Source organism: Musca vetustissima, unplaced genomic scaffold (assembly GCF_032173495.1).
Source record: "Musca vetustissima isolate MV318-11 ecotype Yass unplaced genomic scaffold, APGP_CSIRO_Mvet_v1 utg23235, whole genome shotgun sequence".
NCBI classification, from domain to species: domain Eukaryota; kingdom Metazoa; phylum Arthropoda; class Insecta; order Diptera; family Muscidae; genus Musca; species Musca vetustissima.
Genome location: NW_026872666.1, coordinates 8,600 through 80,688, shown reverse-complemented (window position 1 = coordinate 80,688; position 72,089 = coordinate 8,600). Strand labels below are relative to the sequence as shown.

At 36.5% G+C, this 72,089-nt stretch overlaps 2 protein-coding genes across 2 annotated transcripts; both read left to right on the top strand.

The window, feature by feature from the left end:
• The first annotated feature begins 17,065 nt into the window (after positions 1 to 17,065).
• Positions 17,066 to 23,191, top strand: LOC133337567 (very long-chain-fatty-acid--CoA ligase bubblegum). Its single transcript, XM_061545786.1, has 7 exons — positions 17,066 to 17,301; positions 17,372 to 17,717; positions 17,799 to 17,900; positions 17,984 to 18,381; positions 20,426 to 20,723; positions 22,499 to 22,789; positions 22,857 to 23,191. The coding sequence occupies exons 1-7, from the start codon at positions 17,066 to 17,068 to the stop codon at positions 23,178 to 23,180; spliced, it is 1,995 nt and encodes a 664-aa protein (XP_061401770.1). The 3' UTR covers positions 23,181 to 23,191.
• A 29,621-nt stretch (positions 23,192 to 52,812) lies between these two features.
• On the top strand, positions 52,813 to 53,551 carry LOC133337555 (uncharacterized). The gene is made up of 3 exons (XM_061545776.1): positions 52,813 to 52,977; positions 53,172 to 53,339; positions 53,405 to 53,551. The coding sequence occupies exons 1-3, from the start codon at positions 52,813 to 52,815 to the stop codon at positions 53,549 to 53,551; spliced, it is 480 nt and encodes a 159-aa protein (XP_061401760.1).
• The last annotated feature ends 18,538 nt before the right edge of the window (positions 53,552 to 72,089 follow it).

Sequence of the window (72,089 nt, the reverse complement as noted above, 5' to 3'; positions counted from 1 at the left end):
ATGAGCTTTATAGAAGTCCATGTAGGTGGAGAGAAGCTCTATAGATGCATGTATAGGTGGCGAGTAGCTCTATAGAGGTGTGTATTGGTGGTGAGGAGATTCATAGAGGTCTGTATAGGTGATTAGGAGTTCTATAAAAAATTCTATAGATGGAAAGGAGCCATGTAGAGGTCCGAATAGAAGAGCTCTACAAAGGCCAGCATATGTGGATAGGAGGTCTATATAGGTGGTTCGGGAAATCTACTATATAGCCATGTAGAGGTCATTATAGGTAGTGAGGAGCCAATTGGAGGTCTTTAGATAATTGGGTGTCCTGTAAAAGAGCTGAGTAGCTCACAGAGGACAATATGGGCGCTGATATAATTCTAAAGAGGTTAATGTGTGTTATGAGGATATCTACAAGTTCTATGTAGGTGGTAAGATGGTCTTTGAAAATTCGTATAAATGGTAAGGAGCATTATAAAGGTTCGTGTAGATGGTGAGAAGTTTTGTTTACTTATAGTCGTGTGGAGGACCTTTGGAGATCGTATAGCCTGAAATAATATATTTGAATATTTTTCTAGATGGCGAGAAGGTATATGCAAGTTCAGGAGCTCTATAGAATGCCATATAAGTGTTAACCAGGTTCGCATGAGTTGTGCGAAGTGTCAAATGGGGTTTTTGTGTGATAAATGTTTGATGGATTAGTAAATCGAATTATTTTTGTTTTTGTGCTGCTGAAATTCTTCCATCGTTGGAATGCGTATAGAAATTATTTAAAAAATGCACTCATAATCTTTTTATATTCCATCTCAAAGGTCTACGCCCTCTCGAAGTGAATGGAAATCATGTGATAATCTAAACCTGTAGTTTCTAGAAAATATATGAGGTTCTCTTCTAACAATAATCTTATCGCAATGCTACCGATAATCTTTTGCTGGGTTTGCGTTAATTCCAACAAGGCCACACTGTTGTGAGGATATTCGAATTGATATTTTTTGGCGAATAAAATGGATTGAAATGTTTTGGAATAGAATCAGAAAAGAAAATTTTCACCTTCACTGTAATTTGATATTTTTGGGGTCTCATTGAGGGGGGATAGTCCCCATATTACATTAACCCCAATATTCGGCATTTTGCTCAGGCTTTTTAACTGAATTGATTTGTATTTGATATTTTGGTTTCTTATTGGGTGTCATTTTCCTAATAATAGTTATCAAAAGTGGCCATGCTTCGGTATAGAGCCCCCGCTTACAATAGTATCTCCAAATTTCGGTATTTTGATCAGTTTGGGGACATTTTTTTTAATCGAATTGGCTGTAATTTGATATTATGAGTTTTCATTAGGTTCCCAAAGTCTACCAAAGGCTCTGTAACGGTCTGCACAGGTTCTGTAGAACCTGTACAGGTGGTGAGGAACTCAAATGGAGGATCATATTGCTGCTGAGATCAGAAGAAGGTCCTATATAGGTAGTGCGGAACCGAAAGGTCTATAGAAGTCCCTAGAAGCTGTTTGGGGGCATTTTTCAATAGTAATTTGGCATTTTGGTTTTTAGTTAGGCGTCAAATTTTCCTAACCCGTATGAAGGTCTGGCTTCAATTTTCCATATGTTCAAGGTCCTATACTAATCATGTTTATATTGTTGACAAATTTACATCCTTTAGGTCCAAGTATGGCAAAAATAAAAACATTCAAATAAAATAATAAAAATAAAAGGAAATCCCCTTTTAAGTAAATACATCTAATTATTTTTATTTCAATATCACGTGTCTGGCTAAAGTTTCAATTTGCGTTTTTGTCCAAGCCGCGTCGTAAGGCGTTTTAAAAATACGTTGTTAATTTTTTTTTGTTTAATTTCCAGTCTTAATCATTCGTGTAATTCTACAAGTTGTACTCGTAGTATACAATTTTAATTGTTTCATGAAATTGGATTTTTTTATTGACTGTTGCGACTAGTTGTTTTTCTTTATATAAATATTTATTTATTTTTATTACACACGTGTATGTTTGTATGTATGTAAGAACAAAAAAAGATTTCAAAAGCACGACAATTGCCTGCACATTACGACAAACGTCAATCACTGTGTTGATAATGAAAATAAATAAAAAATATTGCAATAATTAAACAAACAAAGTACACAGTTTTCTAGCAGATTGGCGGGATGGAAATCGTATGATCCGGAAAACTGCACCGTACAAAGGCCAAATCGTCACACATTGCGTGGTTAGTTTGGGTACAGTTAATAACTTGGTAGGAGGGGGCAATTAGAAATGTGGAGATCCAATGGATTTGAGATCAGTACGATCAAAGGAAAACCTCGATGAAGCAGAATTGTTGGGAGTTGCATGTTGGGTTCATAGAAGGTCTTTCAATGTACAAAGTACCTACTGTGCATATGGAGGTGCAGATACCCTGTACTATAATAAAATATGCACCAACATTTACACAATTATTCATGAATATCTCACAGCCATTAAGGAAAATATTTTGAACAATGACCCATGCCTATAAAGACTTCTATAGAGCTCATTAACACCTAAACCAACTGGAATAGAGCTCCTTAAAACCTATACAAACCTCTATAATGCTTCTAGACACCTATAAGAACCTCTAGAGAACTTTTTACAATCTGTAAAGACCTCTATGTATCTCCTCATCACCTATACAGACCACTATAAACCTTCTGATCACCTTTAAGGGCCTCTTGATAGCTCTTTGCCACCTATACATACCTCTAGAGAGCCACCTATACGGAGCTCCTCACCACTTCTGTGACCCATTGTGGAGATCCTCACCACATTTAATTACCTCTCTATAGCTAATCGTCACATATAAGAACGCTCTAAAAATATCCTCAGCACCTATACCAACCTCCATAGAACTCCTTACCACACTTAAGTAACTATAGCTCCTCACAACCTATATGGACCTCGACAAAGTTTTTCACTATCAATACATGACTCGTTGGAGAACCATATCGCCTGTACGATACGATAGGCTTCTGAAGCCTTTCGGAAGCTCCACAGATCTTTTGACCACATAGCTCTTCACAATCTATACGAACCTCTCTATAGATCCTCACAACCTATTAGGACCTCGTTATTTTGTACAATGACCCATACCTTAGCCATCATGTGGACGGACTAACCTGAAAATGGTTCTCAATAAATTTTTTTATTAAATTAGATTATTAAAAAAAATAATAATAATTCACATCGACCCTCTATTTAAAGATATATTTTGAGAAAAAAAGGGTCAACCCTTTATTTAACCTCTCCCCCTCACCTAGCATATATCTTTTTCAGGGTCTCTTGTACTAAGAATTCAAATTTCCTCCACAGAAAAACATAGAATATTCATTGATCGTATCTCGAAAATAAAACATATTTACTTATGTATGTAGGTCAACAACACACTGTCGGTGCTCTCTGTGGATCTTCCACACGACGCGTTAACATATTTCTTTCTCTTCAAGGCCTTCTAGACTATTTTTTGTCAACATAGAACATAAAATGTCAATTGTTGTTGTTGTTGCTGTTTTTTTATGTTTTGTAAGAAGCGCCATCAACAACCACAGTGGAGATTTAAAAAAAAAACAGAATATTTAAATATGGATTTTTTAAAAATATTTTTTTCTAAATTTCCAACTGGCGTAGATTTTTATACCCTACACAACTATGTTGTCAGGGTATTATAGCTTTGTGCAGCCCCAAAAAATTGTAACGCCGCGAAATATTACTCCTAGACCCACCTTCAAGTATACCGATCGTCATATCGCGACTAGCTGAGTCGATCTACACATGTGTGCGGGGTCCATTTGACCCACTAGATATTATTTGTCTTATTTTTTGGCCCGATCTTCTTCTCCATGTAACAACTCGAGATGTTTGGGCCATAATTGCGTCCTCTGGAGCGACCAGAAAATCAGACAAAAATAAAGTGTTTGGTCCATTTCATCCGCTAAATGTTAACCAATCTTTACTAAACACAATAGGGGTCTTCATTGGCCAGAACCCGTCCTACATGCAAAATTTCGTGAAGATTGGCCCATAAATGTGGCCTTTATCGTGTTTTCAAATTATAATGGACAGACGGAAGGACGGACGGACACACATGTCTAGATCGACTTAGCTAGTCGAGATATGAGATCGGTTTACTTAAAGGTGTGCCTATGACCAATATTTCGCGGCGTAACAAGCTCTTGGCGCTGCATAAAGCTATAATACCCTGAAAACATAGTTGTGTAAGGTATAAATATTTAAAAACATTTTTGAATAAAAACATTTTTAAAATTATTTTTTAAATAACAAAAATATTTAAATGTATATAGTTATATTTTAAGTGATTATTTATACTCTTTCGAGTCGAGCTTGATGATCTAAGTTTTGCAATGAAAAGGGAAGCCAGGAGAAGAACCTACGTACCCACCATTATGCGACGCGTTTCGCCGTTGGTTAAGCGGTTCATCAGGCATATTGGGCTATGTGGCTTTATTTACAAAGGTCGTACGTTGATAACTTGTATTTATTCCGCCCTAATGCGAAACTTACATATGCGAATTAAATTCACATTTATCTAAGTTCGACATTTGTCTTCATTCTAGGAACAGTCCTTTTCAAAGCAGATTTTTGTTGTAGCGATGGATAATTAATCCACACACCTACAATTTCTTCCATGGTATACACATGTTTTTGCGCAACCGTTTTTTTGGAAGGGTGTTGATGGCTCAGAACGTTAGTGGTCTGGCAACATTTGTGTTGCTCCGAGGACCTCATATATATAGTTATATCTAAATCTGAACCGATTTTCAGGAAACTTAACACACATCATACTAGACTTTATTCAAGGTGCTATGCCAAATTTCGTGCAAATCGAAAGATATATAAGGTCTTTGGAGCACCATTTACATTAAATCGGATGAAACTATATGTGGGAGCTATATCTAAATATGAACCGATTTTCATGAAACTTTGCACACATCATTCTACCGATTTTCAGGAAACTTAACACACATCATACTAGACTTTATTCAAGGCGCTATGCCAAATTTCGTGCAAATCGAAAGATATATGGGGACCTTGGTGCCCCATTTACATAAAATCGAACGATAATATATATGGGAGCTATATCGAAATCTGAACCGATTTTCACCAAACTTAATATACATCATTCTAAGCTAAATTCAATACGCTGTGCCGAAAAATATATGGGGACCTTGGTGCCCCATTTACATATAATCGGACGAAAATATATATGGGAGCTATATCTAAATCTGAACCGATTTTTCCCAATTTCAATAGGGTTCGTCCTTGGGCCAAATCAAGGAGCTGCGCCAAATTTCATCCAATTCAAATAATAAATGCGACCTGTACATTGTTTACAATTTAAAATGGACGGACGTGCATAAATCGACTTAAAAAGTGATTCTATGCATATTCTCCAAAGGAACCATGTGTCTATCTCGTTTTCTTGTGCATGTTACAAACATATGCATAAAGACATAATACCCTGTACCACAGTGTTGTGAAGGGTATAAAAATCCACGCCTTCATTAAGACACTAAGAAATTTGTTTAAAAAATCCACGCCTCCATTAAGAACCTCAAATAATATCCACGCCTATGGTAGGACTATGAAAAAATATTTTTAAATATCCACGCCTCTATGACCTCAAATAATATTTTCAAAAAATCCACGCCTATAGGAAGACCCTTAAAAATATTTTCAAAAAAATCCTCGACTATAGGAAGACCCATAAAAAATATTTTTTAAAAATCTATGACCCTTAAAAGATATTTAAAAAAAAAACTATGCCCTCCAAAATATTGATTTATTTTTTCCAATATCCCCAGTTCTGATGTTCTTCCGTTAATTTGAAAATTGTCTCAATCAATTGAACTTTGTTTCAAATGGCTGTATGTGACAATGTGTGTATGTTTTCCTATATTTAAAAACTATTATCTTGGTCGCACGATATTTTTATTTCTAGACAATTTTCACAAAAACAACAGCAGCAACAACAACAACAATGAAAGTATATAGGAAAAATGCTGACGTTTAAATTTTTTTATTTGTTGTTTTTTTTTGTTCTTAAAGCGTCACAGTGGGGAGCAAAATTATTGAGATTTTGAAAATAAAAAATATGATTTGCAAGAAAAATATATTTTTTTTTAAAATAAAAAATACAAAAAAAATATATTTTTAAAAATAAAATCTAAAAAAATATATAATTATTTTTTTTTTAATTTTTAGAATATTATAAGCTACCTAAAATTTAAAAATTAATAAATTTTAATTTCAAAGACCTATTTTTATAATTTTTATTAATTTTATTTCAATTTCGATATTGCTCTCATTTTTCGTATGGCTTTCATGGTCAATAGCCAAGATATATTTTCAATAGCTATTTTTTAGCTAATGCAATTACTCCGCTGAGACTACTTTCAATAACCCCAAAAACATCAGCTGATTGCTGCATAGCCAGTGTTAGGTAGCATCAACAACTTCGTATAAAGAAAACCCGCCGGCCACAAGCACTTGTTGAGGCAACTTCAGTGGTTCGATAGACAACAACAACAACGGCAACAATCAACCACATTTGAAAATATTTTCACAGAAAGTTTAATGTTTTTTTCTACTACTACTTGTTGTTACTTTCATTTGCTTCATTTGTTTTTATTGTTGTTGTTGCTGCTGATTCTTTAGATCACGCCATCAAAACAACCAACCATGCCGTTCAAAGCCAAACTTCAAAAAGCATTTCTTAAAAAATAAAAAAAAAAAAACGATGTCAAAACAAAAGCAAAATATGCTATTAAAAATAACAACAAATGCCATAAAGAAATAAAATTTAACATGAAATTGAATTAAGCAATGAGTCGAAAAACAAAAATTGCAACAACAACAACATAATTCGAAAAAATCATGCCACCTGACCAGCTGGGTGGCTTTTGTTTTTGGCAATAAGTTTAACCGGGCTCAATAAACATAAAAAAACAACTTTTCTAAATTTCTGTTATTTAGAATTCTAAATTTAGAAATTATTCTAAATATTTGATTTTTATACCCTACACAACTATGTTGTCAGGGTATTATAGCATTGTGCAGCCCCAAATGTGTGTAACGCCGCGAAATCCGAAATCCGGTCCTAGGCCCACCTTTAAGTATACCGATCGTCATATCTCGACTAGCTGAGTCGATCTAGACATGTGTGTCCGTCCGTCCATTATAATTTGTAAACACGATACAGGCCACAGTTATGGACCAATCTTCCCGAAATTTTGCATGTAGGATGGGTTCTGGCCAATGAAGACCCCAATTGTTTTTGGGAAAGATCGGTTAATATTTAGGTGATGAATACTAAATTTTTGTCGGTTTTTTCTGGTCGCTCCAGAGGCCGCAGTTATGGTCCGAACATCGTGAAATTTTGCATGGAGAAGGGGATCGGGCCAAAGAATAAGCATGCATGTTTTGATAAAGATCGGTCAATATTTAGCGGGTCAAATGGACCCTGACTTTTGTGTGAAAAATTACAAAATTTGTATTATATAGCGTATATATTTACCCCTGAAGGACATAGACCCGAGAAGTTGATATTATATCCAAGAGGAGTGGTTGACCTTTAAATTAATACCAATTATACTGTTGTATGTGCTCGGATGTGGCAGTTACACCTAAATATTTACAGGTATCTCCGTATTCGTATATTATTTAGTAACCCATTATCACTCTAGAGAGCGGAACTATAGCGCTGATCGATTTGAAATGTTCCATGAGGTTCCAGTTATGGTCGAGGACAACGCCTATAATTTTCGGTGATGATCAGATAATAATTTTGGGATGAATTGGACCGAAAACATAATTTTTTGTGTTATTTTCGAGTCGATCTATAGACCACAAATGAAAGCCGAATATCACAATACCAGTACTGAATACTCGTAATATTCGGAAAATATGCCAGTGTGAGGAAGAGGTGCTGTTTACCTCTAATCGGACAAGAGGGTGCAAATATCACGAAATATTGTCCGGACTCGGAATAAACATCCGCAGAAAATTTGAATTCCGTGGTAGTTGTGTGGGGTATCGTATGGTCGGCCCCGTCCGACTATACTGCTCCGCTCACAGGTTTTGAAAATATTTTTTGGGACACTACCCAAAGGCGTCGATTTTTATACCCTTCACCACACTGCGGTACAGGGTATTATGTATTTGTGCATATGTTTGTAACAGGCAAAATGGAAACGATATAGACTCATGGTTGCTTTTGAGAATATGCACGGAATCACTTTCTAAGTCGATTTATGCATGTCCGTCTGTCCGTCTGTAGATGTTAAATTGTAAACAAAGTACAGTTTGCATTTATGATTCGATTTGGATAAAATTTGTCACATGTCTCTTCTTTGGCTCAAGGACGAACCCTATTGAAATTGGGCAAAATCGTTTCAGATTTAGGTATAGCTCTCGTATATATTTTCCTCCGATTTAAGGTAAATAGTGCACCAAAATCCCTAAATATAATTCCATTTGCACGAAATTTTGCATAGTGCGCTGAATCGAATCTGGAATGACGTGTGTCAAGTTTCGTGAAAATCGGTTCAGATATAGATATAGCTCCCATATATATTTTCGTCCTATTAAATGTAAATGGTGCACCAAAGGCCGTATATATATTTCGATTTGCACGAAATTTAGCAAGAAATTTAAGTCTAGAACGATGTGTGTTAAATTTCGTGAAAATCGGTTAAGATTTAGATATAGCTCCCATATATATGTTCGTCCGATTTTATGTAAATGGTGCACCAAGGCCCTTATATTTCCTTCGATTTGCACATCGTACTGAATTAAGTCTAAAAAGATGTGTGTTAAATTTTTGTAAAAATCGCATCAGATTTAGATATAGCACCCATATATATTTTCGTCCGATTTTAGGTAAATAGTACACCAAAGTACCTATATATCCTTCGATTTGCACGAAATTTGGCACAGCGTACTAAATTAACACTAGAATGATGTGTGCTCAGTTTCGTGAAAATCGGTTCAGATTTAGATACAGCACCCATATACAGTGGCTCCATCGCATAATCGGACAAAAGGAGTATTTACTAAAACCAGAAGATTTTTGGAAGCAGGTAATTTGATGATAGATCATCTTAAAATACATTTCTATTGATAGTTTTCATTATATTAAGGTTCTGTTTACTGACGAAAGCAAATTTAACTTGCTCTGGTCAGATGGAAAGATATATGTGTGGCGTAAGCCAAATGCTGAATTTAATCATAAGAATACAAAAGCCACTGGTAAGCACGGAGGAGGTTCTGTTATGGTTTGGGGCTGCATGTCGAGTGCGGGAGTAGGCAATTTGCATTTTATTGATGGTAAAATGGAAAATTTTGCCTACCTCAACATTTTAAAACAAAATGTAAAGCAAAGTGCAGACAAATTGGGTATCGCGAACTACTTTGCCTTTTATCAAGACAACGATCCCAAGCACACATCAGGTGTTGCAAAGCTTTGGTTGATCCATAACTGCCCAAAACTTATACAAACACCAGCACAGAGCCCAGACCTTAACGTAAATGAGCATCTTTGGGAAGAATTAACTAGGAGAGTGTATTGAAAAAAATTTAACTCCTTAGTACAGCTTAAGGTGGCTTTACTGGAATCGTGGAACTCCATAGAGCCGGAGGTATGCCAGAATTTGGTCAAATCAATACCGAAGCGTTTGCAGGCCGTTCTGGACAACAAAGGATATGCAACTAAATATTAATTTCTCGATTTTTTCATTTTTTAACATTGATACTTTGCTTTGTCCGATTTTGCGTTGAACACAATAATTTGAGTTAATTTTGTTTTTAGGACGAAATTTACTGTTATCACTAGAAAAGTTGTTGTTTTTTGTATTGTTCAGAAATATAAGTAAGTAATGTATAAATAAAAGCGAAAAAAACTACACATTTAGACAATTTTTTTGAAATGTATAGCATTATTATATCTGACAACCACTTGTCCGATTATTCGATGGAGCCACTGTATATTTTCGTCCGATTTTATGTAAATGGTGCACCAAAGTCCCCATATATATTTCGATTTACAAGAAATTTGGCACAGCGTTAAGAATTAGGTCTAGAATGATGTGCGCCAAGTTTCTTGAAAATCGGTACAGATTTAGGTAAAGCTCCAATATATAGTTTTGTCCGATTTAAGGTAAATGGGGCACTCAAGTCCCTATATATCTTTCGATTTGTACGAAATTTTGCATAGTGTACTGAATTGAGTCTGGAATGACGTGTATCAAGTTTCGAGAAAATCGGTTCAGATTTTAATAGAAATGGTAAATGGTGCACCACAGTCCTAAATATATTTCGATTTGCACGAAATTTGGCACAGCGTACTGAACTGAGTGTAGAATGATTTGTTCGATGTATCGTTAAAATCGGTTCAGATTTATATATAGCTTCCATATATAGTTTAGTCCGATTTAAGGTAAATGGTGCACCAAAGGCTGTATATATCTTTCGATTTCCACGAAATTTGGCATAGCTGAATTGAAGTTTCGAAGTTTCGTGAAAATCGGTCCAGATTCGAGTATTATTCAGATTGTGACAAAATTTTTGAACATCGTAGGTCCAGTTTGATGTACGTGATGTTTTGATGAAATTTCTCCCACATATATTATACGATTATATGCAATATTATTCCGATTGAGACAAAATTTTTCACAGCCTACTAAATTAGGTCCTGTGTGACATTTGTGAAGTTTGTTTTAAGTCGGTTCTGATTTAGATATAGCTCCCATATATAGTTTCGTCCGATCCATAGGACGTTTTGTTAAAATAAGTTCAGATTTAGATAGAGCACCCATATATAGTTTCGTCCGATTCCATGCCATATAGGTCCAGATTTGCATATAGCTCCACATACATTATTTTGCTCTATTTCATACAAATGGTACACAAAAGAATCCGATTGACATACAATTTTTCATAGATTTCAGATTTAATTTCATGGGTTTTTAATTGGTTCAAATATCTATGTAGATCACACATTTAGTTTCGCCCCATTCCATTTCAATGGTCCTCTAAATATTATATGTCTGTTCTATCTACAGTATATTGTTTATATTAGCATCTCTTGTATGTATCCAAAGTGGTGAAGGGTATCATATAGTCGGCTCCGTCCGACTTCTGAAATTTCCTTACTGGTTTAAAAATAGTTTTAAGGGTCTTTCTATAGTCGAAACATTGTTAAGGTTCTTCCTGGTATTTCTACTTAAAAAATATTTGTTTTTTTTTATTTAAAAAATATTTTTAAATATTTTTTATTTAATTTTTTTTTATTACTTAGGTCCCTTTTTCTTTTTACCTATGGAGTGTTAAGAGCTTTTTAGTGATTTATTATGATGACTTGGCATTTTTTACAAAATCTAATTTTTCCTGGTACACGATAAAAACAAAAAAATATTTGTTTAAGCAAATTGAACGACACCTTGAGGGCTTTACTAGAATTGTTAAGAATTTTCGATTTCATAATTCAAACGGGTTTCGGAAATTATCAACGTCAACAGCAACAACAAAAACAAACTTAGCATATTCCATGTATTTAAAGTTGAGTGTTTATAAAAATAAACCCAATTTGATATCTTATCACTTTTCTGGCACAGAGATCCATATTATGGACTTAAGTACCCCGTTCATTTGTACGCAGGTTTTTTTGGAGTGGTATGCTGATTTTTTGTTGATATTCGAGAGCGGATTTCTTTTGTTGATATCGAAAAGTGTATGTTTTGTTGTTATTGTTTTTCCAATTTTAGTTTGTGAGTATTTTGTTTTTTTTTCGGTTCGATTTCAGCTTGTTGTCACGCCAATGCCGTCGATGACGATCATGATTCAAGTTTGCTTTCTTCTAGTTGTGCGGATTTATTTTTATAAATCACGTTGTTTGTTGTTTTCATTATTGGTTTTGTTTTTATCGTATGATTCGTAAATGTTTTTTTATTTTTTGATCGATTTCTCTGCAGCCGCTGACTTGAATGTAAGGCAAACAAAAACGCCGAACATGAGTCAAGCTATTTCGTGGTATGGTAACTAGGCCTGATATACAATACATATAGAGGATGTAGGAGGGGAGGTAAATATACCGTAAACGTAAACTGGAATTAAGTAAATAGGGAAGTTCAAATAATAAAGAAAAAATTGTTGGGTGGCCAAATAAATATTTTGAAAAATTCCAAATTTTTTTCCAAAGTAAAATTTTCTTAATTTTTTAAGCCAAGTTTTTTGCTTGTTTTGGTCACCCATTGTTAGACTTCCCTAAGGAAATTCCAAGAATGTCTATTTGGAACTGTTCTTTTGTATGTAATTTTTGGGAGTGGAATTTTTTGGACAGGTGTTTTGAAAGAAATTACGACTTAAAATGGCAAACAAAAAGGTTCAATAAACGGAAGTGCAAATACATTAGGGTGGAGACTTAAAAATATTTTTAGGGGGTCATACAATAGATGTGGATTTTTAAAAATATTTTTGAGAGTCTTCCTTACATATTCTTAGTCAATACATCGGCAACCATATTTTTTGAATGACAATATTTTAGATTTATCGCATTATTCTGGACGAAGTCACGGATGTTGTGAAACCTTATGTCTATATGTTTTGACCGCTTGTGATAAACAGGGTTTTCCGTCAACTTTAATGGTCCTTGGTTGTCAATTCACAATTCCATACACCTATTTCCTTTAAAAGACGCTAGATATTCTGCTTCCGTGCTACTAAGAGCGACTGAAGCGAAAAATATAAATCCGGTATATAAGTTCCGGTCTACTGGGTTACCACCCCAGTCCGCATCTACGTAACCTTTCAGGTTACTTCCATTAGGTTGATATGTCAGTTTCTTGTTAATAGTTCCAGCCAAATATCTTAGAATATGTTTCTGATTAACCATATCTGCTTTTCGAGGGTCAGCATTTTTCTGAGCCAGTTTCGACACTGAATGCAAGATGTCAGGTCTTGTAGACGTTGCTAAATATATCAGGGCTCCAACGAGAGATTGGTACTCGGTTTGATCTTCATGTTCGTCATCATCATTACAATTTACCTTATAACCGGGTTCCAATGGGACTTGATGTGTTTTACAATCTTTCATTCCATATTGTTGTAATAAATCACGAATGTATTGACTTTGCCCCAGTTTGATCACAACCGTCCCAACTTTTCTTTCAATCTCCATACCCAGGAAGTGGCCTAACTGCCCCTTATCGCTGACATCGAACTCACTTGCCAAATTATTTTTCATCTCCAAAACAACCATTTTGTCTTTGCACCCAATAATAATGTCATCTACGTAAACGGCGATCAACACTAGCATATTTCTCCTCATGCCTTTGTAGAGAGACAGGGTTCGTTTTCACATGGTTTAAAATTCATTTTACGCAATGTTGCAGACGTTCTTTTACGAGAGAATTCAGGCCAGATAGATTTTGAGATTCTGCAAGCAGGTTCCCTTAGCCATCTGTTACCAACTACCTCGAAATGGAACGCACGGATTCTGCCAATGAAATAGCCAATGAGAGGTTTCACAGATCTCTCAACCAGAAGATTGGGCGACTGTGAGACCTCTCGAGCAAGCTCGTGGGGTATCTCATTCCCTTCAATATCACTATGTCCCGGAACCCAACATAAACCAACTATCTGTCGTAAATTATTCAAAGCGGACTTACAATCATGAACTGCTTTCGAGTTAATAGTATGCGACTTCACTGCTTTCAGGGCCGCCTGACTATCGACATATATAGTCGCCGGTCCCGTAATGTCGGCATTAAGTGCTTTTACTATCTCGGCCGCTTTCGTGATTGCAAGAATCTCTGCTTGAAAAACGCTACAGTTATTGTTGAGTTTGTATGAGTTGTATATTCATAATTCCCTACAGTAAACCCTGCGCCAGTGCCTTCCTCCATTTTAGACCCGTCTGTAAAGATTGACAGACCTTGCAGAGGTAAGGAGACACTAGTCCAGGATTCCCTACTAGGAAATTCAACTTTAATGTCATTAAAGTCCCTGTGAGGGGGAACATAGTCACTGATATGACTATTCCCCCTAAAGAGGTCATAACCTGGCGTTATGTTTGGGATTCTGGCATGACCATAGTTCAGCGATTTCAAGGCATCGGTTTCGCGGAGTCTCAGGGCATACCTGGCCGCCTTGAATTTAATCAGAATATCCAAAGGTTGGGGATTCAAAATTGCGTTCAAGGCTACCTGTGGTGTACTTCTTAACCCTTTCAGTATAAAAAAAAATTTTGTCGGAATAAAAATCTAAAATTTTTTACCTAAAATCATATAAAGGCATAGAGTTTAGAAAAAAAGCAATTTTCATTTTAACCCTCGGACAGTTTCGTCTGTTTTTCAGCAAAAACAAAACCATCAATGTAAGCGGTACATAGGATAAAGGAAAAATTGCAAAGAAAGGTAGAATTTTTAAATGTCGAATATATTCGACAAAAACACTGAAAGGGTTAATGCTCCGGTGATCAGCATAATTTCGGGTCTCAATCCCCAGCTCTTACCTATGGAATTCTTTCATGAATAGAGTGCCAGCAATCCCTTCTTAGAGCGTTCCTCAACATTCCTATACCACAATAGTTTGCGGTCTAGGATGGTGCCAAGATATTTTGCTTCCTCAGAAAGGGTTAAAGTCACTCCTCCAAGTGATGGCAGACGAAAATTGGGTTTTAGTGGGGTTTACACCAAGACCTTTGGTATCTAGTTTAGAGTTACACTCCTGTCCGCTTTGTTTTAGTCCATAAATAGCCCTATGGAGACGTAGAACTTTGTTCGGCGAACTATTTTCCTCAAGATTCAGTGGATGCTACATATATACCTTATCCTTATCATGGAGTTCACTGTTCAAATATGAGGCTCTGACATCGATTTGATGTAAAAACATTCCTTCCTTCCTTCACAGTCAGTGCCAATAAAATTCGAATTATTGAGTAGCGAGCGACATGTGAATATATCTAGTTGAAATCAATTCCGTATCGTTGGTTGTTGTTGTAGTAACTGTCTACATGTTTGTTATATTTAAATTACTCTGGTTCTGACTCCTCTGTTTCCAGGTTCAGGAAGGTCTGTAAGGGCTGCGCCCAAAGAGATTCCGGAGACAGATGAGTGGGTTTAGCAGGGCAGTTAAAGAGATGCAGCGTATCGTGAGGTCCAAGTCCACATGCAGGGCATGTGTTTGGTACCACGCTGTCAATTCAGGCCCAGTACGAATTGAGGCGGCTGCACCATCCTGATCTTAGTTGGGCTAAAACCACTCTCGTTTGTCTAGGCAGCTGTAGCTTTTCTGCTGCTATATGTGGTGGGTGGACTCCTAGTACTGCATTCACATGGTATTGGTCCATTGCTTGGGTCACTGCTTCGTTGTGAATGCTGGTAGTTTCTGCTCTGTAAGCCCCTTGATCTAGGGGTTCTCTTTTGTACCGTTGGACCTCTCTCTCTAGATAATGTAGGTCTCTCCTTACGTGCCTGGGTGGGGGAATTCTATCCATAAGATTATAGCGTGGATGATTCCTGCGATAACACCCAAGCTGGTACTGCATCGACAACATCCTGTTGTGATCCTACTACATGTTTGTGTCATATCGTTGGAGACAGCCTTTGGCTACTAGGCGAGCCTTATACCTCTCAATTTCACCATTTACATTCCTTTTTATGGCATAGACTCACATACATGGAATAGCTTTATGGAAGATCCATCAGCGCCCAAGACTTATTCTTGCAAAGAGCACGGTATTCATCTTCCATTGCCTCTAACCATTAGTCTCCATTATTACCAGATATTGCTTCCTCCACCGTATTTTAAATATTTTCGTCAACAGCATGACATAGAACCTCATCAAGTTGCTTTTGTGGACGACCAGGCTTTCCCGTGCGAATAATTTTAGGCCTACCTGCACCAAACTTCTTCGGCATATCCTGTGCAGCACCAATTTCCTCATCTCTGGATTCATATTCATTTTCAGCTGTTTCGAACCTTTCGAAGTCACTCGTATCATTCTCGGAATACACTTCCATTCGATGTAAATTATTGTCTGCGACTCTTTCATTATCATCGGAATCAATTTTGTCTTGCAGAATATAATCAAAAAGTTTATCACTCGTGGAAGATCCTTCTTCATCAGATCACTCACGGCATTTACCAAAACGACTTTATGACTTTATTTTTATCCGCATCATACAGCCGGTACGCCTTAGCTGTCGATGAATATCCAACTATTATACATCACCTACCTTTAGCATCGAATTTGGATTTCTTCCCAGTCGATATCTAAGGCCACAGCACATGCTCCAAATATTCTGAAATGTTGAACGCCAGGCTTTCTACCACACCATTCTTCATACGGCATTTTGTTTTCCAGCTGCTTTGTAGGACACCTATTTCTAATATAAATCTGGTTTCACATTTGCATACACCATTTCCACAAGGGTACGGTTGGGCCTCTCGACTACCCCGTTTTGTTGTGATGTATTAGGAACCGTCAACTGTCGTGTGATGCCTTCCTTTTCAAGATATAAATCAAAACTCGAATTAATATATTCGTTTCCATTCTCCGAACGAAGTGATTATATCTTCCAGCCTGTCTGCTTCTCAACTTGGGCTTTGAACATCTTAAATACTTCCGATTTCGATCGCATAAACTAGACAAATATCCTTCTGGACTTATCGTCGATAAATGTTAAACAAAAAATTAAAAGCTTTACAATAGGGATATGTAGTCGAGCGCAAAAGTCGATTTTTCGTCGATTTCGACTTTTAGACTTTTCAATACAAAAAGTCGATTAGTCGAAATCGATTTACTTATCCCTACTTTACAATAGGCGCGAATTTAAATAAAATTTAAAAGCCTTACAATAGGTGTGGATTTAAAAAAAAAAAATTAAAAGCCTTACAATAGGCTTGGTGTTTTGAATATTTTTTTAAGAATTTTCAAAATTTTTTTATGAAAATTATCTGAAATTAATTTTTTTATATTTTTCTTTACAGCTCCCATTTTAACCTCCCCCACAAAAATTACTAACACACACAATCAAAATGACAGTCGATGCTCTCTACAATCGTCCCGGTCCCAATCGCCTCATTCCCAGTGATGTCTACAAGACCACCGATGTCACCCAGGCTGTTAAGATACGCATTGCCAAGGATGGCTTGGGCGCTGAAGAGCCCATTTCCATTCCCGGCATTTTGAAACGTACCGTCAACAATTATCCCGATCACCCTGCTTTGAGGACCAAAAATGCCAAAAGGGAATATACCACAGTGACCTATAGGTAAATATTTTTTTCGAATACACAAATATTGAAATTTTGATTATTAATTTTTTCCTCTCTCCCCTGTTAGACAATATGAACAAAAAGTCCACCAAGTGGCCAAGGCTTTCATGAAATTGGGCTTGGAACCCCATAATGCTGTCGGTGTGTTGGCCTTCAACTGTGCTGAATGGTTCTACTCGGCCATGGGTGCCATTCATGCTGGCGGTGTCATTGCCGGTATTTATACCACCAACTCCCCCGAAGCCTGTATGCATGTCTTGCAGGATTCACATGCCCAAATTGTTGTGGTCGATGATGCCAAACAAATGGAAAAAATCCATGCCATCAAAGATAAATTGCCCAACTTGAAGGCAGCCATTCAAATCCAGGAACCTTATGCTCCATTCATGAAGAAGGAGGATGGTTATTATAGGGTAAGTAAAGGAGGATATGATTTTTTTTGTTCGAACTTCTAATGGACTTCATGAATTTTGTTTTTCCATTTACCTTTGCAGTGGTCTGAAATTGAAGCCATGAATGTTTCCGATCAGGATGATGCACTCAAGAAACGTTTGGAAAATATTGCCATCAATCAATGCTGCTGTTTGGTCTACACCGTAAGTATTCCTTACCATCGTGATTTATACCTTTGCCAAAGATTCAATTCATTTTCAATTTCTTCTTCTGCATTTGCTTCTAGTCCGGTACTGTGGGTATGCCAAAGGGTGTCATGCTTAGCCATGATAATATCACCTTTGATGTTCGTGCCATCACCAAATCATTGGAACGTGTTGTCGCCGGCTCGGAGGTGTTGGTCTCCTATTTGCCTTTGTCACATGTGGCTGCCCAAACCGTTGATATCTATACGATCTGTTCGATTGCCGGTTGCATTTATTTTGCCGATAAAGATGCCTTGAAAGGTACTTTGGTCAAATCATTGCAAGATGCTCGTCCAACAAGATTTATGGGTGTACCACGTGTCTATGAGAAATTCCAAGAACGTATGGTGGCCGTCTCCTCATCGAGTGGCAGCATGAAGAAGATGTTGGCCAGCTGGGCCAAGGGTGTTACATTGAGACATTATATGGAAAGTCAAGGGTGAGTATTGGAGGGGAGAAAAGAATAATAATATAAACAATTAGGGGAATAGGGCAGAATTTTTAAAAGACCCACCAAAGGCGTGGATTTTTTAAAAATATTTTTGAGGCGGTTACCATAGGCGTGGATTTTTAAAAATAGTTTTTAAGCTCCATATCCAAGGCGTGGATTTTTAAAAATAGTTTTTAAGCTCCATATCCAAGGCGTGGATTTTTAAAAATAGTTTTGAGGCTCCATATCCAAGGCGTGGATTTTTAAAAATAGTTTTGAAGCTCCATATCCAAGGCGTGGATTTTTAAAAATAGTTTTGAAGCTCTATATCCAAGGCTTGGATTTTTAAAAATAGTTTTGAAGCTCCATATCCAAGGCGTGGATTTTTAAAAATAGTTTTTAAGCTCCATATCCAAGGCGTGGATTTTTAAAAATAGTTTTGAAGCTCCATATCCAAGGCGTGGATTTTTAAAAATAGTTTTGAAGCTCCATATCCAAGGCGTGGATTTTTAAAAATAGTTTTGAAGCTCCATATCCAAGGCGTGGATTTTTAAAAATAGTTTTGAAGCTCCATATCCAAGGCGTGGATTTTTAAAAATAGTTTTGAAGCTCCATATCCAAGGCGTGGATTTTTAAGCTCCATATCCATATTTTTAAAAATAGTTTTGAAGCTCCATATCCAAGGCGTGGATTTTTAAAAATATATCCAAGTGGATTTTTAAAAATAGAAGCTCCATATCCAAGGCGTGGATTTTTAAAAATAGTTTTGAAGCTCCATATCCAAGGCGTGGATTTTTAAAAATAGTTTTGAAGCTTATCCAAGGCGTGAAGCTCCATATCCAAGGCGTGGATTTTTAAAAATAGTTATCCAAGGCGTGAAGCTCCATATCCAAGGCGTGGATTTTTAAAAATAGTTTTGAAGCTCCATATCCAAGGCGTGGATTTTTAAAAATAGTTTTGAAGCTCCATATCCAAGGCGTGGATTTTTAAAAATAGTTTTGAAGCTCCATATCCAAGGCGTGGATTTTTAAAAATAGTTTTGAAGCTCCATATCCAAGGCGTGGATTTTTAAAAATAGTTTTGAAGCTCCATATCCAAGGCGTGGATTTTTAAAAATAGTTTTGAAGCTCCATATCCAAGGCGTGGATTTTTAAAAATAGTTTTGAACCTCTACTAGACAAGCATATCCCTTTCCATGAACATACTTCGTGGTTGTACTCCTACGGAATTTTAATAGGAGTTATAGCGGAATTCCTTTACCTTTCCCACACACACACACTCGTGTACTCCCTTCCTCCCTCACGCTACATAGTTTATCAAAATAGTTGTTTCGGAGTGAAAATGCAAATTTTTTCATGTCTCCAACAAAGTGAAGGAAGTTTAAATCCGCATACCAAAACAGAACACCACACAAGTGGCACAAACTTCCATCATTCTCCGCCCCTTTCCCCGCCAGCAAATTGTTAGCTGCACTTAGCTCCGATGCTGGCGGTGGCTCTATAAGAAGTTCGTGACATTTAAACTAACTGCAAATGACACGTGGTAGGTAGGACGGACGGACGTCGACAACGTAGATGATATGACTTGCAGTCCAGCTTCGGAGCCATAGAATTTTGCATGGAGTAACCTGGTAAGGATATTGGAGGAGGTTGTTCTGCATTTTTCTGGCTGTGGTTTTTACTTGAGAATTCAATGAAGATATTTGTATATCAACCTCCTTTACCTGGCTCTGCTCTGCTCCGGTCGCATAACCACCATCATAATTTGCATATGACAGCTGATGTTCATGTTGCGGTTTCGTTTCTGTTTTTCTTGAAGTGGGGGTTTCCTGTTATTCGGGAAATTTGTTGCCTAGCCACAAATGTTAATGGGCCCAATAAAGGGGGTTGGCGGAGGATATTTGAAAATTGCATATGAAATTACGAACCATTTTAAAAGAGGATTTTTGAGGTCGAAGATAAGGTTTAGGGTAAAGTGAACATCTTAAAGAGAGGTTAATGGATATTCTGAGAATTTTTTTAATAATTTAATTTCCTATTTGTTTTCATTTTAGCAAAAGCGGCGGTTTCCGTTACAAGATCGCCAAGTCCTTGGTCATGTCCAAGGTCAAACAAGCCTTGGGTTTGGATCGTGTCATTACATTGGTCAGTGCTGCTGCTCCCATGTCTCCGGAAACCAAAAAATATTTCCTCAGTTTGGATATGAAAATTTTGGATGCCTTCGGTATGTCCGAAACTGCTGGCTGTCATTCGCTGTGCTTGCCCGATACCACACAATTGACCTCCATTGGCAAGACCTTGGGTGGCTGTGAAACTAAGATCATCAACAAGGATGACAATGGTCATGGTGAGGTGAGTGTGATCGACAAAAACCTGTCCAAAATATGTTTAAGGGGTCTAAAAAGGCGCGGATTTTTTAAAAAATAATTTTTGGAGACTACCAATGGATTTTAAATATTTTTTTAGGGATGCATATAAGGCGTGGATTTTTTGAAATAATTTTAATAACCTTTACCACGCTGTGGTACAGGGTATTATGTCTTTGTGCATATGTTTGTAACATGCAAAAGGAAACGAGATAGACCCATGGTTCCTTTTGAGAATATGCATAGAATCACTTTCTGAGTCGATTTATGCATGTCCGTCCGTCTGTCTATGTTAAATTGTAAACAAAGTACAGGTCGCATTTATGATCCGAAAAGGATGAAATTTGACATTGGTCACTTATTTGGCCCAAGGACGAACCCTATTGAAATTGGAAAAATCGGTTCAGATTTAGTTAAAGCTCTCATATATATTTTCGACCTATTTAATGTAACTGGTACACCAAAGTCCCTATATATCTTTCGATTTGCACGAAATTTGGCACAACGTAATGAATTAGGTAAAGAATGATGTGTGTTAAATTTCCTGAAAATCGGTTCAGATTTAGATATAGCTCCCATATATATATATTCGTCCGATTTAAGGTAAACAGTGCACCAAAGACCCTATATATCATTCGATGTTCATGAAATTTCGCATAGAGTACTGAATTAGGCCTAGGATGATGTGTGTTAAGTTTCCTGGAAATCGGTTCAGATTTAGATATTGCTCTCATATATATTTTCGTCCGATTTTAGGTAAATAGTGCACCAAAGTCCATTTATATGTTTCGATTTGCACGAATTTTGGCATAGCGTAATGAATTAGGCCTAGGATGATGTGTGTTAAGTTTCCTGGAAATCGGTTCAGATTTAGATATTGCTCTCATATATAGTTTCGTCCGATTTAAGGTAGATGGTGCACCAAAGGCCCTAAATATCTTTCGATTTGCACGAAATTTGGCATAACGTACTGAATTGAGTCTAGAGCGATGTGTGTGAAGTTTCTTGAAAATCGGTTCAGATTTAGATATAGCTACCATATATATTTTGATCCGATTTTATGTAAATGGTGCACCAAAGTCCCTATATATCTTTCGACTTGCACGAAATTTGGCACAGCATAATGAATTAGGTATAGAATGATGTGTGTTAAGTTTCGTGAAAATCGGTTAAAATTTAGATATAGCTCCCATATATATTTTCGTCCGAATTTATGTAAATGGTACACCAAAGTCCCTATATATCTTTCGATTTGCACGAAATTTGGCATAGCGTATAGAATTAAGTCTAGAACGATGTGTGTAAAATTTCGTGAGAATCGGTTCAGATTTAGATATAGCTCCCATATATATCTTCGTCCGATGTGAGGTAAATAGTGCACTAAAGTCCCTATATATCCTTCGATTTGCACGAAATTTGGCATAGCGTACAGAATTAAGTATAGAACGATGTGTGTAAAAGTTGCGGGAAAATCGGTTCAGATTTAGATATAGCTCCCATATATATTTTCGTTCGATTTATTGTAAAAGGTGCACCAAAGTTCCTATATATGCTTCGATTTGCACGAAACTTGGCATAGCGTACTGAAATGAATCTAGAATAATGTGTGTTAATTTTCCTGAAAATCGGTTCAGATTTAGATATAGCTTCTATATCTGACCAATGGAAAAATTTAGTATCGATTTAAATATTTTAAATATTTTTTTTAGAGCCTTACAATTTTCTTTACTAAAATTTGTTCCTCCTTTTTTTCCTCCTTAGATCTGCATTCGTGGCCGTCACGTCTTCATGGGCTATATCAACAACAAAGAAAAAACCGAAGAAGCTTTGGATGATGAATGCTGGTTGCATTCCGGTGATGTTGGTTATATTGATGACAAGGGCTATGTCTACATTACTGGCCGTTCCAAGGAAATCATTATTACAGCCGGTGGTGAAAATATTCCTCCCGTACACATTGAAAATCTGATCAAGAAGGAATGTGATGGTCTGTCCAATGCCTTCTTGGTGGGTGAACAACGCAAATATTTGACTGTGTTGGTGACCATTAAGGTGGGTTCCCAAAAGAAAATATATATTTTTTTTCAATAAAAAATTAAAATCTGAATTTTTATTACAGACCGAAATGGACAAGGACACCGGTGCCCCATTGGATGAACTCACCCACGAATCCTTGATGTGGATGAAATCATTGGGCGTCAATCACAAAACATTGTCCGACATCTTGAATGCCGGTCCATGCCCCAAGGTCTACAAATCGATTGAGGATGCCATTAAGCGCGCCAACAAACATTCCATTTCTAATGCCCAAAAGGTACAGAAATTCACCATCTTGCCACATGACTTCTCCATTCCAACTGGTGAATTGGGACCCACCCTGAAGGTCAAGCGTAATGTTGTCAACAAACAATATGCCGATGTTATTGAAAAGATGTATGCCTAAGAAGGATAAACAAAAAAACTACTCTTAGTTAAAAAAAAATTCCCTCCCCCCCCAAAAAAAATGTTTGGATACCAAAAAAGGAAATATTTTCCTATTTTCCAAGCTAAGAAGAATTTGATTTTTAAACCAAAAACAAACCCCCAACCAGACTCGTTACCAAAAAAATGGGCTGGTACCTATTATTTATTACATTTTACTTAATTTTTGACTATATATAATTACAAAAAAAATATATATAATAATTTTATTGTTATTAAATTTATATGAAATTTGTTATGGATTTTTATATACCATTTTAAAATTAATTATAAATTAAAAAAAAAATGAAAAACAAAAAATGTGAAATTTTATTGTTAATGAATTTAAAACAAAAACACACAAAAAATAAAAATGTAGAAATGTAAAATAAAACAAATTCCGCCCGTGCACAAAAAAACCCAAACACCACCACCAGTGGTTGATTCCTTAGCCATGAAGACTTGTACCTCTCTTGTGAATAGCCTTAGTTAATACTACTCTTTTTTGTTTTGTTTTGGATGCTTGATTTTTAATTTTAAGTATAGTATTTGAATAAAATAAATATTTAAAAAAAATAATAAAATTTATTAATTTTAAATAAAAATTTAAAAATATATTATTTTATAGTTAAAAACTTCTACAATGGATTTTTATACTCTACACGACTATGTTGTCAGGGTATTATAGCTTTGTGCAGCCCCAAGAGTTTGTAACGCCGTGAAATATTGGTCCTAGAACCACCATTAAGTATACCCATCGTCATATCTCGACTAGCTGTGGCGATCTAGACATGTGTTTCCATCCGTCCGTCTGTCCATTATAATTTGTAAACACGATACAGGTCACAGTTATGGACCAATCTTCACGAAATTTTCCATGTAGGATGGGTTCTGGCCAATGAAGACCCCTATTGTTTTTGGTAATGATCGGTTAATATTAAGGGGATGAAATCGACCAAAAACTCTAGACTTATGGCACAAACATCGCGAATTTTTACATGGAGAAGGGGATCGGGCCAAAGAATAAGCATGCCTGTTTTGATAAAGATCGGTCAATATTTAGCGGGTCAAATGGACCCATACTTTGGTGTGAAAAATGACAACATTTGTATTCTATGGACATAGACCCTAGAAATTGATAGTATGTCCAAAAGGAGTGGTTGGCCTTTAAATTGATACCAATTACATTGTCGTATGTTCTCGGTTGTGGGAGTTACACTAAATATCTACAGGTGCTTACGTTATTCAGACATACTGTACGGCGGAAATATAGCACTGATCGATTTGAAATTTTCCATGAGGTTTCGGTTATGGTCAAGGACAATGTCTATAATTTTCGCTGATGATCAGATAATAATGTTGGGATGAAGTGGACCGAAAACTTATTTTTGTGTGTGTGTGTTTTTTTTTTCGAGTCGATCTATAGGCCACAGTTATAAGCCAAACATCACCATACAACACACGGTGAAGGCAATCTGGATAAGTAATTAGAAGGGCTGTACTGAATATTTGTAATATTCGGAAAATATGTCATTGTAAGGAAAAGGTGCTGTTGACCTCTAATCGGGAATGACTCTAACTTTCGTGGTAGTTGTGGTCGGCCCCGTCCGATTATACTACTCCGTTTACAGGTTTACAAATAGCTTTCGTATTTCTTCTGAATATTTAACGATCTTTGTGAAAAGGCGGGGTTTATTTGGCCCTCAAAATCACCGAACACCATTGATATGCCAGATGTGGAATGTTTCAACCCAGTACCGGTTTTCATGTCGGCAATATAAAGGAAGCCTTTTTGATTCGTCGATATAATATGGTTCTCAATATATAAATTGTGAAGGGCAGCATAAAAATGACACAGGGTATCAGCAGGACAGCGACCACGGATAAGTTGGCTTTAACAAACTTCCGACAAAAAATAGGCCAAATTAGCAGGAACTTTATTGATGTAGTATATTGAAAAAGTCTCCTAATCAGTAATTTATTGGATTCTCTGAAGACATATCTCAAAAAACAAAAAAAAAACCCCTTAGCTACAGGAAGACTTTTTTCTGGGACCGACCACAGCAAAGCTTGGATTTTTATAACTTTCACCACACTCTGGTACAGGGTATTATGCCTTGTGCATATGTTTATAACAGGCAAAAGGAACAGAGATAGACACATGGTTCCTTTTGAGAATATGCATACAATCACTTTCTACGTCGATTTATCCATGTCCGTCCGTCCGTCCGTCTGTCCATGTTAAATTGTAAACAAAGTACAGGTGGCATTTTTGATTCGAATTGTACGAAATTTAGCATAGCTCATTTATTTGGCCCAAGGACGAACCATATTGAAATTGGAGAAAATCGGTTCAGATTTAGATATAGCTCCCATATATAATTTCGTCCGATTTAATGTAAATGGTGCACTAAAGCCCCTATATATCATTCAATTTGCACGAAATTGAATTAAGCCTAGAATGATGTGTGTTAAGTTTCGTGAAAATCGGTTCCGATTTGGATATAGCTCCCCTATATATTATCTTCCGATTTAAGGTAAAGGGCATAACAAAGTCCCTATATATCTTTCGATTTTCCCGAAATTTGGCACAGCGTACTAAATTAAGAGCAGAATGATGTGTGTTAAGTTTCGTGAAAATCGGTTCAGATTTAGATATAGCTTCATATATATTTTCGTCCGATTTAATGCAAATGGTGCACCAAAGTCCCTGTATATCTTTCGATTTGCACGAAAATTGGCGCAGCGTAATGAATAGGGTCTAGAATGACGTGTGTTATGTTTCCTGAAAATCGGTTCAGATTTATATATAGCTCCCATATACATCTTCGTCCGATTTAAGGTAAATGGTGTACCAAGGTCGCTATTTATCTTTCGATTTGCACCTAATTTGGCATAGCGTAATGAATTAGGTTTAGAATGATGTGTGATAAGTTTCCTGAAAATCGGTTCAGATTTAGATATAGCTCCTATATATATTTTCGTCCGATTTAACGTAAATGGTGTACCAAAGTCCCTATATATCTTTCGATTTGCACGAAATTTGACATATCGTGCTGAATTGAGCCTAGAATGATATCTGGCAAGATTCGTGAAAGTCGGTCCAAATTTAGATATAGCTCCCATATATAGATTCGTCCGATTTAATGTATATGACACACTAAAGTCCCTATATATCTTTCGATTATCACGGAGTTTGGCATGCCATTCTGAATTGATCCTGGATTGATGTCTGCCAAGGTTCGTGAAAATCGGTCTAGATTAAGATATAGCTCCCATATATTCGTCCGATTTAAAGTAAAAAATTCACCAAAGTCCCTATATATCCTTCGATTTGCATGAAATTTGGCATAAGAATGATACATATGTGCCAAGTTGCGTGAAAATCGGTTGAGATCTAGATATAGCGGCCCTGCATGAAATGAATTTTTTTCACAGTAAATTTATGTTTGCAACAGCGATTTTTTTCATTTTGTACTGCCGGGCCCCCCCCCGAAATGAAATCCTGTGTACGTTGCTGGCTCCTATATATACTTTCGTCCGATTTAATAAATATCACATATTTTAGTTCATCCAATTTCATGTTAATAGTCCTGTTTAATATACCCATAGTGGTGAAGGGTATCATATAGTCGGCCCGTCCGACTATACCACATTCCTTACTGGTTTAAAAATATTTTTGGAGACTACCAATAAGCGTGGATTTTTTAAAAACCTTTTTTGAAGGCGTGGCTTGGATTTTTCAGGATATTTGAGAAATATTTTTCATAGTGCTTTCATATGCGTAAATTTTTGAAAATTGCTTTGTTTTTGTTTTGTGAAAAGAATTTTATTTTCTCTAAAGTTAGTTTCGAATTGTCGAAAAATCACAATTGTTGTAGTCTACAATATTTGACACATCTGGGGTTGCTGTTTATACCCACTCACTTCGTCCTCCGATCATTTTATATGTGAAAAGTTTAATATTATATATTTTTTTTAATATTTTATTTATTATTTTTAATAAATTATTTTATATTTTAAATAAATTATTTTTAATAGAATTTTAATAAAAATTTTATAATATATTCAACAGGCTTCAAGGAAGCCACAGCAAGTTGAGTAAAAGCATATTTTGGCAAATATTTTGTGATTTGATTTTTTGCTGGTCGGTAGGTGAAGGAAATCTATCATCCTATTCCAAATGTTATGTCAGTACAAAAATGTGTGTGAGGTTTTGAATATATTGTAGTACCATGTTGGGTATTTTATGTATTTGATATATATAAATACTAGATGTTTGTGTAAATATATTCATGCATGTTTGCCAGAGAATATATTTTTTGCCATAATACATAAAAATAAGTCATATCCAGGAGTTTGAGTTAACACACACATCATACATAAATATATAAAACTCATTCTTCAAATTTCTTTGTTGTAGGCTTAGCAGAGTGTTGTCGAATGTTAGTAAAGGTGGGTAATTTTGCCGAATTTATGAAAATATTAAAGATTACCCCTAAAGACTATTCTTTAAAAAATCCACACCTCTATGGCAGCCCTAAAAATATTCTTTAAAATATCCACGCCTCTATGGGATTCCTAAAAAATATTCTTTAAAAAATCCTCGTCTCTATAGTATTCCTAAACCATTAAAAAAGTAGTAAAGTCTGACGGGGCCGACTATATGATACCCTTCACCACTTTGGGTATATTCAACAGATGAATGCTAACAGACGTCGAATTCTGCAACCCATACTAAATATTTCATTTGTTTACATATAGGGTTGCTTCTTACAATGGGACAAAATTACATAAAATCGGGAGAAAATATGTATAGAAGCTATATCCAAATCAGAACCGATTTCAAAACTTTCCACATTTCAAAACTTTAGTACGTTGTGCAAAATTTGTGTCAATTTTGTGTGAAATCGGACGAAAATATATATGTAGAAGTTATATCAAAATCTGAACCGATTTCAAAGAGAATGGCAGAGGTTAACTTATATTAACTATAGTTTATTGTACAAAATTGTGTGGCAATCGGATAAATTTTGGGTCTTTAGTGCATAATTTACATAAAATCGGAAGAAAAAATATATAGGAGCTATATATAAATCTGAACCGATTTTCAGGAAACTTTACACACATCACTCCAGATTCATTTCAGTATAACATGCCAAATTTTGTGCAAATCGAAATATGTATAGGGACTTTGGTACACCATTTACATTTAATCGGACGAAAATGTATATAGGAGCTATATGTAAACCTGAACCGATTTTTAGGAAACTTAACGTGTACTATTGTAGATTTAAATAAGTACGCTATGCCAAATTTCGTGCAACTCGAAAGACATGTAGGGACTTTGGTACACCATTTACCTTAAATCGGACTTATATATATGGGAGCTGTATCTAAATCTGAACCGATTTTCAGGAAACTTAACACACATCATTCTAGACCTAATCCATTTCACTATGCCAAATTTCGGGCAAATCGAAAGATATATAGGGACTTTGGTACACCATTTACCTTAAATCGGACGAAGATATATAAGAGAGCTATATCTAAATCAACCGATTTTCAGGAAACTTAACACACATCATTGAAGGCTTATTTCAGTACGCTGTGTCAAATTTCGTGCAAATCGAAAGATAAATATAGGGACTTTGGTACACCATTTTCCTTAAATCGGACGAAAATATATATGAGAGCTATATGTAAATCTGAACCGATTTTCAGGAAACTTAACACACATCATTCTAGACCTAATTCATTACGCTATGGCAAATTTCGGGCCAATCAAAAGATATATAGGGACTTTGGTAGGCCATTTACCTGAAATCGGACGAAAATATATATGGGAGCTATATCTAAATCTGAACCGATTTTTAGGAAACTTAACACACATCATTCTAGACCTAATCCATTTCGCTATGCCAAAATTTGGGCAAATCAAAAGATATATAGGGACTTTGGTAGACCATTTACCTTAAATCAGACGAAGATATATATGAGAGCTATATGTAAATCTGAACCGATTTTCAGGAAACTTAACACACATCATTCTAGACCTAATTCATTACGCTATGGCAAATTTCGGGCCAATTAAAAGATATATAGGGACTTTGGTAAGCCATTTACCTGAAATCGGACGAAAATATATATGGGAGCTATATCTAAATCTAAACCGATTTTCAAAAAAGTTTTACACATATTATTCTAGACTCAATCCAGTAGACAATGCCAAATTTCGTGCAAAGCGAAGGATATATATATATTGATTTTGGTACACCAGTTTCTGGAAATGGGACGAAAATATATATGGGAGTTATATCTAAATCTTTACCGATTTTTCCCAATTTCAAAAGGGGTTCGCCCTTGGGCCAAATAGATGAGCTATGCCAAATTTCATCCAATTCGGATCATAAATGCGACCTGGACATTGTTTACAATTTAACACGGACGGACGGACCGACATGCATAAATCGACTTAGAAAGTGATTCTATGCATATTCTGAAAGGGAACCACAGTGGTGGTGAAGGGTATAAAAAAATATTTTTTAAAAATCTACGCCTCTTTGTAAGCCCCTTAAACATATTCTTTAAAAATCTACGCCGCTTTGGAAGCCCCTGAAAAATATTCATTAAAAAATCTTCGCCTCTTTGGAAACCCCTGAAAAATATTCTTTAAAAAATCTACGCCTCTTTGGGAGCTATATCTAAATCTGAACCGATTTTCAGGAAACTTAACACACATCATTCTAGACCTAATCCATTTCGCTATGCAAAATTTCGGGCAAATCCAAAGATATATATGGACTTTGGTACACCATTTACCTTAAATCGGACGAAGATATACATGGGAGTTATATCTAACTCTGAACCGATTTTGGGGAAACTTAACACACGTCATTTTAGACTTAATCCATTTCGCTATGCCAAATTTCGTGCAAATCGAAAGATATATAGGGACTTTGGTACACCATTTACGTTAAATCGGACTTATATATATATATATATATATATATATGAGGCTATATCTAAATCTGAACCGATTGTCAGGAAACGTAACACACATCATTGAAGGCTTATTTTTGTACGCTGTGCCAAATTTCGTGCAAATCGAAAGATATATAAGGACTTTGGTACACCGAAGATATATATGGGAGCCAGCAACGTACTCAGGATTTCATTTCGGGGGGGGCCCGGTAGTACAAAATGGAAAAATTCGCTGCTGAAAACATGAATTTACTGTGAAAAAAATTCATTTCGGGGGGGGCCCGGGCCCCCCGGGCCGCCCCCCTGCGTACGTCCCTGATGGGAGCTATATCTAAATCTGAACCGATTTTCAGGAAACTTAATACACATCATTCTAGACCTAATCCATTTCGCTATGCAAAATTTCGGGCAAATCGAAAGATATATATGGACTTTGGTACACCATTTACCTTAAATCGGACGAAGATATACATGGGAGTTATGTTTAAATCTGAACCGATTTTGGGGAAACTTAACACGCATCATTCTAGACCTAATTCAGTACGCTATGCCAAATTTCGTGCGAGTCGAATGATATATAGGGACTTTGGTACACCATTTACCTTAAATCGGACGAAAATATATATGGGTCTATATCTAAATCTCAACCGATTTTCAGGAAACTTAATACACATCATTCTAGATCTAATTCATTAGGCTATGCCAAATTTTGTGGAAATCGAACGATATATAGGGACTTTGGTACACCATTTACCTTAAATCGGACGAAAATATATATGGGAGATATATCTAAATCTGAACCGATTTTTCCCAATTTCAAAAGGGTTTGCCATTGGGCCAAATAGATGAGCTATGCCAAATTTCATCCAATTCGGATCATAAATGCGACCTGTACTTTGTTTACAATTTAACATGGACAGACGGACGGACAGGCATGCATAAATTTTGCGATATTTGCGCCCTCCTCTAATTATTTGTCCAGATTCCCTTCACCGTGGGTTGTGTTGTGATGTTCGGCTTTCAATTGCGGCCTATAAATCGACTCGAAAAATATACAAACATAAATTTTCAGTCCACTTCATCCCAAAATTTTAATCTGATCATCATCGAAAATTATAGGCATTGTCCTGGATCATAACTGGAACCTCATGGAACATTTAAAAGTCATCTGCGCTATATTTCCGCCTTCCAGTGTGGTAACGGTTTACTAAATAATATCTCAGCACGTAAGCACCTGTAAATATTTAAGTGTAACTCCCACATCTGAGTACATACGACCGTATAAATGGTATCAATTTAAAGGTCAACCACTCCTCTTGGATATGCTATCAACTTCTTGGGTCTTTGTTCTTCAGGGGTAAATATATACGCTATAGAATATAAATTTTGTCATTTTTCACACAAAAGTCAGGGTCCATTTGACCCGCTAAATATTGACCGAACTTTATCAAAACATTCATGCTTATTCTCTGGCCCAATCCCCTTCTCCATGCAAAAATTCGCGGTGTTTGGACCATAATTGCGGCCAGAAAAACCGACAAAAATAAAGTTTTTGTTTCATTTCATCCCCTAAATATTAATCGATCTTTCCCAAAAACAATAGGGGTCTTCATTGGCCAGAACCCATCCTACATGCAAAATTTCGTGAAGATTGGTCCATAACTGTGACCTGTATCGTGTTAACAATTTATAATGGACAAACGGACGGACACACATGTCTGGATCGACTCAGCAGGTCGAGATATGACGATCGGTATACTTAAAGGTGGGTCTAGGACCAATATAGGATAGGACCAAAGCTATAATACCCTGACAACATAGTTGTGTTGGGTATAACAACATAGTAGTTGTGTATACAAATCCTCGTCTCTATGGTAGCCCATAAAAATATTCTTTTAAAAATCCACGCCTCTTTGGTAGCCCAAAAAAATTCTTTAAAAAATCCACACCTCTATGGTAGCCTGTGATAAATATTCTTTAAAAAATCCACACCATAGATAGCCTCTGAAACACGCATCTATGGTTTCCGGAAAACAATATGTCTAAAAAACTAATGTTTTTCATATCAAATTGGACCATTGTAATATTTTATTTTACATGAAGTTAAAACAAACATAATATAGATATGTTTGAATGTCTTGTATGTATAGATTTCTATGGAGATTGCGGGCTAGGCAACAGGTTGTTTGTTTGTCAGTACGACCACTAGAAACAATGACACGCAGTTTAGGGAGAGATTAGAAGAGGCAACATTTCCTGATACTGGCTGGGCGTTTATTCGTAGGGAGAGGGGTGGGGTGACTGTTGACTTTTTTGTCTAACATTTTACATGATGATATTTGTTGTTGTTTTTGTTATTTATTTTTCCAGTTTCTCATATATAATTTGTATTATTCTGTTTCTGCTTTGTAGAAAATGTGTAGATATGTATATCTCTCTCTGTTTGTCAGTTAGTATAGCCATGTATGGTATACGAAAAAACAAAGCAGACATAATTGACTTCCACACACACGCTCTACACATTATGATTGCCTGGTAAAGTCTCTCGTATAGAGTGTATATAATTTATATAGTGTATGTAGATATGTGTGAGTGCGTGTGGTTGGTTGATTGGTACGTTGTTTATTTGTCATTTATTTTTTTTAATATGCAATCGCATAATAAATGTATTTAACTTAGTCACAGTAACAGTTATGGCAGACTGATTAACTAATCGTATGACAAACCCCATTAGCAAACGCATTCGTTTGTTTCGGAATGTAATTATGTCGGTATGTTATGTTATTGTTATGTACACCCAGTATTAATATATATATTTGTATATGTATTATATTAGTGGTTGTTGGAGGAAAATTATATATGGTAATCAGAAAAACGAAAATAGCAGCAACAACTTTTTTTGGACCGTCTAGTCCGAACGACAACTACATACATTTTATAATAGGACGTCAGAAGTTGATAGGTAGTGGTTCTGGTTGGAAGTGAAGAAAAAAAACAAGAATGCTTTTGTGATGATGAATTTAAATGGTGGTTTGAAATGATATGAGTTGATGATGATGAGATTATAATTGTTCGGAATGACTACATACATAAATTAACATGCATTTATATGTGTTTATATATCATCATAAAATGAATTAATATGTTTATGATATTAAAAATATATGCAAGAAAAAAATTAAATTTAAATCAGTTGTACAGGGTATTTGTCTTGTGCATATGTTTGTAACAGGCAATAGGAAACGTGATTTTTGACACATGGTTTTTTTAAATATGCAATGTAAAAATTTTCTAAGTCGATTTATGCATGTCCGTCCGTCTGTCCATGTTAAATTGCAAACAAAGTACAGGTCGCATTTATGATCCGAATTGGATGAAATTTGGCATAGGTCACTTATTCGGCCCAAGGACGAACCCTATTGAAATTGTGAAAAATCGGTATATTGATATAGTTATATATATTTAACCGATTTAATGTAACTCATCGATATATCTCATTTGCACGAAATTTGGTACAGCCTAATCATTTAGTATATATATTCTTGATCAGTTTCGTAAAATTCTATGGCGATATAGATATAGCTCCGCATATGTGTTGTAATTTCATGTAAATGGTGCTAAACGAATATATCTTTTGATTTGCACGAAATTTGGTATAACGTGCTGAATTAAACCTAGAGTGATGTATGCCATGTTTGGAGAAAATCGGTTCAGATTTAGATATAGCTCCCATATATAGTTTCGTCCGATTTCATGTAAATGGTGCCCCAAAGTCCCTATATATCTTTTGATTTGCACGAAATTTGGTATAACGTGCTGAATTAAGCCTAGAGTGATGTATGCCAAGTTTGGAGAAAATCGGTCCAGATTTAGATATAGCTCCCATATATAGTTTCGTCCGATTTCATGTGAATGTTGCCCCAAAGTCCCTATATATCTTTTGATTTGCACGAAATTTGGTATAACGTGCTGAATTAAACCTAATGATGTCTGAAATTTGCTAAATTGGGTTCCCATTTAGATATATGCTCCCATATATAATTATAAATATATTTCATGTTTTTGGTAGCCCCCATAAGTCCCTATATATTTTCATTTGCACGAAATTTGGCATAACGTACTGAATTGAGTCTAGAATGGTTTCTGCCAAGTTTCGAAATAGCTGTTGCTGATTCTAGATATAGCTCGTATATAGTTCAACCGATTTCATGTAAATTTGCTACATTGGGTATCCCATTTGCACTAAATTTGGCATAAAAAATTGATAAATATAGTCTCCACGTTTTCTGTGAAAATCGGTACCAGATTTTCAGATATAGCTGTAATTTAGTATCTTTTATTATAGATTGATTTTAAGTAATTGACGTACTAAAGAACCAATAGGAACAAGACGTTCTGAAATTAGTATAACCTAACCTGTGACAAGTTTGTTTGAAATCGCTCAATATTTGGATAGAGCTACCATATATATTTTCGCCCGATTTCAAGTAAATTGGGCATCAAATTCCTCATGTTAGTCAGATTGACATCTAATTTTGCACAACTTACAAAATTGAGCATAGAATTACGTAGTTGCGTTTTCTAGAAGTGCAAACATAGCCCAACGGATGACCTATTTATATTTGTTTGAAGTCGATTGACATACTTTATGGATAGATCTAGGTAGATTCACATTTAGATAAATATCACATTTTTTTCATCCAATTTTATGTTATAGTCCTGTTTAATATACCCATAGTGGTGAAGGGTATCATATAGTCGGCTCCGTCCGACTTTACTACTTTCCTTACTTGTTTATTTTAAAGAAGATTGAAGATTTAAAAGAGAAGAAAAATAATTTACAAAATGTTGTTGTTGTTTTTGGTGATTGAAGGAAAGTCCTTATTTTTATGGCGGGCATGATAACTCCTCCTTTAACATCGGAATCGAAAATTCCAACGGTGTTAGAAAGGGTACATGTCAGGCTCTCGATCTAGGATTATTGGCTTCGCTCAAAAATCAACAATATGGCTGTCCGTTAAAAATAATTTGCAAAACGATACAGGCCACAAATTTAAATCAGTTGAAATAATACGTTTTCAAGCGAAATTTTGCCCTACATAACAATGTTGTCAGGGTATTATAGCTTAGTGAAGGCCCCTATTGTTTTTGGAAAAGATCGGTTAATATTAAAGGGATGAAATGGACCAAAAACTTTATTTTTGTCGGATTTTCTGGTCGCTCCATGAATTTTTGCATGGAGAAGGGGATTGGTCCAAAGAATAACCATGCCTGTTTTGAAAAAGATTGGTCTGTATTTAGCGGGTCAAATGGGCCCAAAATTTTGTGTAAAAAATTACAAAATTTTGTATTCTATAGCGCATATATTTACCACTGAAGGACATAGACCCGAGAAGTTGATAGTATATCCAAGAGGAGTGGTTGACCTTTAAATTGATACCAATTATATTGTCGTAGGTACTCGAATGCGGGAGTTACACTTAAATATTTACAGGTGCTTACATATTCATATATTATTTAGTAACCTATTACCACACTGGAGGGAGAAAATATAGCGTTGATCGCTTTGAAATTTTCCATGAGGTTCAAGTTATGGTCAAGAACAACGCCTAAAATGTTAAGTGATGATCAGATAATAATTTTTCGGATGAAGTGGACCGAAAACTTAATTATTTGTACTTTTCGAGTCGAAAGCCAAACATCACAACACAACCCACGGTGAAGGGAATCAGGACAAGTAATTAGAGGGGCTGTACTGATTATTAGTGTGCAAATATCGCGAAATATTGCCCAATCTCGGAATATAGAACCACAGAAAGTTAGTTAGAACTTGTGTAGGGTATCGTATGGTCGGCCCCATCCGACTATACTGCTCCGCTCACTGGTTTTATTATGTCTAATGGTTCAATCAGTGATAAGCTACTATATATATTGGTAAATATTTCACACAAAGTTCGCATTGGACTACTAACTTCATAATTAGATCTTACGAGCGGTAAATTTATTGGTATAAAGTTACGGATAGTACGGGATGGAATATTGCAATTTATTTCACTTAATAAATTAGAGGAATCGATTAAGCCACGTATCAATTTTATTATAAAAATCGCCCTTAGCATAAAACGTCTACTTTCAAGGGTAGGCAAATCTATTAACATTAAGCGACTTTCATATGGGGGGAGCCTTACAGATGGGTTCCATTGTAGACCCCGCAAAGGAAACAAAATAGAGTTTGGACAGATTCTATGTTTATCAGAATAACACTTGTAGGAGGGACTCCATAAAATACAACCATACTCTATAGTATTGGTTGAACTAATGTAATAAATAGGCGTTTTGTTACGTAAGGATCATTAAATTCTTTGGACCAGCGCTAAAGATTTTGCTTTATTAATACAAGACTCTATATGGAGATTAAACCTCAGTTTAGGGTCTAATATTACTCCTAGATCTACGAAAGACGAAATATTTTCCAACTTATAAGAGCCAATGTGGTAATGAATGCAGATCTGTTGCATTCTAAATAATGATAGCTTCTTACATTTTTTTAAGATTTAACCAGTGAGCGGAGCAGTATAGTTGGACGGGGCCGACCATACGATACCCTACACAACTACCACGGAACTCAAATTTTCTGCGGATGTTTATTCTGAGACTGGGCAATATTTCGTAATTTTTGCACCCTCTTGCCCGATTAGAGGTAAACAGCTCCTCTTCCTCACACTGACATATTTTCCGAATATTACGAGTATTCAGTACAGCTATTGTCCAAATTCCCTTCACCGTGGGTTGTGTTGTGATGTTCGGCTTTCATTTGTGGTCTATAGATCGACTCGAAAATAACACAAAAAATTAAGTTTTTGGTTCAATTCATACCAAAATTATTATCTGATCATCACCGAAAATTATAGCCGTTGTCCTTGACCATAACTGGAACCTCATGAAACATTTCAAAGCGATCAGCGGTATATTTCCGCCCTCTAGTCTGGTAATGGGTTACTAAAAAATATATGAATACGTAAGAACCTGTAAATATTTTAGTGTAACTTCCACATCCGAGTACGAGACTATAATTAAAGGTCAACCACTCATATTGGATGTACTTGGATGTGTCATAGAATACAAATTTTTCACACAAAAGTCAGGGTCCATTTGACCCGTTATAAATTGACCGATCCTTATCAAAACAGGCATGCAAATTCTTTGGCCTGATCCCCTTCTCCATGTAAAAAAAATCGTGATGTTCGGGCCATAATTGCGGCCTCTGGAGCGACCAGAAAATCAGACAAAAACAAGTTTTTGGCCCATTTCATTCCTTTAATATTAACCGATCTTATCAAAAACAATAGGGGTCTTCATTGGGCAGAACCCATCCTACTTGTAAAAGTTCGTGAAGATTGGTCCATAACTGTGGCCTGTATCGTGTTTACAAATTATAATGGACGGACACACATGTCTAGATCGACTCAGCTAATCGAGATATGATGATCGGTATGCTTAAAGTTGGGTCTTGGTCCAATATTTCGCGGCGTTACAAACTTTTGGGGCTGCACAAATCTATAATACCCTGACAACATAATTGTGTAGGGTATAAAAATACACGTCTAACAATAATTTGTAAAAAATCCACGCCTATTGTTGAAGCCTAAAAATAATATCCAACATTTAGCAACTATTGTCACTAGATGTCGCTTTCAATTCAGAAACAAAAAATAAATTTAAACTCAATTTCGTTTATTGTCAGTTACAATTTAAAATTATACTTCCATTAAACCACACTTTTTTATTTTCCAACTCTAATAATACACACACATAGTGTGGGTGTGCATGTGTACTGAAATATTTTAAATTTTAATAAAAATTTTTATATAAAAATACAATTTTTAAACAATAAATTTAGTTTTTTTAAACAATTACTAACAGTAGCCCAGGATTATCAAGAACAAAACTTTGATGGAGGAAAACACACACACAGATAAAATACCTGAAAACTTACATTCACACACACACACCCATATATACAAAACATTTGTTTTCCCAGAATGAAAAACTATTTTCCCTATCTGATTTGAAGTGTCACACGCACGCACGCATTGCTGTTCTTGTCGAACTTCAATTTCGAAATCTATGCAAAAACTGTCTATCCCTCTACTGGCTGTTGTTGTTGCTGTTCTTGTCTGACATTATCATAAAATCAAAATAAATTTTATTAAATGGGCTTGAAATGACCACCAATAGACCACACCGTCCCGAGGCAGAAATAGCAACAACAACAATATGTTTAAATGACAATGAGAGCCAATCAACAGGTTGGTTGGGCCACCTTCACCACAAACCGCATCATGGAACTCGGCCGGGAATCAATCTCTATCTGGTTAGGCCTTTTCAACAGAAATTTATTTATTTATAAAGGAGGGAGGGTGAGGAGGCACAGTGTTGCGAAAAAAAAAACAGTAAGGAAAGTAGTAAAGTCGGACTGGGCCGACTACATGATACCCTTCACCACTTCGGGTATATTCTACATATGTATCCTAACAGACGTCGCGTTTTTGTTACACACCTATATCTGAACCGATTTCATGGAAACTTTGCCAGAGACGAATTTATATTACTTCAGTACGTTGTGTCAATCGGTCTACATCATTCTAGACTTAAGTCAGTACCGTATACAAAAATTCGTGCAAATCGAAAGATATATAGGGACTTTATTGGATTATTTACATAAAATCCGGCGGAACTATATATGGGAGCTATATCTAAATCTGAACCGATTTTCACGAAACTTAACACACATCGTTCTAGACCTTATTCATTACGCTGTACCAAATTTCGTACAAATCGAAAGATATATAGGGACTTTGGTACACCATTTACCTTAAATCGGACAAAAATATATATGGGAGCTATATCTAAATCTGGACCGATTTTTCCAAAATTCAATAGGGTTTGTCCTTGGGCCAAATAAGTGACATGTGCCACATTTCATCCTATTCGGATTATAAATTTTCGGTGGTCAACACAATTCGTGGATTAAAAAAATTCAAATTTTTGCCACTAGTATAGCAGTTTTCCACGACTGTTATACTGACGTTTTCATGTAACAAATGTGTTTACCTTATTAGTATGCTATTTGTATATCATTTGTGGGTATTTCAGCTAAGTATAACAGTTTTATGAAACTGTTATACTGCTAAAATTAGCTTAAACTTTATAGAAATTGTTAATTTTTATGAAATTTTCAATAAAATTACCATTTTTGACCAGTATAACAGTTTGGTGAAACTGTTATACTGCTAAAATTAGCTTAAAATTTATAGAAACCATTAATGTTTGTGAAATTTTCAACAAATTTAACTTTTTAGACCAGTATAACAGTTTCACCAAACTGTTATACTCGTGTTTTTTACATTAAAATGTTATAAAAATGATTTTTTTTGGCGTGGATTTAAAAAAAAAATTACTTTTGCTAGTCTACACAAGGCGAAGATTAAAAAAAAATATATTTTTGCTGGTCTACACATTTGTGTTTTTTTAATACAATTTTCAATTTTTGCACTAGTATAACAGTATTCCACGACTGTTATACTGATGTTTTCATGTAACAAATGTCTTTACCTTATTAGTAAGCTATTTTTATACCATTTGGAGGTACTTCAGCTAGGTATAACAGTTTTATGAAACTGTTATACTGCTAAAATTAGCTTAAAATTGATAAAAATCTTAAATGTTTATGAAATTTTCAACAAAATGTAACTTTTTAGACCAGTATAACAGTTTGGTGAAACTGTTATACTGTTAAATTTAGCTTAAAATTGATAGAAATAGTTAATTTTTATGAAATATTCAAAAAATATAGCTTTTTGAGGCAGTATAACAGTTTCACCAAACTGTCATACTCGTGTTTTTTATGTTAACATGATATAAAAATGATTTTTATTGCATTTTTAATTGGTATTATATTCTTATCATAAATACTGAACTGTTATTTTAGTGCGCCATCCAACATATTTAAATTTTTTATATTGTTTCGAACCACTGTACCTTTCCAATCACATACCGCATTCATGTTGCCTTTAAATTCTGATTAGTTCATGTGAAAAACAGGTGGCTACATACAACAACAATGCCAAAAAAAAGGGCATCTAATGGGGGGTCTAACTGTTTGAATGTCTTTCTGTCTGTCTGCCTTGATGACAATAATAATGACGATGTTATCGTGTGGTTGTGGTGGTGTTTGATGTGCTGCACTTTTGTTGTAATGTCGTTCAAAATTAAATGGACCTTTGGTGGCTTTGGATGGAATGTGTTCACTTGTTTTTTCGGCTGATGGAAGATAAAATAGCCTATAATAATATTTATAATAATAACCCTACACAACTGAGTAAAACTCTACTACAACAACAACAAATAATATATATGTATTTTATATACATATAGATTTTGCAATAGTAATAGGCCAACAGAAAATCTAACAAAACGTCGTTATTTTGAAAAAAACGTACCAAACGAAATGAATGAAGCTCTTCAAAGAAAAAACAGCTCCAACAACAACAACAGCAACAAAAACGATAATAACAATAACGACAACAGCAAAAGAAACAACAAATGAACAGCATTCACATTCAACAACCATATGGAAAACATACATATACCGATATGTAGGTACATATGTATGTTCTCTATACAAACATATCTGTAGGTAAATATGTTTGGAAGTTTGTAGATATGTATCTGGATGGGTATGAATAATAGGTTTTTTATGATAAGCCACAGACATGCATACGATGTATGTATGTTTTTCATTTATTTGAAAATGAAAATATAAAACTTCCATATTTAAAATGTATGTATGTAAGCTGGGATATATGTTCAATGTTTGATATCGCTGTCGTATGCCAGTGTTTAAGTTTTCTAATCAGTGTTAAGTATTTTTTACAAATATTTTTTTCCAGTGATCAACAATAGGCGAGGATTTTTTAAAAATTATTTTTGGGGCATTTACGATATGTCACCAAAAGTAGGCGTGGATTTTTATAACCTACTCAACTATGTTGTCAGGGTATTATAGCTTTGTGCAGCCTCAAAAGTTTGTAACGCCGCGAAATATTGGTCTTAGACCCACCTTTAAGTATACCGATCGTCATATCTCGACTAGCTGAGTCGATCTAGACATGTGTGTCCGTCCGTCCGTCCGTCTGTCCATTATAATTTGTAAACACAATACAGGCCACAGTTATGGACCAATCTTCACGAAATTTTGCATGTAGGATGGGTTCTGGCCAATGAAGTTTTTGGAAAATATCGGTTAACATTTAGGGGATGAAATGGACCAAAAACTTTATTTTTGTCGGTTTTTCTTGTCGCTCCAGAGACCGCAATTATGACCCAAACGCCGGGAATTTTTGCATGGAGAAGGGGATTGGGCCAAAGAATAAGCATGCCTGTTTTGATAAAAATCGGTCAATATTTAGCGGGTCAAATGGACCCTGACTTTTGTGTGAAAAATTACAACATTTGTATTGTATGGCGTATATATTTACTCCTGAAGGCTATAGACCCGAGAAGTTGATAGTATGTCGAAGAGGAGTGGTTGACCTTTAAATTTACGTCAATTATATTGTCGTATGTACTCGGATGTAGGAGTTACACTTAAATATTCACAGGTGCTTACGTATTAATTTATTATTTAGTAATCTAATGGGTGATTTTTTTGAGGTTAGGATTTTCATGCATTAGTATTTGACAGATCACGTGGGATTTCAGACATGGTGTCAAAGAGAAAGATGCTCAGTATGCTTTGACATTTCATCATGAATAGACTTACTAACGAGCAACGCTTGCAAATCATTGAATTTTATTACCAAATTCGGTTCGAAATGTGTTTCGCGCTTTACGTCCGATTTATGGTCTACATAATCGACCAAGTGAGCAAACAATTAATGCGATTGTGACCAAGTTTCGCACTCAGTTTACTTTATTGGACATTAAACCAACCACACGAATGCGTACAGTGCGTACAGAAGAGAATATTGCGTCTGTTTCTGAGAGTGTTGCTGAAGACCGTGAAATGTCGATTCGTCGCCGTTCGCAGCAATTGGGTTTGTGTTATTCGACCACATGGAAGATTTTACGCAAAGATCTTGGTGTAAAACCGTATAAAATACAGCTCGTGCAAGAACTGAAGCCGAACGATCTGCCACAACGTCGAATTTTCAGTGAATGGGCCCTAGAAAAGTTGGCAGAAAATCCGCTTTTTTATCGACAAATTTTGTTCAGCGATGAGGCTCATTTCTGGTTGAATGGCTACGTAAATAAGCAAAATTGCCGCATTTGGAGTGAAGAGCAACCAGAAGCCGTTCAAGAACTGCCCATGCATCCCGAAAAATGCACTGTTTGCACTGTTCGGAGAACAATTAATCTCAAGAAATGGACCGGTAAGTTGGCCACCAAGATCATGCGATTTGACGCCTTTAGACTATTTTTTGTGGGGCTACGTCAAGTCTAAAGTCTACAGAAATAAGCCAGCAACTATTCTAGCTTTGGAAGACAACATTTCCGAAGAAATTCGGGCTATTCCGGCCGAAATGCTCGAAAAAGGTGCCCAAAATTGGACTTTCCGAATGGACCACCTAAGACGCAGCCGCGGTCAACATTTAAATGAAATTATCTTCAAAAAGTAAATGTCATGGACCAATCTAACGTTTCAAATAAAGAACCGATGAGATTTTGCAAATTTTATGCGTTTAAAAAAAAAGTTATCAAGCTCTTAACAAATCACTCTTTACTACCACTCTGTAGGGCGGAAATATAGCGCAGATCGCTTTTAAATGTTCCATGAGGTTCCCGGTCAACGACAACGCCTATAATTTTCGGTGATGATCAGAAAATAATTTCGGGATGAAGTGGACCGAAAACTTATTTTTTTGTGTTTTTGTTTCGAGTCGATCTATAGGCCACAATTGAAAGCCCAACATCACAACATAACCCAAGGTAAAGAGAATCTGGACAATTACACCCCTCGTCTACTGAATATTAGAAATATTTGTTGACTTCTAGTCGGTCAAGGGGGTGCAAATATCGCGAAATATTGCCCAAACTCAGAATATACAACCACAGAAAGTTAGATTTTCGTGAAAGTTGTGTAGGGTGTCATATGGTCGGCCCCGTCCGACTATACTGCTCCGCTCACTGGTTTAAAAGTTATTTTTGGGTCCTACGATTGGCATAGATTTTTAAAAAAATATTTTTTGGCGCCACAAACGAGCCAGTAAACATGGATTCCTGCTCTCGTGCTCTACAGGTTACCTCCCTAACGTTGGGGTGTCATGCAGAACCGTGCCTATCAGTGTTCATACCCTTCACCACATTGTGCTACAGGGTATTATGCCATTGTGCATATGTTTGTAACAGGCAAAAGGAAACTTTTTAAGTCGATTTATGCATGTCCGTCTGTTCGTTTGTCGTTTCGTCTGTCTGTTCGTCTGTCCATGGTCACATTTATGATCCGAATTGGATGAAATTTGGCACAGCTCGTTCATTTGCCGTTCATTTACCCCTATTGAAATTGAAGAAAATCGGTTCAGAGTTAGATATAGCTCCCGTATATAGTTTCGTCCGATCTAAGGTAAATGGGGCACCAAAATCCCTATATATCTTTCGATTTCCCCGAAATTGGTATTTTATCCTCCACTTCTCCCATAACTAAGGATCTCAGAAAAACTAGCAAAAACCCCTAAAACAAAAAAATATCTTCCTCGACTGATGTTGGTGTGGTTGCCATGGCAACCTCAGTCTTTCAATCCACAAGAACAAACAGTCGATAAGAACTCGGACTCTTCTTCCAGCGCACGTAGTTTCAGTACACGCTCCTCAAAAAGAATATCAAAAGCGGGTGGGGACAATTTTAGCGCTACCCTGTGTGACATCGACAAAGAGCTGACACAACATTCCGAATTTATCCGCAACCTGATTGAGAACTATAACAGCTTCCGTTTCAGTCAAGAAAGTATACCAGCTGACATATGGGACGACACCCCCATGACTGACGAGGAAGAGTACTCTAACTCTACGGTCATTAAAGTCGCCTCCACTCTAGTCAATAAGGGTCGTCGCATGTGGCTACTGGCGATACCAAACTTTCAAAGACGGTAACTGTCATGCAGACGTCGGCCGGAAACGATAAACCACCACTGCTTCGAAGGCAATTAGCAACAGAGTGAACATAAGACAAGTGTGGGCGCTCCAAGGAAAGCTTGGAAACCCCGTTGCCGACTACTGCTAAATCCAAAGAAGCATTCGGCAGGAAGGCATACCGAATGACAGTTTGTTTCTGCCAGAAGTATGTTGATTAAGATCCCAGTTCTATCGGCGATAAGGATTTTAAATTGATCAAGAAACACCTAAAGCTGGTGAGGATGTACCAACGGGACTATCCTGACAAGGCCGAAAGGGAACTCTTAATAGAATTCCTACTTGGCGTACATCGACTAATCCTGCCAAGACCTTTACAAAGGTGGAGACAAGGGGTAACCAATGTAAAGGGACATCTGATTCTGCTAACACAATTAGTAAGGTTGCGAAGGAACTGGAAGTAACACCGGTGGCCTCAGCTTAAGTTGCTTCGAAGAAAGCCAAATCCTTCGTCTAAGCCTAAGGTGAAGAAGAGAATGAGGTTGACAGAGGAACAGACACCTGCTGCAAAGAAACCTTCGTCAATGCAGACCGTGCAACCCCCTGTCTCGTATGCAGTAGTATCGGCCAAGAAGGTTAAGGGGAAGCCTAACACCGGGCAGACGAGAGTCGGACCTGATGCCAAGTCTTCTCAACAACCCTCAAATCCTAGGCGCACACTAGCGGCTACTCGACAAATGGTCCCAGATGATCAGAGACGAAGCTGTCTCCGGCGAGAGGATAAGGGACAGTCAATGGCTGCAGCTCGACGGACATCTAAAGATCTTTTTCCTGACGGACGACGTATACCATCAGCGTCCACGGTTCGGTAGGACCTCTTTCTACATGATTATCAAGGTCATTAACTTTAGGAATAAGGAGACCGCTGAATTCCTTGTTAAGAGAGTCAATGGCCTTGAACGCTTTTGGGAGGACGGTATCCTGGCGGACGTTCCGGTTGATGAGATCCCGTCCGGAATGGTGTCCTCCGTGTGGTTCCCCGCCCTCTTTTTGACCTCGAACAGAGGTTGGTCGGCAAGCAGAACCACGTTTTTCAATTAGGTAGCTGGCGGAAGCTCAATACCTTGGAGAAGAACGGAGGTCTGGTCGTTAAATATGCCACAAATAGACAGGGGAGGGATACTTGAGGAGGAGCAGGGCCTGAAAATCGTGCAGATAAATCTGCACCATCGAAAGGCAGCGGCTGCAGAGCTACTCCTCACCCAGGAACCATATATATTAAGAGCAAGCATTACACGGTCTTCGCCACATGTAAGGAGGATAAGGTAAGAATGTGTATAGTTGCCAAGGAAGAATTTAATTTAATCCTTCTCTCCCTCCTTCTCTTCTGAGATAGACATAAGTTATAGACATCTGAGATTGGAAATTGGAATGTATCGGAAAAGTTCGGACCATAGGATGAAATTTGTCCATATCTCCAATGATGGAGTAAAGCAGAAACCATAGGAGAACACATTGGAACAGGGTCGAGGGTGTTGAAAAAGCTGTAAAAGGTGTGACAAATACTTTTCTGAGTTACTATGAGAATTCTTGTCCAATAACCTACAATGAGGAAAAATCTAAGCCGGTGATGGTGGAAGAAAATTGCAATCCTTCGTAGAACTGCAAGAAAATCTTACAAAAATTCTTATAAAGAGCATTTCAATGCATACAATGTTGAGATTAAGAGATTTTAACGGAAGCCTTGGATTAGTTTTAGCGAGTCTATAGAAGGGGTTAACGAAGCGGCAAGATTTCGTAAAATACTATCGAAGGACCCAAAATCCATTGGAAGTATAAAACGAGATGATGGTTCCTGGACTAATTCCAGCCTAGAGACTCTAGACCTGTTATCAGTCACGGATGCTCCTCGTCTGCATTAAGCTCAAACTCAGACCCATAAACGTGACTCCCTCATAAATGGTCTAATTACCTGTCCAAAACTGGTATGGCCGATAAACGCCTTTCAAATTTCCTGGACCGGACGGCATAACCTGCGATGCTGCAGAACGCAGCGCCAGCGGTCTTAAACGTCATAAAGGAGATATTAAAGTCTTGTCTTAAATTATTTTCCATACTTAGTCTGGGGAGGGAAGTAAAATTGGTTTTTATTCCCAAGGCGAGAATGCACAACCACACGCTTCCTAAGGAAGAAATCGCAGCACGCATACATCAAGGGCAGTCGATATAGCCCTACACGAAACCACTTCGTGTAGGGCATTGAGAAAAATTTGGATAGCTCCGACTTTAAATTAGCAGCCTTCCGTAATATAAAGGGATCCTTTAATAACGCCAACTGGACTGTATCCACCTAGCTCTAGTGAACACATGAATCTCCTCTACTCTGGTGGATTGGGTTGATGTGATGATGAAAAGCATAAGGAAATTTGTTAACAGGGGTACAACGCAGGGTGGAGTTCTATCACCCCTGCTTTGGCTTCTGGTGGTAAATGAGATTCTTGTTAATTTTGACTTGCTTCGCACAAGGACTAATGATGACGTTTTTGACGACCTACAATAGGCTTGGATTTTTTAAATAAGTTTGGGGTCCTACTATAGATGTGGATTTTTTTTTAATATTTTTGAGGTCCTACGTAGACGGATTTTTTAAATATTTTTGGGGTCCTACAATAGGTATGGATTTTTTAAAAAATTATTTTTCGGGACCTACAACAATTTAAATTGCTTAACTTTTTACTAGAATATCCACTTGTCTCATTGTCAAAAAACTTTCCCACATTTTGTCCAACAAAAAAGTGAAAACCAAACTTCAAGTTTTTGTTGTTGTTGTTGTTGCCAAATTAAGCATTCATCAAATGCATTTTAAATTTACGTTCACTTTTTGGCAACATTCTTCTTGGTTTCACTTTTTTGTTCGCCATGGCCACTATTACTTTACCATCTGTGAGGTTTGTTTTTTTGCCCCTGCACATCGCACATCTCCACTATTTGAAAATTCCAACATGATTACTGCTGCAGTTTTGTTCTCGAAAAACAATTTGTTTTATACGCGTCCAGCTCGCACACATACGTCGTTGTATCTTGAAAATGTTGTTGAGTTTTTTTTTTGTGCGGATCCTTAGCTTTCTTATCGTTATTTGAAATTTAGGTCAATTCTCTATCTAACACCATGATGTCGTCGTTTTTTTTGTGGATCAAATACAAAATTTACATTCTGATGAAAGCCGCAATGTCACACTGTACGGTGAGAGTGAAGTGGAGTGGCATATGGAGGCATGGAGCGCTGCAGAACATACACAGATATTTGAAATACACTGGAAGAAATACTTTTTAAAATATCCACGCCTGTTGTAGATCATCAAAAATAGTTTTTAAACAAATCAACGCCTGTTGTAGGCCATCAAAAATAGTTTTTTCAAAATCTACGCCTGTTGTAGGCCATCAAAAATAGTTTTTTAAAAAACCCACGCCTGTTGTAGGTCATCAAAAATAGTTTTTAAAAAATCCACGCCTGTTGTAGATCATGAAAAATAGTTTTTAAAAAATCCACTTTGGTGCACCATTTACCTTAATTCGGACGAAAATATATAAGGGAGCTATATCAAAATCTGAACCGATTTTCACGAAATTTATCACACATCATTCTAGGCTCTGGCCAGAAAAAATATTTAAAAAACCCACGTCTTTTGTATGTGGCAAAAATGGATTTTTAAAAAAATCCACTTTTTTTTGAAGGTGCCTTGATTTTTTGCTCTGTGTATTACTGATACGGTCTAGTGTACCACTCCATTATAAGGCCACTTTTGTTGGCCAAATATTTCTATATTCTGATGCTAGTAGATCCACATTTCTCCACATTTTTTCCAAGTAGTTAGGTTGGTATGTGTGTGTGTGTTCATACGTATAAAAAAGTTTCACATCTGTGTTCGCCTTTGGGGAGAACTATTTCAGTGCGCGAAATGTCATTTATTATCGTTTGGTTTGTTGCAGGACAACAGCAACAACAAGAACGAACAACAACCAGACGTTTCCTTTCACTTATAGAGATACATCTCTATTTCGCATTTCGGCATGTGGCAACATCCTAACCATCATCATCATCTCCATCAGTAGCAACATTCGAAACTCATCCCTTCCGGAAGCAATGCACATTGATGATCGTTTAGGGTTTGTTAGTTGTTGTTGCTGTTACATTTTTTCCGAGCACGCGAGGAAAACATTTGTCAATGCGGAACATGAGTTAGTGCTAATACACTGCAGTCCCGCATTGTGTGTGTGCCCGGGATGGCGATGATGTCTGCATAGTTTAGTGGGTGGGTGTTGGTGTGGTGGTCAGGGTGTTGAAGGATGAATTAAATGGTTCCCATGGCCCACTCCACATTTTTTTTGAATGTAGGAAAAAAGTAGCCTTCACATGGGACATATGGCAGTGGTCATTGTGTTTGATAAATCTGCTAAGTAGTTGCACGAACAAGAAATATGTACACAATAAAAAGAAAAATAAAATAAAAAAGTTCGAATAAGAAAAACAAAATATTTTTCTTTTAGATGGTGCAGCACCGCACACACACACTTGTGTCAATAACAGTCATGAAGAGGAAAAACTTTTACGGAGGTAGGGAATGTGGAAAGGGGAACACCTCGAAAATAATTAATTAAATAATCCACGCCTTAGATAGGCCTTAAAAAAAATATTCTTTAAAAAATCCACGCCTTAGATAGGCCTTAAAAAATATTCTTTAAAAATCCACGCCTTATATAGGCCTTAAAAAATATTCTTTAAAAATCCACGCCTTATATAGGCCTTGAAAAAATATTCTTTAAAAAATTCACGCCTCAGATAGGCCTTGAAAAAATATTCTTTAAAAAATTCACGCCTCAGATAGGCCTTGAAAAAATATTCTTTAAAAAATCCACGCCTCAGATAGGATTTGAAAAAATATTCTTTAAAAAATCCACGCCTTAGATAGGATTTGAAAAAATATTCTTTAAAAAATCCACGCCTTAGATAGGATTTGAAAAAATATTCTTTAAAAAATCCACGCCTTAGATAGGCCTTGAAAAAATATTCTTTAAAAATTCAAGCCTTAGATAGGCCTTGAAAAAATATTCTTTAAAAAATCCACGCCTTAGATAGGCCTTGAAAAAATATTCTTTAAAAAATCCACGCCTTAGATAGGCCTTGAAAAAATATTCTTTAAAAAATCCACGCCTTAGATAGGCCTTGAAAAAATATTCTTTAAAAAATCCACGCCTTAGATAGGCCTTGAAAAAATATTCTTTAAAAAATCCACGCCTTAGATAGGCCTTGAAAAAATATTCTTTAAAAAATCCACGCCTTAGATAGGCCTTGAAAAAATATTCTTTAAAAAATCCACGCCTTAGATAGGCCTTGAAAAAATATTCTTTAAAAAATCCACGCCTTAGATAGGCCTTGAAAAAATATTCTTTAAAAAATCCACGCCTTAGATAGGCCTTGAAAAAATATTCTTTAAAAAATCCACGCCTTAGATAGGCCTTGAAAAAATATTCTTTAAAAAATCCACGCCTTAGATAGGCCTTGAAAAAATATTCTTTAAAAAATCCACGCCTTAGATAGGCCTTGAAAAAATATTCTTTAAAAAATCCACGCCTTAGATAGGCCTTGAAAAAATATTCTTTAAAAAATCCACGCCTTAGATAGGCCTTGAAAAAATATTCTTTAAAAAATCCACGCCTTAGATAGGCCTTGAAAAAACATTCTTTAAAAAATCCACGCCTTAGATAGGCCTTGAAAAAATATTCTTTAAAAAATCCACGCCTTAGATAGGCCTTGAAAAAATATTCTTTAAAAAATCCACGCCTTAGATAGGCCTTGAAAAAATATTCTTTAAAAAATCCACGCCTTAGATAGGCCTTGAAAAAATATTCTTTAAAAAATCCACGCCTTAGATAGGCCTTGAAAAAATATTCTTTAAAAAATTCACGCCTTCGATAGGCCTTGAAAAAATATTCTTTAAAAAATTCACGCCTTCGATAGGCCTTGAAAATATATTTTTTAAAAAATCCACGCCTTAGATAGGCCTTGAAAAAATATTCTTTAAAAAATCCACGCCTTAGATAGGCCTTGAAAAAATATTCTTTAAAAAATCCACGCCTTAGATAGGCCTTGAAAAAATATTCTTTAAAAAATCCACGCCTTGTTATAGTCCTTGAAAAAAATTATTTAAAATTCCACGCTAAGTCAAGCTATTTTTAGAAACTTCAGCTTCTCCGTCATCCCTATCAGCTACGTGCAGTACGTACTGCAATTAAATTAATGTTTCTCTTATTTTTCTGAAAATTTACTTCTATTTATTTTTCTAATATCCACGTATCGTTTTCTTCATCTTCTAAGAACACATTTCGATTTTTTTCTCTTTATTTTCTTTTGTTTTGCAACAATTTTCATTCATTATTTCTTTCTGCTTCCATGTTTTGTTGCAGAAAATTAAAACGAAGTTGCAATTGTTGTTTGCTGCCCGGCTACGTGATGCTTCACAAAATTATACCCATAGTCGGAACTAGGGTCAGTTTATTTACTGTTAATGTTGCAACAGCAGAGAAGGAGGACGGTAATTGGAAAGGTAGGTTTTATTTACAAAAACATTTTGAAATGGCGCCCAACGTGAGGTGCCCTTGAAGCGATTCTTTTGAAGTGCCAAAATTTATAAAAAAAAATTTTAAAAATATATTTTTAATTTGTTTTATTTTGTGGACCACCCTATCAGCATTTAAGTACAACAAAAACTCAATTGCAGTAATATTAAATCCGGAAAACAAAAGTACTTCGAAGTGAAATAACGTGACTCTAAGTCACAAATGTTGCCGTGTTTTTATACCCTTCACCACACTGTGGTACAGGGTATTATGTCTTTGTGCATATGTTTGTAACAGGCAAAAGGAAACGAGATAGACACATGGTTCCTTTTGAGAATATGCATATAATCACTTTCTAAGTCGACTTACGCCCGTCCATGTATTTTTGTGAACATAGTACAGGTCGCATTAATGATCCGATTTGGATGAAATTTGGCATAGATCACTTATTTTGCCCAAGCACGAACCCTATTGAAAATGGGAAAAATCGGTTCAGATTTAGATATAGCTCCCATATATATTTTCGTCCGATTTTATGTAAATGGTGCACCAAAGTCTCTATATATCTTTCGATTTCGAAATTTTACACAGCTTAATGATATAGGTCTATAATAATGTGTGTTAAATTTCCCGAAAATCGTTTCAGATTTAGATATAGCTCCCATATATATTTTCGTCCGATTTAGGGTAAATGGTGCACCAAAGTCCCTATATATCTTTCGATTTGCACGAAATTTGGCACAGCGTACTGAAATAAGCCTTCAACGATGTGTGCTAAGTTTCTTGAAATTCGGTTCAGATTTATATATAGCTCCCATATATATTTTCGTCCGATTTAAGGTAAACGGTGTACCAAAATGCCTATATATCTTTCGATTTGCACGAAATGTGGCATAGCGTAATGAATTTGGTCAATAACGATGTGTGTTAAGTTTTCTGAGAATCGGTCCAGATGTGTGTTAAGCTCCCATATATATTTTTGTCCGATTTATGGTAAATGGTGTACCAAAGTCCCTATATATCTTTCGATTTGCACGAAATTTGGCATAGCGTACTGAATAAGGTTTAGAATGATGTGTGCTAAGTTTCGTGGAAATTGGTTCAGATTAGGTATAGCTTCTATATAATTTTTCTTCCGATTTTATGGACAAATTCTGCACTAAAGATCCAAAGGTTGTCCGATTGCCACACAATTTTGTACAATGAACTGTGGTTAATATAAATTAATCACTGGCAAGTCTCGCTGAAAACGGTTCAGATTTAGATATAGGTGCACCAAACTCCTCAGGTTTATTAGATATTTATCCAAATAGTCAACGAGTGTCCGATTGTTATTTGCTTAAAAATTGATGCAGAATGACATGTTTATGGATCCAATTTCATTTTACTGGCCCTTCAAAAATGCGTCGTCTGTTGGGATTTATCTGTTGAATATACCCAAAGTGGTGAAGGGTAGCATAATTTCGGCCATGTCCGACTTTACTACTTTCCTTACTGGTTTTTTAGTGAGTTATACATTTCATCTTATACATAATTTTTTTCATGGACCACAAGAAGCGTGGATTTTTAAAATATTTTTTTCAAGGACCACAAGAATCGTGGATTTTTTAATATTTTTTTAGTGGAGGATTGGATATTTGAAATAATTTGTTTGCCACACAATTACCTTTAATAGAATAATATCAATCGAATCTCTATTAAATATTTAATAAACACAGATTTAAATGACAAGCATTTAAAAATCAATTAAATATTTTTTTTCTAATGGATTATTTTTTGGTCGATTGCAAAAATGTTGAGATGAAAACAAAATTGGATTTTCATTGCGTATCGGAAGAGTTATGAATTCAGTTATAGTTTTTATAATTCTGTTGAGTACTTCTATGGCCCCGGTGGCTTGCTTGGCCCGTTTTACAAATATCCAATGCCTATCTCTGGACAAGGAATTCACCACTGTGGCCCAATGTTCGCTAAAAATGATCAAACGTAATGTGGTGGCACTGAATATTCATTGTAGGCTACATAAGGTTCCGGTGGATAAGGTGACAGTAAGTTTCGATAAATGTTTAATAGATAATATTTTTTGGGGGAGGAGGAGGTGAGGATTGAAAGAGGGTATCTTTGCCTATTCTGAGGCGGTCCAACTATTAAAAAATTTTCCTTAATAACATTTTTCGTATTTTGGGTGCTGGTGTACCCACAATTCAAAATTATAATATTCATTTTGTTATATATATTTCAGGTAAATGTTGCCCTCTATAAACGCTCGAATGGTTTTCAACCGTTTCTAATCAATGCCACTGGAGATTTGTGTAAATTTTTCGCCAATCGTAAAAAGAATCAAATTTTCATGATTTTAGCTCAATATTTCTTGCGGAACTCCAATGTGAATCACAGCTGTCCATATGATGTACGTGAAATTTAGGTTAAAGGGATAGGGGAGGTCAACTAATCGGTTGTTTTTTTGTTTTTCAGCACGACATTATTGTCCACAATTTAATTTTGGATAATACCCTCTTCTCCTCCCTGCCCCTACAAAATGGCGATTATATGTTCAAGGTATTGGCTGGAATAATGAATGTTTGGAAAGTGGAATTTAAGGTGCATTTTCGTAAAAGTTAATTAAGAAAAAATAAATGATATTATAAAAATTAAATAAATAAATAAATAAATAAAAAAACAAAAAATATTTAAGGGACCAACAATAGGCGTGGATTTTTTAAACTTAATTTTTGACAACCTACAATAGGCAATGGATTAATTTGGTTTTTCCGTTTGTAACTCATCGAAATAATCATTTCCGACTCTATAAAGTACATATACTCTTGATCAGCGTAAAATTCTATGACGATACAGCCATGTCCGTCTGTCTGTCTCTTGTAAACGAATTGAGATAGATCGTCAACATTTTTCATAGAGTCGTCTTCTGTCTGCAGGCAGGTCAAGTTCGATGATGGGCTTTATCGGTCCACGTTTAGACATAGCTTCCATACAAGGGCATCCCCCAATTTTCGGTATTTTGGGATTTTTGTGCGCGTTTTTCAACCGAATGCGCTGAAAGTTGCTACATTGGGTTGTTATTGGGTAGCAAATCTCTATATCTCTATTTATATTTTCGGATAGCCCCTATATAAGGGTACCCCCAATTTTTCGGTATTTTGGGGGGTTTGATCGCATTTTTCGACCGAATTCCCGGAAATTCGGTATTTTGAGTTCTTATTGGGTAGCTAATCTCTATATTAAAAACTATAAATATAGATCAATTTTTTCGGGTAGCCCCCACATAAGGGTACCCCCCAATTTTCGGTATTTTAGGGTTCATGAGCGCGGTTCTAAACCGAATTCGCTGAAATTTGGTACATTGGGTTCTTATTGGGTACCAAATTTCCCCACTAAAAACAATAAATATAGGTCCACTTTTTCTGGTAGCCCCCATATAAGGGTACCTCTCATTTTCCTTGGGGGTTTTGGGGTTTTTTGGGGGTTTTGACCGGATTTTTTCACCGAATTGGCTGTAAATTAGTAATTTGAGTTATTATTGGGCAGCAAATCTCTTCACAAAAAACTATAAATAAAGGTCAATTTTTAAGGCTACCACCAATTTTCGATATTTTGAGGTTCTTGAGCGCGATTTTCAACCGTCCGTCCATGTATTTTTGTGAACAAAGAACAAGTCGCATTTATGATTCGATTTAGATGAAATTTGGCATAGGTCACTTATTTGGCTCAAGGACGAACCCTATTGAAATTGGTAAAAATCGGTTCAGGTTTAGATATAGCATCCATATATATTTTCGTCCGATTTAATGTAAATGGTCCACCAAAGTACCTGCAAATCTTTCGATTTGCACGAAATTTGGTTTAACGTACTGAATTGAGCCTAGAATGATGTCTGCCAAGTTTCGTGAAAATCGGTCTAGATTTAGATATAGCTCCCATATATAAATTCGTCCGATTGCATGCAAATGGTGCACCAAAGGCCCTATATTTATTTCGATTTGCACGAAATTTGGCATGACGTACTGAATTGAGCCTAGAATGATGTCTGCCAAGTTTCGTGCAAATCGGTTCAGATTAAGAAATAGGTCCCCTATATATTTTCGTCCGATTTAATTTAAATGGTCCACCAAAGTCCCTTCAAATCTTTCGATTTGCACGAAATTTGGTTTAACGTACTGAAATGAGCCTAGAATGATGTCTGCCAAGTTTCGTGAAATCGGTCTAGATTTAGATATAGCTCCCATATATAGTTTCGTCCGATTTCAGGTAAATGGTGCACCAAAGCCCCTATATATCCTTCGATTTGCACGAAGTTTGGCATAACGTACTAAATTGCGACTAGAATGATGTCTGCCAAGTTTCGTGAAAATCGGTTCAGTTTTAGATATAGCTCCCATATATATTTTCGACCGATTTAATGTAAATGGTCCACCAAAGTCCCTGCACATCTTTCGATTTGCACGAAATTTGGCACAGCGTAATGAATTAGGTCAAGAATGATGTGTGTCAAGTTTCCTGAAAATCGGTTCAGATTAAGATATAGTTCCTATATACATTATCGTCCGATTTAATGTAAGTGGTGTACCAAAAGCCCTTAATATCTTTTGATTTGCACGAAATTTGGCACAGCGTAATGAATTAGGTATAGAATGGTGTGTGTTAAGTTTCCTGAAAATCGGTTCAGATTTAGATATAGCTCCTATATATAGTTTCGTCCGATTTCATGTAAATGGTGCACCAAAGTCCCTATATATCTTTCGATTTGCACGAAATTTGGCATGACGTACTGAATTGAGCCTAGAATGATGTCTGCCAAGTTTCGTGAAAATCGGTTCAGATTTAGATATAGCTCCCATATATAGTTTCGTCTGATTTTATGTAAATGGTGCACCAAAGCCCCTAAATATCTTTCGATTTGCAGGAAATTTGGCATAGCGAAATGAATTAGGTCTAGAATGATGTGTGTTATGTTTCCTGAAAATCGGTTCAGATTTAGATATAGCTCCCATATATATTTTCGTCCGATTTCATGTAAATAGTGCACCAAAGTCCCTATATATCATTCGATTTGCACGAAATTTGGCACAGCGTAATGAATTAGGTATAGAATGATGTGTGTTAAGTTTCCAGAAAATCGGTTCAGATTTGGATATAGCTCACATATATATTTGCGTCCGATTAAAGGTAAATGGTGTACCAAATTCCTTAATATCTTTTGATTTGCACGAAATTTGGCACAACATATTGAGTTAAGTATAGAATGATGTGTGTTTAGTTTCCCGAAAATAGGTTCAGATTTAGATATAGCTCCCATATATAGTTTCGTCTGATTTTATGTAAATGGTGCACCAAAGCCCCTAAATATCTTTCGATTTGAAGGAAATTTGGCATAGCGAAATGGATTAGGTCTAGAATGATTTGTGTTATGTTTCCTGTTAATCTGTTCAGATTTAGATGTAGCTTCTATATCTAACTAAATGAAAATTTTTGTATAGGTTGCAGAATGACATGTTTATGGATCCAATTTCATTTTACTGGTCCTTTAAAACTGCGACGTATGTTAGGATTAACCTGTTGAATATACCCAAAGTGGTGAAGAATATTATATAGTCGGCCCCGTCCGACTTTACTACTTTCCTTACTGGTTTAAAAATTATTTTTGGGGTTCAAGAATAGGCGTGGATTTTTGTAAAAATTGTTTTTGGTGTCCTACAATTTTTTTTAACGACAATTATTTTCATTGTTATTGAAATTAGTTTCTTCTTTAAAAAAAATCCACATCATCCAGTTATATAATTTGTTGCCCATTTAATTTGTCCCGACCATTGCATCCTTATGGTGCTATGAGCCCAATATATTTCACTATTGCTGATGATGATGATGATATGGGCATGATGCAATGTTTTACTCAGCCACTGATGGCCAATAACCAACCGACCGACCAGCTAAAGCGAAAAAACTGTCGTCGATTTCAGTTGTCACCGCAGATGCTGACCGACAACATCAGCTTTTGAAAGAAAATTCATAATGTTTTGTGGTTAGCCTATCACCACAGCCTATCGTAGGCCATAGGCCTAGTTTTTGGCATCAAGGGATTGGTTATATGATGACTGACTATCGTCCTTTTTTTTCTCATGCATGTACATACATAACAAATTTTTTGAAATGTTCTGTGGTCATCAGCTGGGGGAAAGGTTGATGGAATGCTGGGTGGTGGGGTGAATTAATGCAATTCCAATGTATGACCGGTTAAGGCTTTCGGAGTTTTACTTAAATAATTAATTGATGGTGAAAATGTGAATTTAAAAAGGTTTGTGTATTGAAAATGAAGATTATTATTATTTATAAAATCCACGCCTCTTGTGGCCCTTGAAAAAATTACTTAAAAAATTCACCCCTCTTGCGGTCCTTGAAAAAAATTATTTTAAAAATCCACGCTTTTTGTGGTCCTTAAAAAAAACTATTTTAGAAGTCTATTTTTAGTCTAAAAAATTATTTAAAAAATCCAGGGGATTTCTCAAAAATGTCATAACCATAATTATCTCGGCCAGATATTATTTCACTTAACTTGATGTTATCAAATTTTGGCAAACATAAACATTATATTTTTTTGATTATTAATACAAATGGTCACATAAAATGTAATACAATTTCAAATAAAATTTCGTTCTCCCTTCCTCCTTTATATATGGGAGGGTAAATTTTAGGCTCTATTTACATTGTGAGGCTGTCTTTCTTTTGGGGTGACATTCTGATAAGCCATCCACATTCAACATCACGACAACAATCAGCAGTGGTTATGATTATCAGCAAATGACCTTTTGTTGGCATCTTCACTCTCTCTAAAAGAGAGTGAGAGGGAGGAGGAAGCATACATCCACTGCCGAAAAATCAGGGTATTCATTGAAAATTATTTGATTGCCTGCATATCACACACAATTTCTCTTAGTGCATAAAATTTCACTTGCACACACACACACATATATCTCTCAAAAATCTTGGCTAGATTTCGAAATTGTCCTATTACATCCTTGTATTATTATTATGGTCATCATTCGGAATTCCAAGTGTTACATCTATCCATCCATCCATTCATAGAATAGATCGCATAAAAATTTATTAATATTTTTGCAAAATTGGCTCTAAGCCAATAGAAATAGACAAACTACATAATTGTTGGTTGTCGTTGTTGTGTTTGGGTGTTCCGACACGATACAAACATGTTTAGTTGTTGTTAAATGTGGTCCTTCTTGGGCAAAAATCTGTGGATCCGGAAGAAGAAGATGTATTTCTGATATTACTTCACCTCACCTCGAACAAAATATTTATCATCATCACCATCACTAGCAGATATAGGAGGACAAACACACATAGACACACACATATATATATATATATATATATATAACTTCAATGGAGATTAGATGATAACCACAAATCTAAAGCCAAATTGCCCACAATTTTAGAGAGAAAATGAAACCGAGTATCAAAACCCGGATTTTTAAAAATTATTTTTTGAGACCCACAAGGGGTGTGGATTTCTCGTGAGCGTGAGCAAATCGAGATGTACAGGAGTCAGAATGAAGTCCGAAAATTCGACCAACGGGTAAAACAAGAAAACGGAGGCTTTGGTGCAGGCACATCCTCCAGTATAGATGAAGCAGGAAACCTGATGACAGATACAGACAGCGTGCTGAGGATCTGGAAAGATCATTTTTTTTTAATTATTTCTGGCCACCTACGATAACCGTGGCTTTTTAAAAATTATTTTTCGTGACCTACAATAGGCGTGAGCTAATATGTGCCGGAAGTTCACCCATAAGAACTATAAAAATGGGTTGAGGCGTCGGGTTTGTTGCCCACACTCGGAAAACCCCTCTTACTATGAAAAGGCAACGAAAAAGAAAACCAAACCCTCCCAATGTTGACGACCCCCACAAACGTATAAAGGACCACGATCTGCGAATCTGCACTTGGAATGTGAGCACGTTGTACAGAACAGGCGCAGTTTTCGCCTTGGCGGATGTACTCAAGAAGTACAAAGCCGATATTATTGCCTTACAGGAAATGCGATGGAAAGGGGCTGTTGTAAGTGAATCAGATAATTACGCCCTGTATTATAGCTGCCATGAAACGAGACGTGAATTTGGCTGTGGATTTATGGTTAATAGAAGAATAAAAGACCTCGTCTCCAGATTCACTCAATAGATGAGCTAATAGATATAATCCACATAAAAACGAAGTTCTTTTACATCAGTCTCATTAGCGCCCATGTCCCGACCGAAGACAAAGATGAGCAGACCAAAGACATATTTTACGAGCGCCTAGAAACATCATATGATCGTTGCCCTGGCCACGACATTAAAATTCTGCTAGGAGATTTTAATGAAAAAATCGGAAGGGAAATTTTTTGGTCCCAACGTCGAAAAATTCAGAATCCACGAAGAAACATTCGACAACGGCATGAGATTGATTGACTTCGTGGCAGCAAAAAAACGTGGTAGTTAGCAGCACCAGATTCAAGCATCTCGATATACACAAGGCCAACTGGATTTCTCCTGATCGAACAACGAGAAATCAAATTAATCATGTTGTGATAGACGGAAGGCATTCATCCAGTGTATTATACTTTTGATCGATCCGACGAGCGAATATCGATTCGGACGATTACCCTGTGGCAGCCAAGGTTCGCACTCGTCTTAACGTTGCAGCAAAGGTGCGATCTAATGTAACACGGAAATTTGACGTCGAAAAGCTGCAAACACAAGAGGTAGTAAAGGCATACTCCGCTCAACTTACCCACCTGCTTAACGAAAGCACTTCTTGTCCCGATGATAGTATAGGAGCACAATGGCAAAAAAATGCTCACTCCATACAAACTGTAGCAAAAGCAACACTTGGGTACCAAAGACCACCATCAAGAAATCCATGGTACGATCAGGAGTGTCGTAATGCTACCGATGTGAAAACGCAGCGATTAGGGGAACCCTGCGGACAGTAGCAACACGTAATGCGATGGAAAATTATCGGGGAAAAAGGAGAAAATAGAAACGTGTTTTCAGAAAAAAAGAAGAAAAAACAAGAAAAACGTGAGCGTGAGCAAATCGAGATGTGCAGGAGCCAGAATGTAGTCCGAAAATGCAACCAATGAGTAAAACACCAAACCTAAGGCTTTGGTGCAGGCCAGAGATGGTCCGTCAGAAACAGTGACGTAAATTACATACATTTCCGACGTATAATACATACGTCAGAAACGTCGGAAACCTAACCAAAACCATTAGGTTTTTGACAAAATAGCTATTTCCCTTAATCAATTTGGAAATTACGTATGCTTTACTTCAATCCGTATAAAATTTCAATATTTTCTTTTCCAAAATGTTAAGAATTTTTTTATCAGTTATAGTAAGGAATAGTAAGATATATGTAAAAATAATATATATTCATGAAAATAACTGTATATGGTAATAATATTCAAATAAATGACGTTTACTACATTTATTACATTTTATACAGGTATATGACGTTTTCGACGTTTACACCTTTTTGACAGTCGAAAACCAAAAAATTCGTCACACGGACCATCCCTGGTGCAGGCACATCCTCCTGCAGAGATGATGAAGAAAACCTGGTGACAGATACCGACAGTGTGCTGAGGATCAGGAAGGAGCATTTTGAAAAACTTCTGGTATAAAATAGTTACGGTGAAGAAGATACCAATTAAAAGATGATGGTATAGAGTGTATACCCAAGATGAGGTCAGAATAGTAATCAATCGGCTGAATAATAATAAAGCAGCAGGTGCCGATGGGTTACCAGCCGAACTATTCAAGACCTGTGGCCAGATGCTGGTAAGGAACATGCACCAGCTCATTGGTACAATTTGGCTAGAAGAATGCATGCCCAGTGATTGGAAACTCAGCATCCTGTATTCCGCACACAAAAAATGAGACTAGACGATATGTGCCAACTATAGAGGAATAAGTGTCCTTCCCATCGCATATAAAGTGCTATCCAGTGTGCTGTGTGAACGACTGAAGCTAATGGTCAGTGACATTATTGGACCATACCAATGCGGCTTCAGACCTGGCAAATCCGGCATTGACCTTATCCGTTCAAAGGTATATAAAGCCATGTCTGCGTTTGGCATTCCTGCAAAATTAATACGGCTATGCAGGATAACTTTAACTGGCACAAGATCAGGAGTTAAGGTCGGAAAGGATTTCTCGGAGTCCTTTAATACCGAACGGGCTTTCAGACAAGTTGACAGTTTGTCGTGTGGCCTTTTTAACATCCTGCTTTAAACGATCATAGGGGAGGCAAAAATGAACAGAAATGACACTCTGTACACCAAACAACACCAGTTACTCGCCTACACCGGTGACATCGATATAATGGGTCGAACATTGCAAGCGGTAACAGCCACCTTTTAACGAATAGAGAAGGAGTCTGCAAAAGTCTGTAACTGGCAGTAAATGGCGAAAAGAACAAGCAGATGGACTCGGACCAACTGTGGAACTTGTGAACTACAGCTTCGTGGTATACCTTGATACCACCATAAATAAACCTAATGACATCAGTTTTGAAATGTGGAGAAGGATAGTGTTGGCCAGCAGATGCTACTATGGTCTGAGTAAGTAACTCATAAGCAAGGCCACCTCACGCCAGACCAAACTCACACTCTACAAGACGTTGATACTACCCGTGCTATTTTATGGATCTGTAGCATGGGTACTTAAGCAAGCAGATGAGGCAGCTCTTGGAGTGTTTTGGGAGAAAAATTCTCCGAAAGATCTATGGGCCGATCTGCGTTGACGGTGAATATCGCCGTCGTATGAACCATGAGCTGTACCAGCTAATCTCGGACATCGACATTGTTAGACGTATTGAGCTGCAGCGACTACGCGAACCAACTGATGGTTCACATAGAAGGGGAAGGCTAAGAATACGTTGGAAAGATCAAGTCGCCGAAAATGGTCTTTCAAATTGGAAAAACTGCGCAAAAGACCGACGCGCCTGGAAATCTTTTCTAAGCTCGGCTTATGGAACGAAAGTTCTGTCACAAGACAGCTAAGTAAGTAACAATAGGCCCCAATTTAAATATTTTAAATTGTGAACCGGTTATAATCTGCTCCTATCGTAATGTCTATATAAGTACGTGTGTCTATGTAAGTACGTGTGTCCTTGTATGTATATATGTAAATAACATTTTCAATTAGTTTCCTCCTCTATTACATGGAGAGTCTGACTATTTTGTATTTTATTTTTATTAGATTCTCTTGGAATGACTTAACATCTTGACAATTGATTTTATTCCAAAAATGAACATTTCCAACATGAAATGGGAGTTTATATTGCAATTGTAGGACATATGTCCAAACATGCACACATACATACGTACATACGTGCATATAAGTCAAAAGTACTCAACTTCAATAAGGAGCATGTCCTTTGCAAAGCAAAGGATGCCAATTTGAATTTTCTGATATATTTTGGAAATCTTTCACATATAAATAATATGTATGATATATATATACATATATATATATATATATATATATATACGTATATATAGAATCATATCATGTGAACACAACAATTACATTTATTGTATTGTGGTTGTTGTATTTGTGTGAGTGAGTGTGTGTGGGTTGCTGTGTGCTTGCTTGCACTTTAAATTCTATTCTGGTCATTGCCATAAATTATGGCCAACATTTCCATAGCACCGGAGGAAATAATTTGAAATATTTTTCAAATTTATTGATTAGTAATTCAATTGGAATCAAGAGTTTTAAATGAATTATGATTTATTTGTTGGCCAAATAAAATCAGACAAACAAAAAGGAAATTTTCTTACCTCCATCAAAAAAATAATGGAAAGAATATCATTTGTCTGGAGGTATTTGTTATCAAAATTGAAAATAATTGGATTGAAAAAAATCTTCAAATTACACAAAAACACTGGGTGTATTAATATAAAAAATAGTTTAAAATTAAAATATTGCCTTGAAAAAATATTTAAGGGTAACTTGAAAAAAATTATTTAAAAAAATATATAAAAAGCAGTAAAGTCGGACGGGACCGACTATATGATACCCTTTACCACTTTGGCTATATTCAAGAGATGCATCCTAACATACCTCGCATTTTTTTTGGAGGACCATTGATATGAAAGTGGACTACTTTAAATATATTGTCTGTGTCTATATGTGAACGATTAATAACCGGGCACATTTGTAAATTTATATTAGTTAGTTAGTTTGAAAAGAGGTGTGGTTTAAACCACCACATGTTCATTGTGGGACATACACCTAAGACATAGGAGGCCTGTTGTGCGCTCTAGGAAGGAAAGGTATTTAGATTGAATTATTCTTAATTTTTTTTTTTGGTCTCCCTATTCTTCTAGGAATTCTGTGTTCTTGCTGAAGTCCTTTAGTATTTTCCATTCACACCCCCTTAGGTCATTTAGTTCAGGAATAGTGTCGTTTTTCAAGAATTGGGTTCGGATGCATGCAAAAGCCGGGCAGTGGCATAGGAAATGTTCCAACGTTTCGTTGTCTTCCCCACACGCTCTGCACCTGCTGTTTCCCGAACACCCAATCTTGTGTAAATGTGACTGCAGGTTAAGATGTCCCGTGAGAATGCCTATCAGTCTGCTGATAGGCATACTATGCAGGTTCTCGATAGGAGTTCGAGTCCTGATAGGCATACTATGCAGGTTCTCGGTCGGGAACCTGTATTTGCATAGAATAATTGGTAATTTATGTGGTTTAATCCAGAGACCTTGTTTTTAACAGTCCATGGTTCCTGGATTAGAGCGATGTGTATACTACCTTTAATTAGTTTTTCCATCAGAGCCATTGTTGCCGTCTCACTTCGATGGAGGTTTATTTGGATGACTTCGATGATTCTTCATCTAAAAGGCAATCTTCTTGGGAGTCAGTTATCTTCTCCTCGACTCCCTCGCCATTGTTGTTGGGTTTTTCTCCCTCGCTACTCTTTTTGACTTCTTCTTCTCCGATCTTCGCCTTCCCGATCTTGAAGTAGACAGCGTTTGACACGTAGTGAGCCTTGCCTTTAGTCTTGGTCAGACTTGCCAGTGAAGACCTGTCCAAGCCTACCACAAGGAGAGTCCCGTCTTTGTTCTCCTCTCTGTGGAAGACTTCCCATTTCTTCACCAGCAGTGTCTTCTTTTGCAGACCTAAGACTTCAAGCATGTCCTCTGTTGTGAAGTCGCTGCCCTAGCCTCTTATGAAGACCGTAGCTTTTTGTAGGTGGGGTATGTCTCTCTTCCTCACAAGCTTTAATTTGATTGCTCCGTGGGGCCAATCAATGCTCTTTGAGTGAGGACTCGAACTCCAGCATTAGGAAGTCCGCTTTGAATTCGCAGCTATTCAGATCTATGGGCTCTCCTCCTTGCCGTTGGTGCTCCATAATAATTTTGTTGACCGCATTCATCACCTCATCATGCGTCTCCTTTTTATATTAAGTTTGTTTTTTTTCGTTTATAATTCATCGAAATAATCACTTCCAACCCCTATAAAATGCAGATGTTTGATCAGCGTAAAAATCTATTACGATTTAAACTTCCGTCTGTCTCTTATCTAACCACTAAACGACAACATAGAGTTGTCTTTTGTCTGCAGGCAGGTCAAGTTCGAAGATGAGCTATATCGGCCCACGCATTAGCATATAAGGGTAACCACCCCAACTTTGGGTTCTAAAATTTCGATTAAAATTTGGTACAATAAGTTCTTATTGGATATCAAAGGGAGGTTCTTGATCGTGCTTTTCAACCGAATTCGGTGAAATTTAGTACAATGGATTCTTCTTTCGTTCATCACACATGTTCTCGGTAAGCTATGCCAAATAACATGTAATTAGGGCAGATTTTATTCGTTTAGAAAATTATGTAAATCGATTTAAATCAAACTATTCATGATGCTACACCACAGAACGCTGTTGAAGATATAATCTCCAGTTCATGCACAATCATCAGTTCATTATTTAGTGCACCCTTTAATTCCTTGGTGCACACGTTGCTAACAATCGGACCTATATCTAAACCGATTTCAATAAAACATGGAAAACTTTAGGCTACACCAACGTCAGTACGCTGTGCAAAATTTCGTACCAATCGGACTAAATCTGGCTCTTTAGTGCCCCATTTGCTAATAATCGGACGAAAATATATCTGGGAGCTATATCTAAATCTGAACCGATTTCAATAAAACTTGGAACTCATTAGGCTATTATACTTCAGTACGTTGTGCAAAATTTCGTACCAATCGGACTAAATGTGGCTCTTTAGTGCCCCATTTGCTAAAAATCGGACGAAAATATATCTGGGAGCTATATCTAAATCTGAACCAATTTCAATAAAACTTGGCACACGTTAGGATACACCAACTTCAGTACGTTTTGCAAAATTTTATTCCAATGGGCTTAAATTTGACTCTTTGTTACTTACTTAGCACTTGTTACAGAACGGTTGTTCCATAAGCCGGGCTTAAAAAAGATTTCCAAGCGCGTCGGTCTTGTGCGCAAATCAACCAATTTGGAAGACCTCGTTCCTAGATGTTGTTTTCTACTTGGATTTCCATCTAATTCGTGGCCTTCCAATTCTACGGGAACCATCAGTAGGCTTGCTTTTATATACCTTTTTAGCTGGGACATTCTCATTCATTCGCACAACATGGCCTAGCCACCGTAGTCGCTGCAGCTCAATACGATTGACTATGTCTATGTCCGCGTATAAATTGTAAAGCTCGTGGTTCATTCGACGCCGATATTCACCGTCGACGCAGATCGGCCCGTAGATCTTTCGGTGAATTTTTCTTTCAAACACCCCAAGAGATGCCTCATCTGCTTGCGCAAGTACACATGCTTCAGATCCATATAATAGCACGGGTAGTATCAGCGTCTAGTAAAGTGTGAGTTTGGTCTGGCTGGAGGTGGCCTTGTTTCTAAACTGCTTACTTAGACCATAGTAGCATCTGTTGGCCATCACAATCCTTCTCCGAATTTCAAAACTGATGTCATTCGTTTTATTTATGGCGGTACCAAGGTATATAAAAACGTTGACTACCTCGAAGCTGTAGTTCTCAAGTTCCACAGTTGGTCCGAGTCTACTGGACGTATTGCGCGTTGATACCATCAGCTTGGTCTTCTCGCGGTTTACAGCCAGACCCATTTTGGCAGACTCCTTCTCAATTTGTTCAAAGGTGTCTGTAACCGCTCACAATGTTCGACCCATTGTATCGATGTCATCGGCGTAGGCGAGTAACATGTGTTGTTTGGTGTACAGAGTGCCATTTCTGTTCACCTTTGCCTCTCGTATGACCGTTTCCAGCAGGATGTTAAAAATATCACACGACAAACTGTCACCTTATCTGAAACCTCGAAGGGCTCCGATAGGTCCTTCCCTACTTTAACAGCTGACCTTGTGCCACTTAAAGTTATCCTGCAAAGCCGTATTAATTTTGCAGGAATGCCGAACGTAGACATGGCTTTAAACACCTCTGAACGGATAGGGCTGTCGAATGCGAATAGGTGGTATGTGTCGATGTTCGTGGGTCTTTTCCAGGATTTGGCGCAGAGTGAAAATCTGCTCAATGGTGGATTTGCCAGGTCTGAAGCCGCATTGGTATGGTCCAATGATGTCATTGACCATTGGCTTCAGTCGCTCACACAGCACACTGGATAGCACTTTATATGCGATGAGAAGGAGCCTAATTCCTCTATAGTTGGCACATATCGTCTTGTCTCCTTTTTTGTGCACGGGACACATTGGGCTTGCATTCCTCTAGCCAATTTTTACTAATCAGCTGGTGCATGCTCGTGACCAGCATCTGGCCACCAGCCTTGAATAGTTCGGCTGGTAATTTATCGGCTCCTGCTGATTTATTGTTCATGAGCCGATTAATTGCTTTTATGACCTGATCGTGGCAATGTGGTATACATTCTATACCACCATCTCTTATTGGTTATGGGGTACCATATTCAACGCCACTATTTGATACCAGAAGCTTTTCAAAATGCTCCTTCCAAATCATCAACACGCTGTCTGTATCTGCCACCAGGTTTCCTTCTTCATTTCTGCAGGAGGATGTGCCTGCACCAAAGCCTTCATTTTGGTGTTTTACTCGTTGTACATCTCGATTTGCTCACGTTTTACGCAGGTCATGCATAGCCCGACTCAGAAAGTGATTCTATGCATATTCTCAAAAGGAACCATGGGGCTATCTCGTTTCCATTTGCCTGTTACAAACATATGCACAAAAAATTATTTAAAAATCCACTCCTGTTTATGGAGTTCCCGTAGCGTTGTCAGACGTTCAATACCCTGCCTAGTTCCGAAACGTGTTGCGTCTAATGAGTTATTTTTAATATTCCCCAAAAAATAATATTTATATTATTTTTTTTCATATTTCTTTCAAAATTTATTTTTTTATTATTGTGCTAATCAAAATTTTTCCTTTCAAAGTAAATTTGAACATCACATTGATTGTGTGCGGAATAGAGGGGTAAGGGTGGGGTCTTCCAAGCCCTTTCTTAATAAGACTTTCTTAATTTAAATTATTTATTTTATATTTTTGTTGTACCTCCAACGTGTCTCTATTCATTTTTCCTCTATTTAATTTAATAGCTGTTATCTGGCCCCATTGTTGATCTTCAAGTCAAAAGATACGCAGTTCTATTTAAAGAGAATGGAAAATAAAAAAACTGTTTTTTTGTTTATATTTACTGTTATTGTTAACATTTGATTTCGTGTTTGCTGTTGTTGTTGTTGCCCACGAAACTGCTTTTTTTTCCAACATAATTTACATCAAGTGTTAATTGATATAAAATATTTAACAATATCTCATTTTTCATATTATCTTGCGATATCTGGGCAGTTAGTCAGTTAGGTGGCAGGCAGAGATATTCATCTTGCCTCGTAACTTGGCATCTAGATAAAACCAATTTGCAAATTTAGTTTCAATTTAACGGCCGAGGATTTAATAACGTGAAATAAAATTGAGAAAAAAATACGGGCTACCGATTTTTTTATAATAAGCGGCAGGTTTATTTTTCGTTCCGTTTGAGAAAAAGACAATTTTTGAGAAAATTCTAGAAATTATTCGCAGAAGTGCCGATTGAGAAAACAAGGTGGTGTACGAAGTATAAAAAAACAATCGGATAAAGTTTTTAAGTAATTGTAGATAACGTGACCGTCGGATCATTAAAATAAAATCAGCAGGGATCCCGATTTTTTTAATATTTTTGAGCACCTATACAAAGGCGTGGATTTTGTAAAAATATTTTTGAACACTTATACATAAGCGTGGCTTTCATAAAAATATTTTTAGGCCCCTATACAGGCGTGGATTTTTATACCCTACACAACTATGTTGTCAGGGTATTATAGCTTTGTGCAGCCCCAAAACTTTGTAACGCCGCGAAATATTGGTCCTAGACCCACCTTTAAGTATACCGATCGTCATATCTCGATTAGTTATGAGTCGATCTAGACATGTGTGTACGTCCGTCCGTCCGTCTGTCCATTATAATTTGTAAACACGATACAGGCCACAGTTATGGACCAATATTCACGAAATTTTGCATGTAGGATGGGTTCTGGCCAATGAAGACCCCTATTGTTTTTGGTAAAGATCGGTTAATATTTAGGGGATGAAATGGACCAACAACTTTATTTTTGTATGATTTTCTGGTCGCTCCAGAGGCCGCAATTATGGCCCGAACATCGCGAATTTTTACATGGAATAAGCATGCCTGTTTTGATAAAGATCGATCAATATTTAACGGGCCAAATGGTCTCTGACTTTTGTGTGAAAAATTACAAAATGTGTATTCTGACAAAATTTATATAAACCTCTGAAGGACATAGACCCGAGAAGTTTATAAGATATCCAAGAGGAGTGGTTGACCTTTAAATTGATGCCATCTATATTGTCGTATGTACTCGCATGAGGGAGTTACCCCTACATATTTACAGGTGCTTACGTACTCAGATATTATTTAGTAACCCATTACCACACCATAGGGTGGATATATAGCGCTGATCGCTTTAAAATTTTCTATGAGGTTCCAATTATGGTCAAGTATAACACCTATAATTTTCGGTGATGATCAGAGCAGATAATAATTTTGGGATGAAGTGGGCCGAAAACCTATTTGTTGTGTTTTTTCGAGTCGATCTATAGGCCACAAGCCAAACATCACAACACAGCCCACGGCGAAGTGAATCTGGACAAATAATTAGAAGGGCTGTACTGAATATTTGGAATATTCGGAAACTATGTCAGTGTAAGGAGGAGGTGCTGTTGATATCTAATCGGTCAAGAGGGTGCAAATATCACAAAATATTGCCCAGGCTAGAAATAAACATCAGCAGATAGTTAGAGTTCCTTGATAATTGTGTAGGGTATCGGATGGTCGGCACCGTCCGACTGTACTGCTCTGCTCACTGGTTTAAAAATATTTTGGCGTGGATTTTTTATACCCTTCACCACACTGTGGTACAGGATATTATGTCTTTGTGCATATGTTTGTAACAGGCAAAAGGAATCGAGATAGACCCATGGTTCCTTTGAGAATATGCATAGAATCAAATTCTGAGTCGATTTATGCATGTCCGTCTGTCCGCCCATGCATTTTTGTGAGCAAAGTACAGGTCGCAGTTATGATCCGATTTGGATGAAATCTGTCACAGCTCATTTATTAGGCCGAAGTCGTCCTGTTGAAATTGGGAAAAATTGGTTCAGATTTAGATATAGCTGCTATATATATTCTCGTCCGATCTATTGTAAATGGTGCAACAAAGTCCCTATATATCTTTCAATTTGCACGAAAATTGGCAAAGCATACTGAATAAAGTCTAGAATGACACGTGTTAAGTTTCGCGAAAATCGGTACAGATTTAGATATAGCTCCTATGTATATTTTCGTCCGATTTAAGGTAAATGGTGTACCAAAGTCCCTATATGTCCTTCTATTTGCACGAAATTTGGTATAACATTCTGAATTAAGGCTATAACGATGTGTGTTGAATTTCGTGAAAATCGGTTCAGATTTAGATATAGCTCCCATATATATTTTCGTCCGATTTTAGGTAAGTCGTGCACCAAAGTCCCTATATATCATTCGATTTACACAAAATTTGGCATAACGTACTGAATTAAGTCTAGAACGATGTGTGTTAAATTTCGTGAAAATCGGTTTAGATTTCGATATAGTTCCTATATATATGTTTTCGTCCGATTTAATGTAAATGGTGCACCAAAGTCGCTTAATATCTCTCGGTTTGCACGAAATTTGGCACAGCGTAATGAATAAGTTTTGAATGATGTGTGTTAAGTTTCCTGAAAATCGGTTCAGATTTAGATATAGCTCCCATATATATTTTCGTCCGATTTAAGGTAAATGGTATACCAAAGTCTCTATATATCTGTCAATTTGCACGAAATTTGGTATAGCCTACTGATTTAAGACTTGAACTATGTGTGCTAAATTTTGTGACATCGGTCCTGATTTAGATATAGCCCCCATATATATTTTCATCCGATTTAATATAAATGGTGTACCAATGTTCTTATATATCTTTCGATTTACACGAAATTTGGCACAATGTAATTTGGCACAATGTAACGTCCAGAATGATGTGTGCAAAGTTTCGTGAAAATCGGCCCAGATTTAGATATAGCTCCCATATATATTGTCATCCGATTTAAGGTAAATGGTGTACCAAAATCCCTTAATATCTTTCGATTTACACGAAATTTGGCACAGCGTAATGAATTAGGCTAGAATGATGTGTATTAAGTTTACTGAAAATCTGTTCAGATTTAGATATAGCTTCAAATGTATTTTCGTCCGATTTAGGGTAAGTGGTGTACCAAAGTCCCTATACATCTATCGATTTGTACGAATTTTGGCACAGCGTAATGCATTAGGTCAAGAATGATGTACTTTAAGTTTCCTGAAAATCGGTTCAGATTTCGATATATATTTTCATCCGATTTAGGGTAAATGGTGTACCAAAGTCCCTTAATATCGTTCGATTTGTACGAAATTTGGCACATCCTACTGAATTAGGTCTAGAATGATGTGTGTTAAGTTTCCTGAAAATCACTTCAGATTTAGATATAGCTCCCATATATATTTTCGTCCGATTTTATGTAAATGGTGCACTAAAGACCCTAAATATCTTTCGATTTTCACGAAAATTGGCATAACTTACTAAATTAAGACTAGAACTGTGTGTGCTAAATTTTGTGAAAATTGGTTCAATTTCAGATATAACTCCCATATATATTTTCTTCCGATTTAAGTTAAGTGGTGCACCGAAGTCCCTATATATCTTTCCATTTGCACGAAATTTAGCACAGCGTAATGAATTAGGTCTAGAATGATGTGTGTTAAGTTTCCTGTAAATCGGTTCAAATTTCGATATAGCTCCCATATATATTTTCTTCCGATTTTATGTACATTTTGCACTAAAGACCCCAAGTTTGTCCGATTGCCACACAATTTTTTTCAATGAACTCTAGTTAATATAAATTAAGCTATGGTAAATCTCGTTGAAATCGGTTCAGATTTAGATATAGAGTATCTGAATGACATGTTTATGGATCCAATTTTGATTTGTACGTTTCATCTGTTGAATACACCCAAAGTGGTGAAGGTTATCATATAGTCGGCCCCGTACGATTTTTCTTTCTGGTTTAAAAATATTTTTTTAAGGTTCAACAATAGGCGGAGGATTTTTTAAACATATTTTTTTAAGCACCTGCTCTTGTTTACTTATTTGCAACATATGGTAATCGCACCTTAACCTTTTTAATTGTCTACTTCGTCTATTTAACCTTTAACCGTAAATTATGCCATAACTTGACTTTATCTCTTGTTGCCGCACATAACTTCCCTACCCGACCAGTCGGTGCCAGAGAGAAAAAGAACAAGACAAAGATAAACAGATTTATCCAATCATTCCGTCAGTCATTCCTCATTTCATTCCCTCATTCCTCAAAGTAAAGTCAACCAAAGGTATCTGAGACCAACAACAGACGAACCGCACGCTATGATAACATCGCTGCAGTAACTTCTAGCGCCAGAGTTCGTCTAGCAGAACCGCCCAGCATCCCCGGCATCTCCGCCAGAA

Coding starts and splice junctions, on each gene's coding strand:
- LOC133337567 (XM_061545786.1), top strand. CDS start 17,066: ATGACAGTCGATGCTCTCTACAATCGTCCCGGTCCCAATCGCCTCATT. Junction 17,302..17,371: donor TATACCACAGTGACCTATAG/GTAAATATTTTT, acceptor CTCCCCTGTTAG/ACAATATGAACAAAAAGTCC. Junction 22,790..22,856: donor CTGTGTTGGTGACCATTAAG/GTGGGTTCCCAA, acceptor TTTTTATTACAG/ACCGAAATGGACAAGGACAC.
- LOC133337555 (XM_061545776.1), top strand. CDS start 52,813: ATGGCCCCGGTGGCTTGCTTGGCCCGTTTTACAAATATCCAATGCCTA. Junction 52,978..53,171: donor TTCCGGTGGATAAGGTGACA/GTAAGTTTCGAT, acceptor TATATATTTCAG/GTAAATGTTGCCCTCTATAA. Junction 53,340..53,404: donor ATCACAGCTGTCCATATGAT/GTACGTGAAATT, acceptor TTTGTTTTTCAG/CACGACATTATTGTCCACAA.